General features: G+C 38.3%; 1 protein-coding gene and 1 pseudogene across 1 annotated transcript; both read right to left on the bottom strand.

The window, feature by feature from the left end:
- Positions 1–25,212: 25,212 nt before the first annotated feature.
- ELOVL4 (ELOVL fatty acid elongase 4) lies at positions 25,213–60,510 on the bottom strand. The gene is made up of 6 exons (XM_032152624.2): positions 60,129–60,510; positions 39,364–39,551; positions 38,122–38,202; positions 34,780–34,951; positions 32,639–32,766; positions 25,213–30,100 (listed from the first exon to the last, which is right to left on the bottom strand). Exons 1-6 carry the CDS (start codon positions 60,226–60,228, stop codon positions 29,825–29,827), a joined length of 945 nt encoding a protein of 314 aa, XP_032008515.1. The 5' UTR covers positions 60,229–60,510; the 3' UTR covers positions 25,213–29,824.
- A 5,403-nt stretch (positions 60,511–65,913) lies between these two features.
- LOC116468656 (glyceraldehyde-3-phosphate dehydrogenase-like) lies at positions 65,914–66,933 on the bottom strand (annotated as a pseudogene).
- Positions 66,934–72,089: the final 5,156 nt, after the last annotated feature.

Genomic DNA, 72,089 nt, shown 5'->3' with positions numbered 1-72,089 from the left:
CATTGAAATAGGCAGGGCCAGGAGTAAGGTGATGTGAGTGAGGCCTTTGCTTCAGGCACAAAATTTAAGAGGATACAAAAAAAAAGTAATGAAGATGAATATTTTAATGGAATTAAAGTACAATTTAATACAACTTATGTTAAAAGAATAAAAATTATTGCAAAAATTCCATGGTGAATAACACATTAAAATTTTAAATGAAGATGGGATCAGTAGAGAAAAAGGATAAAAATTACATACATGTAATTACATGAATATAATTCTTCAATCTGATAAAAATGACTACTATACCAAATCTGTGTCCCCTGCCTCCAGACTTCTGTTAATGTAAGGAAAAAAAAAAAGCAAAACTATTCGACTAAACTGTTATTAATTGTGCTTTCTGTTACTTGCAGCCAAACACACTGAATCAACAATTTTTAGTCTTATTGGCTGACCATACCTATTTCCTACAACTTTATCTTATACCAAGAAGGTGCGCAGTAAGTATTTATTGATCTGAAAGAAATTTTTCATTAATTGGGGATTTTTTTTTCTTTTTTTATACTCCTCCTTTTAAAAAATTTTATTATTATTATACTTTAAGTTTTAGGGTACATGTGCACAATGTGCAGGTTTGTTACATATGTATACATGTGCCATGTTTGTGTGCTGCACCCATTAACTCGTCATTTAGCATTAGGTATATCTCCTAATGCTATCCCTCCCCACTCCCCCTACCCCACAACAGTCCCCGGAGTGTGATGTTCCCCTTCCTGTGTCCATGTGTTCTCATTGTTCAATTCCCACCTATGAGTGAGAACATGCGGTGTTTGGTTTTTTGTCCTTGCAATAGTTTGCTGAGAATGATGGTTTCCAGTTTCATCCATGTCCCTACAAAGGACATGAACTCATCCTTTTTTATGGCTGCATAGTATTCCATGGTGTGTATGTGCCACATTTTCTTAATCCAGTCTATCGTTGTTGGACATTTGGGTTGGGTCCAAGTCTTTGCTATTGTGAATAGTGCCGCAATAAACATACATGTGCATGTGTCTTTATAGCAGCATGATTTATAATTCTTTGGGTATATACCCAGTAATGGGATGGCTGGGTCAAATGGTGTTTCTAGTTCTAGATCCCTGAGGAATTGCCACACTGACTTCCACAATGGTTGAACTAGTTTACAGTCCCACCAACAGTGCAAAAGTGTTCCTGTTTCTCCACATCCTCTCCAGCACCTGTTGTTTCCTGACTTTTTAGTGATTGCCATTCCAACTGGTGCGAGATGGTATCTCATCGTGGTTTTGATTTGCATTTCTCTGATGGCCAGTGATGATGAGCATTTTTTTAATTGGTGATATTTTAAAAATAAAATGCTGATAAGTTATGGGTATAATTCAAAATTGCTGGGATAGACATAGAGAGGCAGTGTTGAGAGGGCCATAGCAAGTACTCAATAGAAGTAATAATAGTAGGTAATGTTTACCAACTATTTGTTATATTTCAGAGAATGTTGATTTTATTTCTAATATCTGCAGCTTTCTCAAAATGTAGCACTTATTTATCTTTTAGTTCACGGATGCAATCCAACCTATCAATGTATTCCTGGGATGAATTATATGTCAATGAATTTAGCTACTAGCAGACTATTTAAACAGCCATTTAAAAACTTCTATATTTGTCTAACTTCAAGCCCTTAAACACCTGTTGCAAGACAAGTAAGATGTTGTCTCCGCCCTGAAAGAACTTGCCATCTGATGGGAGGTTTATAACCCAATGAGGAGTTTGTCTCCCACAGACCTGTTTCCTCCCTGCCTCCTCATCTCCTATTCTTACCTTGAGTGGTCCTGCTGCAAGATTTTAGAACTATCAGCAATGGCTTGGAGCTGAGTGGTTCCTGCTTCTATTGTGTTGGGAGTGTCAGCTATGATACTAAGTTGGTGCAAAAGTAATGGCAAAAACCACAATTACTTTTGTACCAACCTGCCCCCAAAATAGCACTTTGAGTTAGAATCCTGAAAGCCTTTCTTAGAAAAATACTATTGATTCTACTTGATGGCTAGATTAAAATACAATTTTTTTTATTTCAGGTGAACTTTAAGTTCAATAGGCCCTGTAGGTAGGCCTGAGGCTTAATATTTATGTATGACATTGTTTCAGCTGTAAGGCTAGACGAATGAATGATCAACAAATTTTTGGAACACAATTCAACAATAACTGGGAGACTACCCATATAGATACTAGGTGCATTGTGTAATATCACAATATGCCTGGGGAACATTCTCATATCAATTTAAACTAGCAGCAATGAATCCAAACTTGCTTAGCAAGGCAAAATCTGTCATCATTCTTTACGGATGTCAAACATCTATTTAGTTACTATTGCATAAACTAACACAACATGTCAGCTCAGCTGGGTCTCAACTAGTTCTTATTTTTAAGATGATTAACATTTTTCTTAATGTTCATAGGCATTTATTACATACTCTTGCATTGTGATATGTTGGGCATTTGACCATTTTACCACAACTGCGTACTAAAGGAATGAATTAAAATTTAGTGCACTCTCAAGCACCATGTCAATAATCTTAACTCTGCAACATTAACTCTAAAAACTTGTAACTAATAGTAAAAGTTCACTGTATTTTAAATCTTCTTTTAAATTGTACTGTGTTCTTATATTAAACCATAACCTCATTTCCAGTAGAGATGAAACAAGCTGACAAATTACACACTTGTTTCAACCTATTATTCTATTTCTTTGACATATACCATGTATAAAATTAGCTTCCAATTGTTAAAGAATTCAGTATAGTCTGAGTGTGATGGCTCATGCCTGTAATCCTAGCACTTTGGGAGGCCAAGGCAGGTGGATCACTTGAGATCAGGAGCTCGAGATCAGCCTGGCAGACATGGTGAAACTGTCTCTACAAAAAAAAAAAAATATATATATATATATATGTATATACAAAAATTAGGCAGGAATGGTGGTGTGTGCCTGTGGTTCCAGTTACTAGGGAGGTAGTGGTGGGAGAAGTGATTGAGCCCACAAGGTTGAGGCTGCAGTGAGCCATGGTTATGCCACTGCACTCCTGCCTGGGTGACAGAGATTCTGTCTCAAAAGAAAAAACAATAAAAACTAATTAAAAAAAAAAACCTGGATTCTAGTTCAGGCTCTGGCTGACCATAAAAACTTGGTCAAATAATTCCTAGTTTGTTTCCTGATAATATATTTTTTTTTATTTAAGAGACAAGGTCTAGCTCTGTTGCCCAGGCTGGAGTGCAGTGGCACGATCATAGCTCATTGTTGTCTTAACTCTTGGGCTCAATTTACCCTCCTGCCTCAGCCTCAATTAGCTTATAGAAAAGCCGTATGTTCTGTTAATACTATCTCAAGAGTTTTCAATAGTGTCACATCTAAGACTGCACTGGACACCAGAAATGTTAAACACAAATCTATGCATGTCTAGGCAAGAAAATATATGTATTATTACGAATATGTATTTATATATAATATACTATGAATGTGTATATATATTCATGAAAGTTGTTTGTAAATGAGAGGTAAGGTTTTATGAAGTGGGTCTAACTTTTTCTCACTTTATCTAGACCTTGACTTTAGCACCTTTTATCATGTAATTATTAGTTTCTTTGCCAATCTTCCCCACAAGTCAATGGCTTCATCAAAGTTTTGGGATGTATGTTATTATCTTCCTGAGGCTACCACAATAATTGGTACATATAAGAAATTCTTTAAATATTTGTTAAATGAATATATTCAACAGTAATCTGAGGGTATAAAGTATAATTACCACAAAAATGATAGGTAAAGCTCTTTTTATATTATCTAGGTTTTGGCTTAAGTACACTACTTCTTTACTTCTTTTTTTTTTTGAGACGGAGTCTTGCTCTGTGTCCCAGGCTGAAGTACAGCAGCCCAATCTCGGCTCCCTGCAACCTCTGCCTCCTGGGTTCAAGCAGTTCTCCCTGCCTCATCCTCCTGAGTAGTAGCTGGGATTACAGGCACCCACCACCACACCCAGCTAATTTTCGTATTTTTTAGTAGAGATGGGGTTTCACCGTGTTGGCCAGGCTGGTCTTGAACTCCTGACCTCAGGTGATCTGCCCACCTCGGCTTCCCAAAGTGCTGGGATTACAGGCATAGCACACTACTTCTTGACAAGGAAATGTCTTGTTTCCAAAATTATACCACTGTCCCCCAAATAGTTATATAAATTTCAGTTACAATTAGGAAACTTCTGACATAAAATCTGAATATGGAAGGATAAATGTTACATAAATTGTTGTAACCTTAATCACCACTGAAGTTGTTCAAAAATAAGTCTTTGAAAGACTTTCAGGTAGTGGTACAATTCCATAGCCATGTCCAGGTATCTTAAGAAGCACGTATACCATAATGATGTATATAAGAAAACATTTTGGACCAAGCTTAAAGCAATTAGTTTATATTAAATATTTAGTAGATCTATGTGAAAAACATTAAATGATATGCATGTCTGCTTTATACCACATATACCACACCCACAATAGTAAAGAGTCCCATTAGTTCAGTGTGACCAACTTTCTATAAATCCCATGAATAGGAAAATCAGAACTTTTTTCTGGTTGCATATCACATGCTCATTAATTGTCCCTAAGGCTACTGCCTAAAACAGGCTCCAGTCCAGTGGATAATGAAGGTGATCCCTTTCCTAAATTAAACAGATCATGTGGCACTGTGAATGCCAAAGCAGGTAAGCCCTGCCTCCTGTGATTATCGATAAATACAAATGAAAATGAAACAAGTTACAAGCCAAAGTCATTATTATGAAGTGTTACAATTATATAACAACAATAAGAAGTATTATTATTCTGCCAATAATATGATGGAAACCCTGTAATAATAATACTACTCACTGAATATTTAACATGTGCCAGTTCCTGGGCTAATTGCTTTTCTAGCAATGTCTCATTGAATCCTCGCCAAAAACTTGAGAACTAAAGCCCAGTTGAGTGATATTACCCTGGCTTATATAGCCCATAGGTGTCAGAGCCAGGACTTAAACCACAGCCAGCTCACCCTAGAACTCGTGCTCCTTAATCACTTAGCACAGGCAATGGGAAATGTTAATTAAATACCAGCACATGCTGTAAGGATCCTACCACCTCACTATTAATAACTCAGCAGCCAGCCTGCAAAAAACATTCAAGTGCATTCTGTTAATTGCAAACTTATGGTCCTTCCTCTATACAACTAAGGGAACACCTGACCATAGAACACAGTGCAGGGTCACTGAGTAGGTGGCACAGGGAGTATGGCACAATCCAACATGACCACTGTGGCCAGGGAATGCTCCATGTTGGACCACCATTTCTCCTTTACAGACCAAATGTCCACGCGTAGTTAGTCCTCTCACAAGTACCAGTCACAGGAGTGAGAAAATCAAAGCACAAGCCTCTCCTACACAAGAGTGAATCAAAATGCTGGGAGAGCAGGGTTCAGCTGTACAAAGGGCATACAGGGCCCACACATACAGCTATTGTACTTCTATCCATAGCATCTGAAATTAGCCTCTGATTTCTTTTTGAATACAATTTTTTAAGTTTGGATGTGATTGTATTGTACACTTTAATCACTCCAGGTGGATCTATATCTTCATGAAAGAAAGATTTCACAACCTTTGTCAAAAAAGATACTCCAGCACATAATAACTCGTGTTTTTTAATCTGATGATCTTCATCCTATAGTGCAAATTTTTGCTTAAATAATTGAGAATATCATCATCTCTATTACTCAACAAGGCCTATTTTAACACTGGTAATTGAATTTCTGCAAGTAGTTGTTTTTCAGTTTGATTTGCTGTGTGTACCCTTCTTCTTTTCTGTTATGTTCAATGTAACTTGGCTTTTTCACTTTGTATTAGTCAAGGTAAGCTAACTGTTGTAACAGTGAACCCCAAATCTCAGCAACTATCACAGCAAAAGTTTATTTTTTGCTCTAATCACAGTTCAGTTCAGAAAACAGGCAGCTTGCTTCCAAAGGATGAGCTGGGGACCCAGGCCCCACCCTTGCCAACAAGCCAACGTATTTAACCATGTGCCTCTGGAAGGGGAAAGAGAGTGGAGGTTCACGTGGAGAGGGCTTTCATGAATCAAAGGGGAACTAGTACCTGTTGCTTCTACTCACATGTACTGATCAGCCCTCAGTTACTGTGCGGGAGCTGGAAAACATGTAGCCAGAGACAGGAGGAGGAAATGAATATTGGTGAAGAGTAGCTGTCTTTGCCAAACATAAGCAGAGTAAATGAGAATTATCTTGGCCCAGGGTCTTAGTATTTTATAATTAAATAATAATTAAGGAAGATGTCAGTTAAAAATATTTTGCCATCTACAATAAACTCTTTCAGGGGATCTAGTCAAAACTACTAGGATGAATAATTGTAAAAAAATTTGCCGGGCGCGGTGGCTCACGCTTGTAATCCCAGCACTTTGGGAGGCCGAGGCGGGCGGATCACGAGGTCAGAAGATCGAGACCACGGTGAAACCCCGTCTCTACTAAAAAATACAAAAAATTAGCCGGGCGTGGTGGCGGGCGCCTGTAGTCCCAGCTACTCGGAGAGGCTGAGGCAGGAGAATGGCGTGAACCCGGGAGGCGGAGCTTGCAGTGAGCCGAGATTGCGCCACTGCACTCCAGCCTGGGTGACAGAGCGAGACTCCGTCTCAAAAAAAAAAAAAAAAAATTTAAAAAACAATAAACTTGTCCCCTGACCATGCAATTATGATAGAGAAGTAGGCAAACCAAAATGAATTTTAAATACAAAAATGAAATATGGGATGAACTAAGCTACATCAATTTTTTCATTAGAAAAAAGAATTCTAATGTGAATTAAATTATGTGAATTAAATGTGAATTAAAACACTATCACTATATATTTATTAGAATGGCCAAAATCTAGAACACTGACTACACCAAATGCTGACAAGGATGTTGAGCTACAAAACCTCTCATTCATTACTGGTGGGAATGCAATATGACATTGCCACTTTGGAGGACAGTTTGTCAGTTTCTTACAAAACTAAACAATACTCTTACCAGCAATCACACTCTTTGATATTTATCCACAGTAGTTAGGATCTCATGTCCATGTAAAAACTAGCGCACAGATGTTTACAGCAGCTTTATTCATAATTACAAATAGTTGGAAGCAACAAGATGTTCTTTAGTATGTGAATGGATAAACTGTAGTACATCTAGACAATGAAGTATTATTTAGTGATAAAGAGAAATGAGCTATCAATACATGAAACTATGTGGAGGAATCTTAAATGCCTACTACTAAGTGAAAGTAGCCCATTTGAAAAGGCTACACTATATGATTCCAACTATATGACATTCTGGAAAAGGTGTAACTATGAAGACAGCAAAAAGGTCAGTGGTTGCCAAAGGTGGGGGAGGGATGACTAGACAGAGAACAGAAGATTTTTAAGGCAGTGAAACTATTCTATATGGTACTCTAATAGTGGATACATGTCATACATTTGTCAAAACCTGTAGGATATATACAACACCAAGAGTGAACACTAATGCAAGCTATGAACTTTGGGTGATCACTGGTTCACTCTACCTACCCGAACCATTCTGGTGCAGAATGTCAACAGTGGAGTAGGCTGTGTTTATCTAGGACAGTGGGTATCTAGGACTCTCTGTATTTTGTGATTAATTTTGCTGTGAATCTAAAACCCCTCTAAAAAATGAAGTCTAATTTTAACATTAAGATTTATAATGAAATTGTAAAAAGTGACTTGAAAAATTAGCATACAGAAGCAGCATCAATAATGCAATAACTTTAATTTTGCTTAGATGATTAATAAATATTTTTCAAGCACTTGTATTTAAACTTCAGGAGCTTTGTAGATGTGTACAGGGATGGGCATGGTATTAGTAATGTTCTTTAATCCAGGGATCCATGGCAGGCCCCTCTGGATTTAAAGTCATTAATTTCTATTATTGTCTCAGTGCCTGGCCATGAGCCCTTAATCTGATTATCTCTCCTGCTATTCTAACAAGAGCTATTCCACCACTGTCTTATAACAGGTGCAAATTAATTCCCAACATAAAGCAATAAGAGCTACTATAGAAAGCTATTTAAATTTGTTTTGCTATTAAATAAACTTTAAAGTGCCTCAGTACTTGATTAAGAAATCCTGCTATTTTCTATAGTGATTTTCATTGCCTGAATTCAAATTATACTATATCAATCCACAATCCACAATATCAGGATTGAAGTGGTACAATTAATATTCCAATAACTCATTAATTTAAAGATTTCTCTCTGCAAAAGAGATTTTATTATTTGCATGTTGTTATAAATATTTTCCAAGGGGGCTCCAAATTCAGAGCATCACTGTGATTAGCTATGCTATATAAATAACAATGCATTGAATCCTTTACTAAGTGGTTAATATACACAATGTATTATGTTACATTAAAAAATGCTTAATACAATCAATTCACAAGAAAGAGAGTATAATTTTCTAAGTATAGAAAAGCCATTTTAGAAGTAAACTTCAAGCTGTGAATAGAAAGGAACAAGAAAGTCATGACGCTGACGTAAATAAGTAATGAATAGTTTCTTTCCTGGTGGAGGGGAATGTAACCCTTTTTGGAGATGAATAGAAGAACATATTGTGGATCGCTTATGACAAGAAAATAGCTTAGGGCAGTTATTTTCTTTATTTTGTATGACTGTGAAAAGAATAATAATCCTGCAAACTACCTAACCTTCCCCATTACTGCCACATAATAAATTAAGAAATGAAATTAAAACAATTTAACCAAATCTGAGGATGAATGAACTTTTAAGGGGATGCGAAGAAAAATGCAGGGAAATCACATTTATTAAGCAATTCCGTGAAGTAGACACTGTGCTACATGCTTTGTGTGCATTTTTAAATTGAATTTCCATATATTAATCAAGTTAGAGGTTACATCCCCATTTTACATTTAAAGAAAGAAACCCAGAAGGATTAAGTAACTTGTTCAAGGTTGTATCAGTGACAAAGCTCAGATTGAATCCTCATTGGTTCAAGGATGACTTCAAAAACATTTTCTTTTTTAGGAATATTGAAAAGCCTTCTGACTCAAGATGGTAGTGTAAGCTCAACTATTTATTTTCTATCCCTCTCAAGGCTCTGTTAAAAAAATAGTCAAAGATTAGCAAAAATGTCTAAACCCACAACAATGGGAAGAATATGAAGGGGCCTCAGCAGATAAAATATTTCAATAATTTTCTGCACGATGGAAAGTAGGCAGTTAAATTATAGACTCATGAAGCGAAGTAGAGGAAACTGCCACCAAGTTACATGCAGAGGCAGCTGTAGTGAAGGCAGTAACCAGGTTTTCCACCACAGCCCCCCAAAAATGCCAGACTGATGAATTGTTGTTGGAATGAGAAGTTGGGTCAATAAAAGGCAGTTTGAAAAGCCTGTATACAGAACAAACTCCCAATTCCATCATCCACAAAATTTATACCATAATAGCACTTAAGCTTTACTTCTTATATTGTCATTGAAAAAAAGAAAGTTCTGCTAAAAATTATGTTGAGAACTAGGGCATCAGCTAATAAATCAGTTAATAATAAATATCACCTGGATAACTCCATGGACTACACAATGAATTTGGTGTCTAGAGAATATTGCAAACAACTGGACACACTAGAGATTACACTACAAGCCAGAGAGTAAGCGCAGTCTTTTATTTTTTTTAAATGGGGAGAGGTTCTTGAGAGTCAGATCAGTTGTATTAAGTGTTTGGTGCTCAAAACTACATTCCCTCAGCCTGCTGCTCATTTCAGTGCTGTAATGGACAGTTCCGTGATCACTGGCAGTGAGTGTCCCATCTCAAACTCATTTTTGCTGCTTCTCTTTTTGTTTCTGTCTCAGAGTTACTTAGCCTGAAAATAGACATATCCCAGACATCAGGAGGAGGGTACAGACAATGCTCCTGAGTAACCAGCGAGAGACAGAAATCTGTGGATAGATGTCTAGCCTCTCTCATCCTCCAGATATAAGATTCTAGGTGGTCTCTTTATGGTTCCCCAGAGGGTTCCCAGCAGATGTATTTAGTGACTCACGGCAGTAACCAGCCTAGAATATACACTTTATTGGCATTCCCTCTTTCCCTGTCTTACTCCCTTTACACATTCACTCCAGATTTCTAGAAGCAACACTCAAACTATCTGTATTTAAAACCTGTCATCAGCTCTTAAGAAACCCCCAAAATAAGAGAGGAGAGGTGTAGGAATCAGGCCTATGCTAAGATCCGTGGATGCCCAAATTAGGCCAATTATTTGGCAGTCATCCAAACATTGAGAAACATTTCTTTATCATTTTTTTAAAGTTTGGACGTCAGAAAACTGCTTCTGCCATTGCTACCATCACTGATAACATCATATCTTCCCCATGCCAATGAAGCCGATGATAAATGATGAAACATGGGATCCAGCTATTATCAGAGTTAACTCTGTCTGAGCTATTTGAATTACCTTCTCTCTCCAAAAAACCCACTCACTCAAGTACATTTCATTGGTGGAATATAACCAGATCCAAGGCTGTAGCTTCAAGGAAGGTTGGAAATACAGTTTTTAGCACTCTAGCCCTTGCAATGGTGACACGTGGGAGGGTATAAGAAAGGAGTGGGAATGCGTGCCAAGTGCATTACACAACATTGAACACAGTGTGCTGTGCAGCTACTCAATATCCACAATCTTTTGCCCATATTTATCTTTCAAAGAAAAACCAGAGCAAAACCAACATGCTCCAACCTTGCATATTACAACAGGACTTTTTAGAAACAAAAATATGCTCACTTTCTCCTAAAAGAGAAGATCCAAAGTCTGTTCATTGGATCCATCTAGTGATATTATTCATTTCTCTTCTGGTTCAGTTATAATTCCAATTCCACCTTGATATCTTTTTTTTTTTTTTTTGAGACGGAGTCTCGCTCTGTCGCCAGGCTGGAGTGCAGTGGCGTGATCTCTGCTCACTGCAACCTCTGCCTCTCGGGTTCAAGCAATTCTCCTGCCTCAGCCTCCCGAGTAGCTGGGACTACAGGCGAGCGCCACCATGCCCAGCTAATTTTTGTACTTTTAGTAGAGACGGGGTTTCACCATGTTGGCCAGAATGGTCTCAATCTCTTGACCTCGTGATCTGCCCGCTTCGGCCTCCCAAAGTGCTGGGATTGCAAGCGTCAGCCACCGCACCTGGCCGATATCTTTTAAACTTAGGGATAAACTATAAATTTTACCATCAATAATATGCCTTATATTAAATAGAAGGGAATAGAGAGAGAAGAGATTTGGGGTTGATATATACAAATATAAACACCAAGCAGGGGAAAATATGCAAAACTATCTCAGATCTTGTTCTTGCAACTGGTCACAAAATCATAAGTAGTATGGTTAGCCTAATTTTCCACTGCTTATTCCAATTGTCTTTTGCCTCAGTTATTATTTAAACTGGAGAGGATTCTTCACATGGTAGAGAAACCCTAACCTTCATTGCTGAAAGATTTGAGGCCTCGGTAATCCTGTCTCTTTGGGATTACTAAAGGCATCCATGAAATTTTATCACTGCCCATGCAAATACTTGGAAGTACCAAACAGGATCTAGTTCAAGACATAGACCTCTCTTTTTTACCCCAGCAGTCACCACAGCAGATATAGTTCTCTTCTTTGTTGAATGGCAAAAGAATCCCTAAATTCTAGGTGGCCATTTTGACTTTAAGTGAAACCATTATTTTATCTCCCAGTAGAAACTTTCCTTCTCTGGGTACTGAAAATCTCTAAACCAGCATAGCAAAAAGTCACAATGATAAAAACAAAAGATTACTGCATGTGGGTATAGTATTCATAGTATAAGAATCTGCTTTCAAATCTATCCCTTGGTTCCCAAATCCAAGCATCCTGGCTTGGGGAGAGAGAGCATCATACCTTGGTGGCTGGTTTCAGAGCATATACTATACCTTGTAGAAAAGCATCATAGGCTCTCAAACTGTTGTCTGTAAGCTAGCGTCATAACATTCTTTAATAACTTACATTTTACTGACTTAAAAGCCACATGCTTCAGGGAGATAGACTATATGGTAGGTTGCAGATAATAGTTAGAGGCTCACAAACACATTTCCTATCTTCCTGGAGACAAACTTAGATTACATTTCTCAGCATGCTTTGCTCTTAAGTGGAGTAATTTGAATGAGATCCTTTCAATAGAGTATAGGTTAAATTTAATGATAATCACCTCCAAACCTGGGTCATTGACAGCCTACTGCCTCCATGAAATCCTCTGAGAAGTCCTTCGGTAGCTTCATCTCCTCAGCTGAGTGCAGAAAACCAATTGAGGGAGGGAGGCCTGGGATCTCTGAATGATTGTGGACAGAGCCTTTCACTCTGCCCACTATTACACTGTGAAAATGGAAATAGAATTTTTAAAAATTATCTATGTGTTCTGTCATATTAATTATATTAAGCCCTTTAATTTGGGGTTGTTATAGTAATTATCTTATCCAGACTAATACATGGAGCAATAACTAAATTCCATATATGTGAGACCATTGCCTTATTTATTTTATTATAAAATGACTTTTTGGGATATGAAGCAATGTTCTGTGTCATAACATGGTATTGGGTAACCCATTCAATACATTTACAAATGGATCATATTGCTGGCAAATTCATTTCAGAGTAAGTGTCATTCTAGTAAGAATGAACTGATCCCTTTCCCTAATGGGAGCGAAGTGGCTGGCTATTCCAAGTCCACATCACAAGGTCACCACTGGACTCTGCTGTGGGCAAGTGGGCACTGAGCGGCAGTGCTGGCCAGACCAACCTTGCTAGAAGTCCATACCATTTGAGCCCGTGTAAACCTCTCCCTGCTAAATAATACAAATAATACTTGTGTTATTTTCCTGTGGCTGCTATAACAAATTACTACAAAATTAGTGGCTTAAAACAATAGAAATTTATTCTCTTACCGTTCTGGAGACCAGAAGTCCAAAATGAAGGTGTTGGCTGGGCTGTGCTGCCTGTGAAGGGTCTAGAGGAGAAACCAGTCCTTGTCTGTTCCAGCTTCTGGTGGCTGCCAGCCTTCCCGACTGCATCACCCCAGTCTCTGCCCATGTCTTCACATCACCATCTCCTCTTTGCAGGTATAGCATTTCCCTCTTTTTTTTGAGATGGAGTTTCACTCATGTTGCCCAGACTGGAGTGCAATGGTGTGATCTCAGCTCACAGCAACCTCCGCCTCCCGGCTTCAAGCGATTCTCCTGCCTCAGCCGCTGGAGTAGCTGGGATTACAGGCATGTGCCATCATGCCCGGCTAATTTTGTATTTTTAGTAGAGATGGGATTTCTCCATATTGGTCAGGCTGGTCTCGAACTCCCAACCTCAGGTAATCCGCTCGCCTTGGCCTCCCAGAGTGCTGGGGCATTTCCCTCTGATAAGAACACTTGGAATGGCATTTATGGCCCACCCAGAGAACTCACAGTTATCTTCTCATCTTAAGGTCCTTAACTTAATCACATCTATAAAGACCCTGCTTTTCAAATAGGGTGACATTTATAAGTCCCAGAGCCACCATTAAGCACACTACACTGTACTTTGTCCATTTTGTTTATAAACCCAGTGAGCAAACATGGGGTGGTTAGGGAAACTAAGGAAGGAGGCTGACTAATATCCACAGAACAGATTACCCTGTCTCTCTGTTTATTAACAGCCTCTTCTGCAGTAGGTGCCTTTGGTGAGCATTTACATGGAACACACAAAAGAAGTCCCACTCAGAACTGTTTATCACCAATCCTCAATTTTATTCCTTCCAAATCCTTGAGCATCTAGCCAATTCATTATCCATTATCCAAAAAACTGATGTAAATGCACAACCCTAGGAAGTTTTTGTTCTAGGAAAAGGGAGCAATCAGATGTACTGCCCAAAGTTCTTTCATAAGGAGGATTTTCCTCTCATGCACATTTCAGGGCAACTGCTAAGTGCTGTAATGCTACCACAGTCCATTTCCAGCTGGTGTTTGCATATTATGTGGAATAATTTGTAAACCAGGCTCAATTACTTTCTTTTACAGTTTCTCAATAAGGGTCCCATCATAAATTAGACTTTGTCCCAGATGGTTTAAATACAGAGCCTTTGATGGAAGGATTGCATGTAGAGATATAGGCAGGCATAAAGAAACAAACAAGGGATGGGGAGGTGCAAGAAAACTAGCAAGAGTGTGAGCTGTTATTATTCTCTGGAGGGGCAAGGAAAGAAACAGAGCTCAGTGAGAATTAGACCTATGGAGAACGTGCTTCCCAGCAGGGGCTGTAGTTGTGGAGGAAGGTATGTAGGGTCAGAGATGCAACACTAAAGTATGAAGAGGGCATGGAAGTGTTCTTCACACTCTGGAAACTTTTGATCTCCCATTGGCACTTGCTGTTGATTGAATCCAACTGGAAGACAGCTGGCAAGGGAGCCAAGATGATGTAGTCCATATGGTTCAGCATTTCAGGGCACAAAACAGATCAAAATGGATTGGAAGTGTGCAAACACAGCCAGCTAACATTTCATAGGAACTTTCATGTGGTCAGATACGTGGGCTGAGGGAGAAATGGCAATGTAGCAAGAGCAGGTGCGATGGTCACCTGAGGCATTGCTCATGCCTCTTACCTGTGTCTTTATGACTTTCTACTTGATGAAGGAGTGCTGCTGTGCATGTCCTAGTTCATGACATAACACCCAGACCATGACGGGCAGCTGTTTACATGATCATTTTATATTCTGTGGTCAGATACACAAGTCTCTGCTGTGGCCCAAAAGCAATCCAAGATCTGTTTCTTAACATTTGTTTGGAGACTAGGTCATGGTTTCTCTCTAAAACCTGAAAGGATTGCACTTTAATTCTAAATCAAGGTTTGACAGGGGTCTCCTACAGGATTGCTTTCTGCCAAACACTCCAAGCACCATTTAATCTGTTGGATCTTAAATCTCAAATAGCAGAGTAGCATGCACAACAGTTTATAGTTACAAATCATTTTCTTGCTCTGGATCCCATTCAGAACTAGCAATCTTATGGAATAATTGATAAATAGGTCCAAGTAGCACATTTAAAGGTGTGTACGTTGTTTCAGAAGTCCAGTGAGATAACAATCATTGGGTCTTTTTAATAGTGGGCAATTTTAATAGCGATTTTCTTTCACCCACTATTAAAGAGACACAATGATTGTCACCATCTGACTGGATTTTTTTCTTTTTTCTTTCTTTCTTTTTTTTTTTTTTTTGAGACGGCGTCTCGCTCTGTCGCCCAGGCTGGAGTGCAGTGGTGCGATCTCGGCTCACTGCAGGCTCCGCCTCCAGGGCTCACACCATTCTCCTGCCTCAGCCTCCCGAGTAGCTGGGACTACAGGCGCCTGCCGGCACGCCTGGCTATTTTTTATGTATGTTTTTAGTAGAGACGGGGTTTCACTGTGTTAGCCAGGATGGTCTCGATCTCCTGATCTTGTGATCCACCCACTTTGGCCTCCCAAAATGCTGGGATTACCGGCGGGAGCCACTGCGCCCGGCCTCACTGGATTTTTGAAACAACATATATACAGTTTTGTATATGGAGGAGGAAATATCTCAACTTGCTATAAACTAACGGACTGCCATAAGCTTTATTGATGTCATGGCCTTTGAATTTACATAATTTGTTTCTTCCTCCCACCTTCTGGCACACGCGTTCCTTACCAAGGAATCTATGATGGTTGCCACTTCCTACTCACCACAGCCAATCAGCATGATGTTAACCATGTAATGGAACAAAGTGATGTCCTCTGGCATGACGAGACAGACAAGCTTCCTGTGGACTAGATTATTACAGAAAACTGGATAGCTGAGTTAGGATGGCAAAGACATACAGCTTACCCTACCAGGTGAAATGACTTCTGTCATCTCTTCGTTAGAAGGGAGAAAACCACTTTTTTTTTTTTTTTTTTAGATTTTTTTTTTTATTATACTTTAGGGTTTTAGGGTACATGTGCACAATGTGCAGGTTTGTTACATATGTATCCATGTGCCATGTTGATTTCCTGCACCCATTAACTCGTCATTTAGCATTAGGTGTATCTCCTAATGCTGTCCCTCCCCCCTCCCCCCACCCCACAACAGTCCCCAGAGTGTGATGTTCCCCTTCCTGTGTCCATGAGTTCTCATTGTTCAATTCCCACCTATGAGTGAGAACATGCGGTGTTTGGTTTTTTGTTCTTGCGATAGTTTACTGAGAATGATGTTTTCCAGTTTCATCCATGTCCCTACAAAGGACACGAACTCATCATTTTTTATGGCTGCATAGTATTCCATGGTGTATATGTGCCACATTTTCTTAATCCAGTCTATTGTTGTTGGACATTTGGGTTGGTTCCAAGTCTTTGCTATTGTGAATAGTGCCGCAATAAACATACGTGTGCATGTGTCTTTATAGCAGCATGATTTATAGTCCTTTGGGTATATACCCAGTAATGGGATGGCTGGGTCAAATGGTATTTCTAGTTCGAGATCCCTGAGGAATCGCCACACTGACTTCCACAATGGTTGAACTAGTTTACAGTCCCACCAACAGTGTAAAAGTGTTCCTATTTCTCCACATCCTCTCTAGCACCTGTTGTTTCCTGATTTTTTAATGATGGCCATTCTAACTGGTGTGAGATGGTATCTCACTGTGGTTTTGATTTGCATTTCTCTGATGGCCAGTGATGATGAGCATTTTTTCATGTGTTTTTTGGCTGCATAAATGTCTTCTTTTGAGAAGTGTCTGTTCATGTCCTCTGCCCACTTTTTGATGGGGTTGTTTGTTTTTTTCTTGTAAATTTGTTTGAGTTCATTGTAGATTCTGGATATTAGCCCTTTGTCAGATGAGTAGGTTGCAAAAATTTTCTCCCATTCTGTAGGTTGCCTGTTCACTCTGATGGTAGTTTCTTTTGCTGTGCAGAAGCTCTTTAGTTTAATTAGATCCCATTTGTCAATTTTGGCTTTTGTTGCCATTGCTTTTGGTGTTTTAGACATGAAGTCCTTGCCCACGCCTATGTCCTGAATGGTATTGCCTAGGTTTTCTTGTAGGATTTTAATGGTTTTAGGTCTAACATTTAAGTCTTTAATCCATCTTGAATTAATTTTTGTATAAGGTGTAAGGAAGGGATCCAGTTTCAGCTTTCTACATATGGCTAGCCAGTTTTCCCAGCACCATTTATTAAATAGGGAATCCTTTCCCCATTTCTTGTTTTTGTCAGGTTTGTCAAAGATCAGATAGTTGTAGATATGCGGCATCATTTCTGAGGGCTCTGTTCTGTTCCATTGATCTATGTCTCTGTTGTGGTACCAGTACCATGCTGTTTTGGTTACTGTAGCCTTGTAGTATAGTTTGAAGTCAGGTAGCGTGATGCCTCCAGCTTTGTTCTTTTGGCTTAGGATTGACTTGGCGATGCGGGCTCTTTTTTGGTTCCATATGAACTTTAAAGTAGTTTTTTCCAATTCTGTGAAGAAAGTCATTGGTAGCTTGATGGGGATGGCATTGAATCTATAAATTACCTTGGGCAGTATGGCCATTTTCACGATATTGATTCTTCCAACCCATGAGCATGGAATGTTCTTCCATTTGTTTGTATCCTCTTTTATTTCATTGAGCAGTGGTTTGTAGTTCTCCTTGAAGAGGTCCTTCACATCCCTTGTAAGTTGGATTCCTAGGTATTTTATTCTCTTTGAAGCAATTGTGAATGGGAGTTCACTCATGATTTGGCTTTCTGTTTGTCTGTAATTGGTGTACAAGAATGCTTGTGATTTTTCTACATTGATTTTGTATCCTGAGACTTTGCTGAAGTTGCTAATCAGCTTAAGGAGATTTTGGGCTGAGACAATGGGGTTTTCTAGATATACAATCATGTCATCTGCAAACAGAGACAATTTGACTTCCTCTTTTCCTAATTGAATACCCTTTATTTCCTTCTCCTGCCTGATTGCTCTGGCCAGAACTTCCAGCACTGTGTTGAATAGGAGCGGTGAGAGAGGGCATCCCTGTCTTGTGCCAGTTTTCAGAGGGAATGCTTCCAGTTTTTGCCCATTCAGTATGATATTGGCTGTGGGTTTGTCGTAGATAGCTCTTATTATTTTGAGATACGTCCCATCAATACCTAATTTATTGAGAGTTTTTAGCATGAAGGGTTGTTGAATTTTGTCAAAGGCCTTTTCTGCATCTATTGAGATAATCATGTGGTTTTTGTCTTTGGTTCTGTTTATATGCTGGATTACATTTATTGATTTGCGTATGTTGAACCAGCCTTGCATCCCAGGGATGAAGCCCACTTGATTATGGTGGATAAGCTTTTTGATGTGCTGCTGGATTCGGTTTGCCAGTATTTTATTGAGGATTTTTGCATCAATGTTCATCAAGGATATTGGTCTGAAATTCTCTTTTTTGGTTATGTCTCTGCCAGGCTTTGGTATCAGGACGATGCTGGCTTCGTAAAATGTGTTAGGGAGGATTCCCTCTTTTTCTATCGATTGGAATAGTTTCAGAAGGAATGGTACCAGTTCCTCCTTGTACCTCTGGTAGAATTCAGCTGTGAATCCATCAGGTCCTGGACTCTTTTTGGTTGGTAAGCTATTGATTATTGCCACAATTTCAGAACCTGTTATTGGTCTATTCAGAGATTCAACTTCTTCCTGGTTTAGTCTTGGGAGGGTGTATTTGCCGAGGAATTTATCCATTTCTTCTAGAATTTCTAGTTTATTTACATAGAGGTGTTTGAAGTATTCTCTGATGGTAGATTGTATTTCTGTGGGATCGGTGGTGATATCCCCTTTTTCGTTTTTTATTGCATCTATTTGATTCTTCTCTCTTTTCTTCTTCATTAGTCTTGCTAGTGGTCTATCAATTTTGTTGATCTATTCAAAAAACCAGCTCCTGGATTCATTAATTTTTTGAAGGGTTTTTTGTGTCTCTATTTCCTTCAGTTCTGCTCTGATTTTAGTTATTTCTAGCCTTCTGCTAGTGTTTGAATGTGTTTGCTCTTGCTTTTCTAGTTCTTTTAATTGTGATGTTAGGGTGTCAATTTTGGATCTTTCCTGCTTTCTCTTGTGGGCATTTAGTGCTATAAATTTCCCTCTACACACTGCTTTGAATGTGTCCCAGAGATTCTGGTATGTTGTGTCTTTGTTCTCGTTGGCTTCAAAGAACATCTTTATTTCTGCCTTCATTTCATTATGTACCCAATAGTCATTCAGGAGCAGGTTGTTCAGTTTCCATGTAGTTGAGCGGTTTTGAGTGAGTTTCTTAATCCTGAGTTCTAGTTTGATTACACTGTGGTCTGAGAGACAGTTTGTTATAATTTCTGTTGTTTTACATTTGCTGAGGAGAGCTTTACTTCCAACTATGTGGTCAATTTTGGAATAGGTGTGGTGTGGTGCTGAAAAAAATGTATATTCTGTTGACTTGGGGTGGAGAGTTCTGTAGATGTCTATTAGGTCTGCTTGGTGCAAAGCTGAGTTCAATTCCTGGGTATCCTTGTTAACTTTCTGTCTCATTGATCTGTCTAATGTTGACAGTGGGGTGTTAAAATCTCCCATTATTATTGTGTGGGAGTTTAAGTCTCTTTGTAGGTCACTGAGGACTTGCTTTATGAATCTGGGTGCTCCTGTGTTGGGTGCATATATATTTAGGATAGTTAGCTCTTCTTGTTGAATTGATCCCTTTACCATTATGTAATGGCCTTCTTTGTCTCTTTTGATCTTTGTTGGTTTAAAGTCTATTTTATCAGAGACTAGGATTGCAACCTCTGCCTTTTTTTGTTTTCCAGTTGCTTGATAGATCTTCCTCCATCCCTTTATTTTGAGTCTATGTGTGTCTCTGCATGTGAGATGGGTTTCCTGAATACAGCACACTGATGGGTCCTGACTCCTTATCCAGTTTGCCAGTCTGTGTCTTTTGATTGGAGCATTTAGCCCATTTACATTTAACGTTAATATTGTTATGTGTGAATCTGATCCTGTCATTATGATGTTAGTTGGTTATTTTGCTCGTTAGTTGCTATAGTTTCTTCCTAGCCTCGATGGTCTTTACAATTTGGCGTGTTTTTGCAGGGGCTGGTACCGGTTGTTCCTTTCCATGTTTAGTGCTTCCTTCAGGAGCTCTTTTAGGGCAGGCCTGGTGGTGACAAAATCACTCAGCGTTTGCTTGTCTGTAAAGTATTTTATTTCTCCTTCACTTATGAAGCTTAGTTTGGCGGGATAGGAAATTCTGGGTTGAAACTTCTTTTCTTTAAGAATGTTGAATATCGGCCCCCACTCTCTTCTGGCTTGTAGAGTTTCTGCCGAGAGATCAGCTGTTAGTCTGATGGGCTTCCCTTTGTGGGTAACCCGACCTTTCTCTCTGGCTGCCCTTAACATTTTTTCCTTCATTTCAATTTTGGTGAATCTGACAATTATGTGTCTTGGAGTTGCTCTTCTCGAGGAGTATCTTTGTGGCGTTCTCTGTATTTCCTGTATCTGAATGCTGGCCTGCCTTGCTAGATTGGGGAAGTTCTCCTGGATAATATCTTGCAGAGTGTTTTCCAACTTGGTTCCATTCTCCCCATCATTTTCAGGTACACCAATCAGACGTAGGTTTGGTCTTTTCACATAGTCCCAAATTTCTTGGAGGCTTTGTTCATTTCTTTTTATTCTTTTTTCTCTAAACTTCCCTTCTCTCTTCATTTCATTCATTTCATCTTCCATCTGCGATACCCTTTCTTCCAGTTGATTGCATCTGCTACTGAGGCTTCTGCAATCTTCGCGTAGTTCTCGAAACTTGGCTTTCAGCTCCATCAGCTCCTTTAAGCCCTTCTCTCCATTGGTTATTCTAGTTATCCATTCTTCTAATTTTTTTTCAAAGTTTTTAACTTCTTTGCTATTGTTTTGAATTTCCTCTCATAGCTCAGGGTAGTCTGATCGTCTGAAGCCTTCTTCTCTCAACTCATCAAAGTCATCCTCCATCCAGCTTTGATCCGTTGCTGGTGAGGAACTGCGTTCCTTTGGAGGAGGAGAAGTGCTCTGTTTTTTAGAGTTTCCAGTTTTTTTGCTCTGTTTTTTCCCCATCTTTGTGGTTTTATCTACTTTTTGTCTTTGATGATGGTGATGTACAGATGGGTTTTTGGTGTGGATGTCCTTTCTGTTTGTTAGTTTTCCTTCTACCAGACAGGACCCTCAGCTGCAGGTCTGTTGGAGTTTACTAGAGGTCCACTCCAGACCCTGTTTGGCTGGGTGTCAGCAGCGGTGGCTGCAGAACAGCGGATTTTTGTGAGACCACAAATTCAGCTGTCTGATAGTTCCTCTGAAAGTTTTGTCTCAGATGAGTACCCGGCTGAATGGGGTGTCAGTCTGTCCCTACTGGGGGGGTGCCTCCCAGTTAGGCTGCTCAGGGGTGAGGGACCCACTTTAGGAGGCAGTCCGTCCGTTCTCAGATCTCCAGCTGCGTGCTGGGAGAACCACTACTCTCTTCAAAGCTGTCAGTCAGACAGGGACATTTAAGTCTGTGGAGGTTCTTGCTGAGTTTTTGTTTGTCTGTGCCTTGCCCCCAGAGGTGGAGCCTACAGAGGCAGGCAGGCCTCCTTGAGCTGTGGTGGGCTCCACCCAGTTCGAGCTTCCTGGCTGCTTTGTTTACCTAAGCAAGCCTGGGCAATGGCGGGCGCCCCTCCCCCAGCCTCGCTGCCGCCTTGCAGTTTGATCTCAGACTGCTGTGCTAGCAATCAGCGAGACTCCGTGGGCATAGGACCCTCCGAGCCAGGTGCGGGACACAATCTCCTAGTGTGCCGTTTTCCAGGCCCGTTGGAAAAGCGCAGTATTAGGATGGGACTGACCCGATATTCCAGGTGCCGTCTGTTTCCCCTTTCTTTGACTAGTAAAGGGAACTCCCTGACCCCTTGCGCTTCCCGAGTGAGGCAATGCCTCGCCCTGCTTCGGCTCGCGCACAGTGCGCTTCACCGACTGTCCTGCACCCACTGTTAGGCACTCCCTAGTGAGATGAAACCGGTACCTCAAGCAGAAATGCAGAAATCACCCGTCTTCTGTGTCTCTGGGGCTGGGAGCTGGAGACCGGAGCTGTTCCTATTCGGCCATCTTGGCTCCACCCTCCGAAAACCACTTTTAACAGATTCATAGCAACATGTCAGCTCTCAACATTTTATTTGCTTAACTACATCTGAAACAGCCACTGAATTTGGAGTTACATGGTTAATAATAATACACTCTCTCCAAGACTCCCCAGTTTCTGCTTGGGTAGAACAGGAGTGTTAAATGGGGGTATGACAAAAAATCATCACCCCTGAATTTTTCAGATGTTGGATGATGACATGGACCTCTGACATTCACCCAGAAATGTGGCAATACTTTTGGTCCCCTATAAGAAGGGGACATTTTAGAAGCTTCAACTTGGTCCTTCATACCGTAATGGCCTTCATTCCATGAGACAGGGAGCCAACGTGCAGGAACTGGGAAGGGTATGTTTGAGGATCCACTGAATCACTGTGAGATGAACTCAGATCAAAATTATATTTATCACCTGGCCTCTATAAGCCCCCATTTTGACTGGTGAGCACAGTAGCAATTGAGGGTGCCCAACGAGCAGCACCTGCTCAGTGTCCCAGTAATCCTCCCAAAGTGTGCTTATTTTCTTTCCCTTTTGGTGAAAGCTAGAAAGAGGATTGATAGTATATCCTGTAACATCACCACAGAATATTTCAAAGGAATCCGATGTTCCCTCCATTTAAAAAACTCTGGGTCTGTGTACTGGAACAAGAATGGGAATTGGTGAGGGGCTGTGTTTCTCATTGTAGTGACTCAAGTCAGGCCAGTGTTTACCAGATTAGTCAGTTATACTAATCAAGAACGACCTTAGTCTATCTATTTCAGTCCTCAGGACATCTTAATAAATTGGCCACCACCATAGATGCCCACAGGCCAAGCTATTCTAATAATAACTCTGGCTCTTTTGCCTATGACTGTAATCATGTCTATTTTGTCTCTGGCATTTAAATACTGCCATTTGGCCTCTGCCAATCTGATACTCTAATTCCCACTGAAATTGAAATTAAGGAACTCATTTTAAGGACAGCTTCCTCCCTCCATCATGATCCCAATCTATAGAAAGTAACCACTACAGAATTTTCCAAGGATCCTGGTGGAACTTACCAATAGATACCTCAAACACAGAGAGGGGCTAGTCAAGTGGGTCACACATGGTAGATCTTCTCAAACACTCCTAACTCCATTAAGTCTCTGGAGTCTTTCCTCCACATTATTCCAAAGAATTTCTAACATATATCTGAGTTTAATATAGGCTGCCACTGAGTCCCTGTTTCAGTTGAACAACTGAAAAACCAGTAAAGCTGCTCCTCACTGTTGAGCTATGTCCTCAAAATAAGAATTTTGGGTAATAAAGAAGAACTATATCAATAATTTCAGTTCATTCTAAAGAAATGTTCTCCCTGCCTTAACACCCTGAGAACCTATTCCTACACATTCCTGCAAATGAAAATTAGCCAAATCCTATCATTCTAACTGCCTCCTCCCAGGATAGATTTTGTATTTGTTCTGCTGGGGCATGCTGCGATCTAATTCTCTTTGCAGATCTGATGGCACTGAAAGGGGAGAAGGCAGGCATAAAGGGTATCGGCATCCCCTTGGAAGGTATCTACCTTGGTTGAGGTCATTATAGAATCTCAAGCAACAAAGGACTAATGTCATCTGACAGGGAGGAGAGACTGCTTTTATGAACAGGCATATTCAAAGCAATTTAAAGATTCACGTTCTCAGGTTCATCCAAATCTATGCAAATATCCCCATTCTGTTTCTTTAGGTCCCATCCTTTCGTGATCAGTGCCACAAATTTCACATAGGAAACCACGGAGGCTGTGAACTCAAGTTGTAATTCTGCAATCCAAAGGAGCAAACTTTGAATCTTGTTTTAAGGCATTTTAAGTCTGCAGCTATGATATATAAAAGGGTCTCTTGTTGTGGGGGGGGTGGTCATAGAAGCTGTCTGCAACTTTTTCCTTGCCCTGAGCCAAGAATTTAAAATAAGAGCAAATACTCTTTCTGTAAGCTCTTCAGTGCAGTAGGAAGCAACCCTTCCACTCAAGTTTTCTCTGTTTCTCATTTGCACCACAATAGTGCAATGCAGCAGCCAGTCTGTTAAAGACTTGTCTTCAATAGCTATTCCATCCTATGTGGCCATAGGTGATCATTTAGCTATTTGCTTCATGGAAAACAGTATCCCATTTCCCAGTGGTCATGAAGTTATGACTGCCTATACACTCAACTAAGTAAGATAACCAATGTCAGATTATATATAAAAGTCAATTTCTTGATCAAATTTTGGTACTGAATACTGAGTTAGGTAAGGTTCATCACATATAATAGATACCACTCAAGGTATTCAAGCAGAAAATCTTTAATTCAAAAGAGTAGATGTTTATAAAATTATCGGTAACTTGGAGGAATAAAAGTCAGGAGGCTATCCTTAATCTTTAGCTTCAAATTCATATAACCACATCTGTCATAAGTGCCATCACCATTAGCACCATCTGTATTCATAAAATTGATGCCAAGATAGTGGAACATGTTATCCAACTGTTTTCAACACTTTTGTCTGTAGGAGCCCACTTATATAATTGTGCTACTACAGAAAGGTGACACCCACCTCCTTCAGCCTTTGTAAAATTTCAGGAGTGCCTCATATTGACAAAACCTAAATTTACGAGGGGATCACATGGGAATCTGAGAAATGTAATTTTTAGTTCCCCAAACTCTGTAATACTGAAGGAGGGGAGAATGAGAACGTATCAAAGGGAAAGTAATGGATTTGTAGTGCCCGTAAACAGCTAGTACACTAACCTAAAGATGACGCCTGATTTCTGAAGTAGTTAATATTTGGGGTAGACTTGAGGATGTAAACTCCAAATCTCAACTTTAATGATAAATTAGAAATTTGTTACCCAAATTGATCTGGCTGCTCTGTTTCCTCATGAGTTCCCATATTACTTTTATTTCTGGAGGAAAGATTAGGTACCACTTTATAAGGGCTGGCAGTAATAATTCAAGCATAACAAAAACAAATGTTGAATAAATATAGCTTTGAAAAGCAGCTTTTGTGATTATGTCTTTATTACATTTTTACTGAGATCTGAAATCACAATATATTGGAAACCTAACTGTATTACGTACAACTGATAAACCCTAACTATATAATATGCTTATAAAATTGTAAATGTATTTGATCCCCAGATTTATTAATTAGAACACAAGCCACACTCTCAGGTGAGGTGAGACTGTTGCTAACATAATGCCGTCTATCGTACAAGACTCATCATCTACCCACCCTCTCATTACCAAATAGCAAGCTCATCATCGTTCTTGCACGACTGGTTCCTAGGACAGCTTCCTCACAGGGAGGAGAAACTCAATTGAAATATAACGCATCATGAATGACAAAGAAGGGATTTCAACTGGATGCTTTCCTTTTTCTCCATGGCAAATTCAATGAAAATAAAATTTAACTGAGAAAAGGAGCAATCTGACTGGCTTCTCTAAAATTGCAGAAAAGGGATTCAGGAATACCTAAAGACTGACAGAGTACATGGAATATGTACATAGACTGATGAAATATTCTTTATAACAATCTTGTATTTAAATTGAGAAATAATAATTTCAAGATCCTATGTTTTTAGAAATAGCCATATTATTTAAACCTTTCAAGATTTTTTTATATTTAGGATGGCTTTTAATTTGGACATATTCTGTATAGACGTTCAAAAGCAATGTGACCTTCTGATAGCTGCATTATAATTAGATATTATGTGATGTGTTTCAGCATGCACTTTTTCTCTCTCAAAGGAGAGAGAAAAACACATTCCCTGGGATAACCTCATGTATGAGAATGGAAAAAAAAAACCAAAATCTAAGTTGAGTTTCTATTTAAGACCAGATGGGTCTCCAAGGAAGAAATGAAGGAAAATTTGCTCATGTGTATTGATGTGTAAACATGCTTTATGTGGTAAATTGAAAAAGACAAGGAAAAAAAGGAAAAAGAAAAACATAACACCCTAATTAAAAGAAAAAGATAGAAGAAAGTTTAATTTCTCAAAGGAAATAGCAAAAGCTACATTTCTAAGTCTGAAAGAACACCAAGGGGTGACTCACAGCATTCTCATTAATCATCTAAAGGCAGCTCTGGATCCCCTTCTGCCCGTCACAAGGCTCTTCCAGTGATACATTCTAAAATCTTACAATCTTCATGTGGCAGTGGTTCTATATATCAATTATTTTAAATTTAGTTTTTTAATCTCCTCCAGGATTCATAGCCTCCTATGAAAACAAATTCAAAAGGATCTTTGCCTTTCAATTCACAGCTGTGCCTTCCCCTCTGTAATTTATAGGAAAACTAACTTCTAACACTTATATGATTTGTAGTATTTTGAAACAAAAATATTAGGTTGGTGCAAAAATACTACTATAAAAAAAGGAATCCATTTCTACTTCTCTTCCTTTTCATAAATATTCTTGTCATTCAGAAGTTATCTGCCTAAAATACAAAAGACTAAGCATGGATTCTAAATTACACCAATAAGGACTTGCTTTCTAAGGTCGCTTGCCAAAATTACTTGCATGCTGAGTGGCAGGTGACCAGTTTCCTTCAGCAGGTTTTATGATTACTGCTTAGATGTTGTGTGCCTGTGTACACATCCTCAGTATCACAGTCTCTCACCTCTGCTGCCCTATTTACCATCCGGCAGGATGCTGAAATCTGCCACCCAAGTCCATGCTGAGCAGGCCAGCCAGCACACATCCTGGTTAGCTGTAGCTGTTTTTTTCTTAGTAAGCATGGTGTTATGAGTACAGCTGGCTGAGATTATGGCTATAACAAGGAAAGAACTGGGAGAGCGTGAACTCTTCAGTGTGGTGTCTCATTCTGAAGGTGAGAGAGATTCAAAAGTTCTGCTCCAATAGTCAATATATAGCATCTGACTTGTATTGTCAAATAGATAATACAACAAAATCACTTACACCTCTATGTTCTCTTTCTCATTTACAGGGTAGCTGAGTTGCATATATGAAACAAGCCTGTAAATTAAAATATTCCTAAGAAACTAAAAGCACTGCTAGATTCCATGTTCTAAAGTACAAACATAATAATCCATGTTAAAATATTTTTGAATACCTTGAGAGCTTGCACAACAAGAGAAAGAGAATGAATTAACAATGTTAAAACTAAAACTAGTCGTTTGTTAGTTTCCATCAGCAAAACAGTCAAGAGTAACAGACTTGGGAGGCCAAGGCAGGAGGATTGCTTAAGGCGAGGAGTTCAAGACCAGCCTGAGCAACATAGTGAAATCTCATTTCTACCAAAAAAGGAAGAAGTAACAAAGGAAAGAGCTATGGTCATCTATTATAGAGGAAAACTCACATGTCTCAGGTATTTCTAGTTATTGTAAGTATTTAACAAATTCCTTGTCTTCTATATAAGAAAATGTTACTTCAGTTAGTGACAAAGTTTTACCAAGTAGGAGACACAATCTTTATTCACCAGTTTCTGGATATAAGGCATGCAACATATCTGTGATAATAGAGAAATTATGAAAGCTACTGGAAAAGGCTGTATTTATGACATCTTATAATCATCTTCTATAAAGAAACTTATAGTAAGGACTGAATGATTTAAATGGAAGAATACAAGAACTTCCCCATTTATGTAAGAATAATTTAGAAGAAAATGGTATGTTTTATATCTGAATGAAAAGCTCTTCCAAAAGCAACTAATTTTTAAAGTAAAAATATGCTACTATAGAAAATAAGCTTTTTATCAGAAATGGTAGACACCCAAGTTCTAGTTTGATTTTTTTCTATACAAGAAATTAGCAGCAGAAAACAATTTAGAATTAACTAAATCAAATAAACATCTAGCAGACAGTTTACATTATAACAAACTGATTAACAAAAAAAATTATTTTTCCCACAGCAGAAGTGTATTTATTGTGCTGAAATCAGGTAGCAGGGAATGAATAGCTCTTGGGAACTAGTACAGAATGTTCACAAAGATTTACAAATCTCTAGTCATTACACACTGAGCAACAAAACAAAGGTGTTGAATCCTCTTAGTTCAAACTACTTTATATGTTGCAAATTTTCTGTAATTCTCATGACTGCATGCCTTTGGGGAAAAAGTATTTAATTTTAATGCACAATAAATATGTTATAGCTTACAAAATATTCTGAAATAGTTTGTACAAACAGCATACATCCTACACATGCAGCTTTGACATGTTGTTGAGATACTTAGAAATATTCATGCTTTTTTTTGGTCACATTTTGTCTTTCTCCAGTAATCCCTTTGCAACACCCCTTAAAAAATTAACCTATGTAGTAAAACATGATACAAATTCTTTCCGACTTTATTTCCAGTTGTTCACTTACATTACATGAAATACTTCATTTGTAAATAGCAAATTGAATGTTATAGTTCTGACTACTCTCACTTTTATTCATTTTGTGTTTTAACAACACCTTGTAACATCAAGCATTGAATTTAACAATCTTTAGCACCAAGGAGTCAAGAATATTGCACCAAAATGGGTTTATACTTCATACCTAGTTAATAAATAAGATCTTGCAACTTAGTCACAAGGAAAATGTTACTCCAAAATTAAACACATTGAAAGAGAAGGATAGTTTCACAGAAATGTTTGGTGTATGCTATTTGTCATAAAAGCAAAAAAATACTAGTGGATTTGAAAGTTAACATTAAAATTTACATTAGAAGACTCCTTGATTTTTTAATTAAAATTTATTTAATTTTAAATGTTCTTTCCAACAGAAGAGGTAGGTATATTTCCACATAGGAAAATCAGTAACAGCCATAAATCAAAACAAGGAAAGCCTGATAAAAATCAACATATTCTAACAGCACATAAATGTAACTATCTTATGATGTTACTAATAAAGACATGAGTTGTTTCATGTTTCAATCAGACAATAATCTTAATTTTCATAATATATTTCTGCTACTAACAGGAGTATTCAAATGCTGCCTTTTCATCACAAAAAATTGTTTCCCCACAGTGATTTGTGCCTCGAGTCATGGTGATCTCTGGGTCACCAGACAAGACTTTACTGCAATTCTTTCTTATTTTCACCAACACCATCATCATCAAGCCTCTAAGATTCTACAGAGATCAGTAGATTTTAAAAATTTAATTACAACCAAAAGTATATTCTGACTAGAGGTGGAGAGATTTGACCATTCTGGTCAGCAAATGAATTCAAATGTGCAAGTTTAAATGTATACACATTTTCAGCTTTGGACAAGAAAATGTAACACCACTGATTTCAGTCAGTAGATAAGATAATTAGTAATTTATCAAAATAATTCATAAAGACCGTTTCTGTGATCGTCTAAAATTCAGACCGAAGAACGAGTGACTATAAGATACATGAAAAATCTCATCCTTTAGATAACTGGACGTGAACAGGGGGAGAATCTCCAAAGTCACTTAATGATTGCTTTGGTCTGGAGAATATCAAGGCTAATTTTTAAAAAAATGTTTAAAATAAAAACTTCATAAATAAAACATCTGGGTATGGTATTAACACTTTACTCAGTCTAAGAGTTACTAGGACATAGAGCACATTTGTCTTTTCTCCCCACCCCCAAGCTCTCTTTTGCTTCTGTTTTCCCTGAAATTTTATATGATATGGGAGTTTTTCCTCACTGTCAACAACAGTTAAGGCCCAGTTCAATTTAATCTCCTTTTGCTTTTCCATTTTTCTGCTTTTTTCCATTTTCTATCACGAGTTGTTTTTCTGATTTGCTGACACCATTTGCTGAAATACCATTCATGGCTGTTTTTCCAGCTTTTGGTTTCTTAGGCTCTTTGTATGTCCGAACGTAGAAGTTAAGAAAGAGAAATATGAAGCTGATTGCGTAGGCAATTAGAGCCCAGTGCATCCATTTGGGGAAGGGGCAGTCAGTGTAAAGAGACAGTGCCGTGTGCCCAATGGTCACATGGAATTGAACCTGAAAAACAGAAATGACCGCACAAAACATTTAATCTGAATAGTAAACAACTTTTAACAACATCAGCATCTTCTACATAGCTATCACAGGCCCAAATTATGCCACACTGTGCAAAATGTATTGTTTTCTGGCTCCCGTGGCTAGCTCCTCATTCACAGCTCAAATGCCATCTCCTCAGTAAGGACTTTCTGACAAGACTTCAATTTCAATTGGCCCTCCCAATCCCATTAACCAAAGAGCTTTTGCATTTTCTAAGGAGAATTATAACTATTTGAAATTGTCTTCTGTATTTGTTATTTCTTTATTGCCTATCTTTCCACTAGAATATGACTCCAGAAGGCAGGGCTTTGTCTTGCCCATCGGTGATTCTTGAGTGCTCAGCACGGCGTCAGATCAATGAATATGTGTTGAATAATGTTATCTGATGAAAGGGAATCAATGGCCTAGGAGAGTAAAGTAATAGTATTGAAGGCTCTTCAATTTTGTTTTCCTCCCACATTTTAGATTGGTTTCTTTCTATCAAATTGTCAGCAAGCAGATACACATATTTAAAATGAGCTTATCAAAATGGCTCATTTATTTCTTACAGATAGTAGGCAGGTAAATTTTTATTTGAATGAACACTATCCTTTAAAAACTAACATTTTGATGGCCAGGTGCGATGGCTCATGCCTGCAATCCCAGCACTTTGGGAGGCCGAGGCGGGTGGATCAACTGAGGTCAGGAGTTCAAGACCAGTCTGGCCAAGATAGTGAAACCCCGTTTCCACTAAAAATACAAAAAATCAGCCAGGCATGGTGGTCCATGCCTGTAATCCCAGCTACTTGGGAGGCTGAAGCAGGAGAATCGCTTGAACCCAGGAGGCGGAAGTTACAGTGAGCCCAGACTGCACCACTGCACTCCAGCTTGGGCAACAAGAGCAAAACTCCGTCCCAAAAAAAGAAAAAACTAGTATTTGGATAAAAATTTAGTAGATATTTCAGAATAAATACAAGAAGAACCACTTTCAACTTTAAGAATTTTTAAAAGGAAAAAAGCCCAAAGTGAGATGATTAAAATGAAATAGACTCTGATGTATCAATAAAAGAATGGGTCAAGACATAATGTTAACAAGGGTTAACTTTTTATACAATTAACTTATATGACTAACTGTTGTGGGAACTTCTGGCTTGGAAATACAAACTCAGCATCCTGTTTGAAATGGACAACTGTGGTTTCTCTTTTAAGGATAGCATTCTTCTTAAAATATTAATTATTGATTAAAATAATCAGTATTACTTATTTTAAATATTAAAATAATGTATGCCACGTAAGCTAAAAATTTATACTATATTAAACAACTTTTATAATTTTCCTTGGCAAATATTTAAATTTGAAGAACTTGTGGTTTCACAATGGTTTTCAGAAGCTGCATCACCGAAAAGGGTGTGTATAAGGGTGTGATTGGGTATGGCATCACTCAAGGAGAGCCAGGTGTAGGCTCCAACAAAACAGACAGGACTAATTCACATGATTTTGATCACCTCTTCATTTTCTTAGGTCTGTTTACTACTTACTGAGAGAAATGAATTACACAAACTGTGTTAACAGCTTTTACACAAAAACTGGAGGAAGCTTCCTATACCACTTTGGTTACAAATGAATCCTTCGCACCCAGCATTTCCCAAAAGTTGTACTTCCTGTTTGGTTAGCCAGCTGTTTAGCAACTTAAAGCAAAGATGAATAATATTTCCAACTGTGATTCCACTGATAAAATTGTGCACATGCTATGATTAAACCAAATTATAATAAATTCTAAAGCTTGAAAAATAGTTACCAGGTTGGCTTTGAATTTCCAGTTTGATTACAGGCTAGTGCCTAGCATCTGAAAGATACACTAATGCACACACTCAGATTGCCACAAGCAGTCTTACTAGGGGGATGTGCTGAAAACTGTCTGGACTAAAGACCACCATTTGAAAATATGTGTCTCTGCTCTCTTAAGGACAGTGTTTTAGAGAATTACAAGGAGTTCTCTTGTCCTTATTCCCTTCCTTTGCCCCACCTCTTCCTTGGCTATGTGCTTTCTTTTCAGCTGTATTTTCTAAATACATGAGATATGTTAAAGACTGAAAAATGAAATTAAAAAATTTTTAAGCAAGGACAAGATGAAGAGAGGTAATAAAATTCTAAGTTAAGAAAATCACCTGAAGGGAAAAAATACATATTATTTTTCTATTCATACATAAATCTACGTACTTTGTAGCGTGCTTAGATCTTTAATCTCCTTTCCACAAATATGTTTAGAGGACGTTTTCCTTAGAGGAGGAAGTGCTATGTCTAGTCTTTTAAGGATATTATAAAAACAAAGACTTGCTGGGACCCATAAGTCTATGAATAGGTCGGCTGGAGTCAAGTGGGCATAACTGCAGTGTAGCTAGAGGATAAAGTTAATTTCATAATAGAGCATTGTCTAAAATGACTTTGCACTTTAAAATTAATCAAATTTAAACAATTTCAGTATTTTACCAGAAGAAACTTTGGAAGCATTTAACTCACCAGTTGCAACATAGTCAGGTATCGTTTCCACCAAAGATATTTCTGAATCCATGGGCCAAATGCAGTTAACCCATAGTATGAGTACATAATCACATGGATAAAGGAATTCATCTGGGCTCCAAAAAATGCTTTAGAAAAACAACAGGTAATTACAAGATACAGAAATTTTATTAGGCAGTAAGCCACTGAGATATACAATAAATGAATACACATTTTTTAATATTTAATCTTGAGTACAGATTAGAATCAAAAATATAAAGTAGTACTAATGAAAAAGTTTTCCCTTCAGATTAAGCTAGATATTTTTAAAGTTTAGATTTGAGGTTTTACCATATAAATAAAAATGTATGTTCAAATGCAAAGGACTTTCAAAGTGGTAGGTTTTCAAATGGAGTACTCCAGTGAGCTCAAATAGGCCCAAATGTAGAACTGTTGCCTATGTTACTTTTAATTCTACTATTCTTGTCTTTAGATGTGCCAATATACATATCTACAACAACACAGTACTTATTTCTTAGGTTTCTAAATAGTTTAAAATATGACAGCACTACACACATTGAATAATTCATTTAATATAGATAAATCTACGGAGATATTCCGGTCAGTCAAACTCAATGATATTCTTTCTTTTCAGAATATTAATTAAATCAAGGTATAGATGTAATAATAATTAATTTTGTCATAAAGTGATCTAAGTGTTCAGTTCAGATTTATTAATTTTCTTTTAAAATTACAGAGGTTGCCTTTAACTGTATTGTTTTAAACTGGGCCCCCAATAATATATGTATGAATTCCTAAGCTGCCAATTATCATCATATGACAATGGAAGGCAGCAAGGTGAACTATACTATAATGACTTGTACCCTGGATCCTCCTCAGAGGAATCATCTGCATCAAGCTCAACAATGTGAATCATCCTTAATCTACAGGCATCTGGAAAGACAGGAGGCAGATCTTGGCCAAACTATGCATTTAGATCCTCTTTAACATTAACAAGGCTGTATAAAATTTCCTTTGAATAAGAACCAACAAGACCTATACAGGCTGAGTATTCCTTATCCAAAATGCTCAGGACCAGATGTGTTTCTGATTTCAGATTTTTTTAAACTTTGGAATATTTGCATAGACATAATGATGTGTCTTGGGGATAGGACTCAGGTCTAAATCCAAAACTTCATATACATGTATCCGTTAAACAAAGTTTGTGTACTCTGAACATCAGAAAGCAAAGATGTCACCCATGTGGACATTATCTGTGGTTGTTTGGCATCAACATTATGCTGTACACGGAAAAGGGCTAAGAGGGTCTTTTTTCCCTTAGGTATACTGAATAAAGTGTGTTGCACACTTGCATTTTGACTGTGACCCATCACATGAGGTCAGGTGTGTAATTTTCCACCTGTGGTGTCATGCTGGTGCTCAAAAAGTTTTGAATTTTGGAGCATTTGGATTTCAGATGTTTAGATTAGGGATGTTCAATCTGTATTAGAGCGGGAGTGAGCTATGGGCTAAGATGGAAATCTTCAGATTTGAGGGGCTGTGTCTTGGTTTTCTTTGGATCAGAACTACTAGACCCGTTCCCCATCAAAACATTGTTTTCTACCTTTAGTCTTGGTTTATGCTCATCTCTGGGGCAAATCTTTAGGTATTAAAGTAGTCACAGACAAAAAGCAAAAGTCACACTTGCCTCAAATTTTTTTAAAAATGAAATGATGGCTGGGTGTGGTAGCTCATGCCTGTAATCCCAACACTTTGGAAGGCCGAGGCAGGTGGATCACAAGGTCATGAGATTGAGACCATCCTGGCCAACATGGTGAAACCCTGTCTCTACTAAAAATACAAAAAATTAGCTAGGCGTGGTGGTGTGTGCCTCTAGTCCCAGCTACTCAGGAGGCTGAGGCAGGAGAATCGCCGGAACCCAGAAGGTGGAGGTTGCAGTGAGCCAAGATCGCGCCACTGCACTCCAGCCTGGCAACAGAGCGAGACTCCATCTCAAAAAAAAAAAAAGAAATGAACATGGAAATGATTAACCATGAAGCAAATTAAATGGTAGATCAAGTCAAAGTCCTAGGTTCTCATTGCTTTCCACTGAACACATATATGCAATTAAACGCAAGCAGTATATTCCTGAAAATGCTCACCTTGTCCTCCTGCAACCCACTTAATTCCAATCCACCACAAGGTAAACATCGTACAGTGATGATACACGTGAAGGAAAGAAACTTGGTTGTTTTTCTTTCTCAGAATAAAAAACACTGTATCCAAATACTCAACTCCTTTAGATACAAAGTACCACCACAGAGCAGCAGCTATCTGTAAAAAGGGAAAGTGTGTTATAAACACCAAAATGACACTATTGTATGGGTTTATACTCACTGTAAGTAAGTCCAAAATAAACATTTGTATATTGCACAAAATGTACAAGGCATGGAATCATTAATGGCTAAGTAGGTTTGAAAAACCTAAGCATCTCTCCATGGGGAAAAATAGAAAAGAAAGAGTCCAAAGCTCTATGTATACAGTGCCAATACGTTAGAGAACATCTTCTGTCTATTCCATAGGTAGATGTCACATAGGGTCAAACTGCTGAATACAGAGCTGGAAGCACGTTCAGACTGCTGTGCTTTTCAACTTGGTAGAGGAACTAAGATGTTTACTTTGTAAAATGATTTTAGTTGTTCATGCTTAGCCTACATTATACCTCAGAAAAACTTGCAAGTAAGTTCATGTAGCAATTGGTCTCTACAAGTGTCTGCCTGTCTGCCCACCCTCTCCCCTCACCTCCCCCTCCCCCCACCTCTCCCCACTCACCGCCACCGACTGCACCAACATGTGCAACAACATAAATATCCAATCACAGCAGTTTGTATTAGGTATTAAAATCTTTAAAATAATAAATTGGAATGAACAAATATTTCCCAGGTCATAAATATAATCCTGCTTACATGAATAAGTCTTTTCTTTTCCTGGGCTCTAATTAAGGCACCAGATGGTACAGAAAGATTACATTACATGCTGAGATTAAGGATCCAGTGAGAGGTGACCTCTGTATGTTTTAAAATGTTTTACAAGAATCCTACTGTAACAGTAAACAAAACTTAATTTTTTATGTCAAGTATTTTCTATGATAAGCACCCTATGTGCAAATAACAATTAAGGCAGTACATAACTAAAATCTATTTATAAGCTTTCATGTGTTAGGCCCCTGTCAGATTCATTCACAGACAGGCTTAGGTGTTTTAGAGTTGAAGGATCCCTTTGCATTTTATACATGCACCCAGTGTATGTCATGAGATTTTTGTTTATTTTAGCTTTTGCATTTGAAAAGCAAAATTATAATTTTAAAGTATGGGGAAAGAAGAAACAGAAAGCATATAAGAAACAAAGTATTTACAAACTGAGAATTATTTACTGAATTTACTTGAAAATATCACTAAAAATGATACGAATTGGCGGAAAATAAGCTTGAAATAGTTAACTACTCCCAGCAACACTATAGTTAATATTCACTATTATATTAGTTCTTTAAAATAAAGTAACTGTCACCATTTTGGCCTCGTAAGCTTTAACTAGAAGGAAAGATATAATATCTTATTTTTCCTCTATCTGGACCTCTACATTTGCCACAATTCATATAAAATAATAACAAATAAGTCTGCTTAGTTTGCAAACTGCACTAGATATCTTTAAATAAACTACACCAAAAAGTGATACTTCTTGGCTACATAACAATGAATACAAAAATGAGTCTCTGCATAAAATATTCACTCTATTGCATCCCATATTAGAGAGGAGACGAGAGCGCGAGGAAAATTTCAAATGAAATCTGTTGCAAATCTCAGGTTCTTTATCCTCCTAGATTACAGTTCTCAGAATAGCTCATTTTTTAAAGACTTGAAAATTTACATCTGTAAGTGAGAGTGGTATTTTTAAACCTTTATCCTAAAAATAGTAATATGTTGCCTCATCCAACGGTTTTTCTATGCATACTCCCAGAAGTCAGTCAGTCAAACACTTATCCCTGTTCCCTTCCCTACAGCAAGCCAGAAGTCAGCTCTCCAACTGAAGAGATTCTTTGGCAATAGTTATCAGAAGAAAATTTTTCATAGCCAATACATCTAAAGAGTAGTCTCTCTCATTTTCTCTCAGTCACATCCCAGGTTTTATTTCCTCCTTAGTCATTTGTTTACATGGCTGCTGTCTACCTTCTCACCCTCACTAAAATGCCAGCCCCACAAAGGCAGGGCTTTTCACCCCTATCCCCAGTACTAACATATAGTAGATGCTCAATACATATTTAATGAATAAATAAAACCAACATGACAACCAAACAGGTGATTTTTCATCAGTCCATAAGTCTTCTAATAGGGAAATGAAGCTACGTACATAAAATGGTTAAGTACATTAAAGCAATTTGGTCTCCAGTATTGATGAATACTGATATTTATATATTGTCCACTCCCCATGCCAGGAAACTATTTTTCTCAAGGGAAGCCACTAGATATTATTACTACATATACTATAGGTAACATAAAACATGCTATGTTTTATATGTAATTTCTGGTATGAACCACAGTATATAAGAAGAGTTCAATAAATACTTAATAGAATAAGGTAATCTGTTGTTTCTTTTGCTTAAATTAATGTTAATTTTACTCATGTAAGTGAATGGAAAATAAAATATAATATCTTGTTACTAGTGGTTTTTCTGCAAATATAATTAAAAAACTGAGTTTATGCCAATACAAATTGTTCTATGCCTAATTTCCTAAACATTTCACACTTCACAAAACATTTACTTTTCCTCACTTTCTTAACACATAACTTGGACTCTAAGAGTTTCTATTCTTGACCAAAAACAAACAAACAAAACTCTAAAATAGCATCTTTAAAAGAAACATCACACTTCTTTGCTTTAACAAGTACTGCAGTCTAGTAATTCAATGCATATTCACTCACGCTGCAAAATAAAAAACATTTTTGACATACAAAAACAAATTTTAAATTAAGTACTTTTAAAAAAAACATCGTTTTACTGACTCATAACAATCTAGTATAATTTCACTATCATATTAAAGTACATTTTGCCAGGTGTGGTGGCTCACACCTGTAATCTCAGCACTTTGGGAGGCTGAGGCAAGAGGATCCGTTGCGGCTTGGAGTTCAAGGCCAGCCTGGGCAACATAGCAAGACCCTGTCTCTACAAAAAGTAAAAAAATAGCTAGGCATGGTGGGGCACACCCGTAGTCCCAGCTACTTGGGAGGCTGAGGCAGAAGGATCAATTGAGCCCAGGAGTTTGAGGCTGCAGTGAGCTATGATCATACCACTGCACTTCAGTCTGGGGGACAGAGCAAGAACCTGTCTCTAAATGAATGTTAAAGAACGTGTCTCTTCAAAGAAAGTACATTCTACATTTTCACAGACTGGGGCCTATAAAAATCAAACCACTTTTACTGATTAAGAGTATTTTTAATGTACTTACCCTGACTTCATTAACATTATTAGAATAATCCACACTCTGGCAAATATAGCTATATCCTGCGTTATATGATCCCATGAATAACTGGAAAAAGAGTAATAATATTTGTAGTAAAGTTTTAGTAAATACAGCATTAAAAACACAATTATATACAAAATGTAGCCTTTCAAATTATTTTAAAAGCAATATTTTCTTTAAAAATTTCAAATGCATTAAAAATTTCATGCATTCCAATTGCTAGAGGTTACTGTGCATTAATTTGTTCTATAATTAAAATCTAAATTAAAAACCACATGTAACTTTTATACTGAATATTGACTCTATCTATTAAATACTTCACAGCATTAAGAGAAATTTTTATTGCTAGGACTCAGATTTCAAAGTTGTCCTACCTTAACTGGTTTCTATGTTTGATCCAGAGAGGTTTACATCTAACAAATTAGGTACAGGTGTCCAAATAAATTAAAGTGTTTATGAAGCTGAGACTCGAGGCTAAGTTTTCAATTAAAGAAATATTTCTTTTTCTAAGAAGAGTTATTGTTTATTTTCCTAGCATTACTAGTCAGTTCTCTGGGATCATACAGAATTTTAATGAGTCTCTTAGGAAACAAATTCTTTATACTTATGCAATTTAAAAAATGGCTGTGTCAATCTAGCCTTTAGGATTTCCTTTGAAAATGTCGTGGAGAATTTGCTAGTGCCCAGAAAAGTATATAATGATTAGTAACAACAGCTATATGGTAGTTAATTCATTTTAATTCCAGCCCAAAATACAACATTACATAATAGGATTTACTTGAAATTGGCACATTTTGATCAGTTACCAAACCAGAAACTACTGAATAAGAATTATAAATAAATAGCTGCTACTGTTTACCGAGTGCTTAATACGTGCCAAACACTATGCAAAAATTATCTTACTTAACTCCGATAATAACCCGAGATGGTAGGTATTTAAGTGGGGAAAACAAGGCTAAGAAAAGTTAAATAACTTTCAATGCCAGAACAGCTAATAAGGGTTATTTTAGAATCCAGTTGGTCTTATTCAAAATTCCATTTTAAACAACTGTCCTATACCTCATGTTTAATATTTTTGTTATTCAAAAGTGAAAAATGTCAAAAATGTACTTTTAGAGTAGCTAACAGTAATGTCTGGGTAAAATATTACAATGATGGTTTCACACATTCTCATTTTTAAATTTCCAATAACCTTGGAAAATTATTAAAGTGATCTTAAAAACATACCTCTCTGAAGATAAAAAGGTTAAGCAAAACCATCCCAAAATTATAGATAATGAGCACTAGACGCATCTGAAAAGGTTCTCGGTCCTTCATCCATTTTGGACCCAGCCACACAAACAGGAGATAAAGAGTGCTTATACTTAGTGTAGGCCAAGGAGACTGCATCAGAGGCCAGTTTTCCACACGCTTATCTATAGAGAGAACAAAATACCATAAAATTCATTAATCAATAAATGTTTTATAAAATGCACTTTTTAGGAATCAAGATGTTTCAACTTAATTTCCTAATTTGACCAAATATGGATCACTATCCTTTGAGTCCCAACAAAAAATACATGGTATAAAAACCAAAGAAACAATACTGACTCCTGCAAGTGGCTTTTGAAAATTATGCTTCATTACTTATGTCACACATTATGTTTTACAGAGACCCTAGAGAACAAAAACAAGAAATAAAGCTCACTAAAAACAGAGGTGGTTATTTTGGGATGAAAAGTTAATGAAAAACTTCATACACAGAAAATAAATATGTTAAGGAAACATTTGTCTTCCATATTATACATGTGAAATTTATCAGGGCAGCTTGGAGGCTGCTCTGTGTGTCCACTCCTAAAGAAGGCAAGAATGTAACTGGAGAGGTACAGGGCGATGGTAGCCATTTGCTGAAATATCTCGAGACACTGAAGACAAGAGTACAGGAGCACTGAGAGATTAAGTTAGGGTTCATTACAATTCTATAATGTATTTAAACAGTCACCATATTCAAGACATTTTTCTAATTTTTTCATTGACAGTATGCACCTATTTTATTCCCATGAATAACTAACTTGAATGTTTTTCTCTAGAGCTGTAAATCACATAACTTACATATGCGTAACTATATATATGCAACACATTATTTTACTTAAAATGAATTGGTTGTCCAGCATATTCAAATACGCAACCATAAATCAATTTTATAATGGAATGCTGCCACAAGTAAAACATTTCTTAAACAAGCATGATAATGAAATATGGATGGGATTAACAAAAATTCATCTTTTAACACATTGTAAAAATATATTAATATTAATTTTTATATTTCTAAAAGCTAAACAACAGTTGAAGGTTGCAAATCTAATTTCTAGTTTATTCTTGGCAATGCAAAACATTTTATGTCGTATTTTGAAGAAATAATGTATTTTTAAAGTAGTAAAAGAAAATTCAACTTCTTAGAACCAACCTAAATGAATTTAACTTAATTGTTGATTATAATAACCCCCTATTTAAACTGTCATTTTTACTAAAGGCTGTATATGCAAAATGCTTCTGGATTAGTGAACTAGGTATTAAAATATCTTACTTAAAAAATTAGTCTGTGTCTATATACTGTCAATAGACAATAAGATACAAGATATAAAACACAATATTTAATCAAACAATTTGCAAAGTCAGAAAATGACACAACAACTATGCTTTTAATGAAATCAGAGTTGTTAAGAAGGTGAGCTATTCCTTGATGACTCGTGATATGGGAAAAAAAGGTGATAATGACTTGAAAGAAAAACACATATGGGAACCAGGAAAACAGAAAAATTGATTTTATTTCATAGTTTTAAAAGGAGGTCTACTATTCATAGAGATTATGGCTGTATCACTCAAATCAAACACATTTCAGAGTTAAAAATAAACCAATATATTTGAACCATAGGAGAGATGGTAAACCTCTCACAAGGAGGAAATGACTTAAAAGATGGCGCGGCTGACTTTTGTTAAAAAGGCATTGTGCCACTAAGGTCTTATCAGTGACTGGTCACTTTTCTTAATGGCATTTTATCATTTTATGTTCATTATCATTCTATGACCATATCTTTCTATGCTAAAGGCCCCCTATAAAACATGAGGTGTGCATCTACTTAGGTATTTCTTTTTCTATATTATAGAAAAAAAAAGATTTAGACAAACCCCCTATATTATAGAAGAAACATTTAGACAAACTCTCTGTTCTAGGTCACAGAGAAGGAGTTGCTGTGGTATCCTGTTCTTTTCCACAAACTTTAAGGCAGGTGCTGTTTTTCCCATGAGACTTATACAAAGAGCAAAAGTACTCTGATTAATGCCATACTCCATGTAACAAAGAAACGAAGATAAATGTAGCTGTGAGGAGATTTTAATTTCTAATATCATAGATTATCTCTCACCCTTACCACATAGAGAATTCCTACTGATTTCAAAGAAAGTTCTAAGTAGCGGGTAGAAAAAAAAAACTTAAAGAAATAGGTCGAAACCTCTGCCAGAAATTAAGAGTAAATAAAAGTGCTCAGGAAGTAACAGAGGCATCAGAGAAAGTACACAAGACCCTACCAGTAAGTAGACTGGTGACTGGGGTTTTTTCTTTTTTTTTAAGAGATGAGGAGTCTCATTCTATTGTCCAGACTAGAGGGCAGTGGTGCACACATGGCTCACTGCAGCCTCCACCTCCAGGGCTCAAGTGATCCACCTGCCTCAGCCTCCTGAGTTGCTGATGTCACAAATTATGAGTAAATAAAAATGCTCATTCTTTTTTATATATAGTGTGGTGCACTGTATTGTTCTCTCATTCAACAGAGAATTTCCAAAAGAGAGAAGGAAAGAGGCACTAGGAAGAAGCCACCATGACCAGCTGACTGGCTGAGTTCTAACACTGACTCTGCTACTGTGCATAGGACCTTAGGAGCACAATCTATCTTCATTCCCTCCATCTATAAAACTGGATGGCAAGTAGGTGAACTAGATTAGTGCTTCTCCAGTTTCAATGAGAAAACGAATCACCAGGTTGGGGAGGGGGGTGGCTGAGCATGGTAAAAATGCAGATTTTGAGACAGTGGGTCTGATATACAGCCCATTTCTTTTCTTTTCTTTTTTCTTTTTTGAGACAGAATCTCGTTCTGTCACCTAGGCTGGAGTAAAGTAGCATGATCTCCATCCACTGCAGGCTCGGCCTCCTAAGCTCAAGCCATACTCCCACCTCAGACTCCCAAGTAGCTGGTCCTACAGGCACACGCCAACACACCCTACTAATTTTCGTATTTTTTGTAGAGACAGGATTTTGTCATGCTGCCTAGGCTGGTCTCAAACTCCTAAACTCAAGCAATCCATCCACCTTGGCCTCCCAAAGTGTTAGGATTACAGGTGTGAGCCACCATGCCCAGCCCATGCAGCCCATTTCTAAGAAGACTACATTTTCCAGGAAGCTCTAACTGATACTATGCCATTATTCCATGGACCATCCCCTTTTGAGCAATAACAAACTAGATGATCATTTAGGTTTATTTTAACTTCTGAAAATTGTTACTTTTAAAAATAATTATTAGGAAGAAGAATAGACTAACGGTGAGAAAAACTGGATCAAGAAAATTTTAACTGGTCAGGGGACGCATTTTGCATGACCAGGGCACCTGCACATGTTACTATTCCGTTACAGCACTCATTACACTGTCCAGTGACCTTCTTTTAAACTGTTTTCTCCCTGAAAAGAGGGGCTGAGTGTTTCATTCTTGTATTGCAAGGCCTATCAAAGTACCTAAAAATATATTTGATGAATAAATAAAGAGTAGATAATTTTTTCACATTATTCCTCTATTCTCTATCCTTTCTGCCAAATCCAAAAGTACATTTGTTGATATTCAAGGTTTCCTCAGTGTCCAAGAACCCTTCCTACAGCTTTTCCCAGATCCTCCTCTGTGTTGGCATAATAACTTTATCCTCAAGTCAACAACTCATCAACCCAGTATTTAGTGAATATGTGTGCTCTATAAAGCTCAATGACTTTTACTTCATTCCTTACTCCAGGGGAAAAAAGCAATGCCCTCACTTCTTTGCCCAACAATGCAAGGCATGCATTCATTCAACAACCACTTAACAAATCCCTGTTTTCAGCCTATAAAAGGCCACATTTTACACCATACCCTTCTCAAATTAGCCCTTCTAGTTCAGAAGGGTCAGAGAGCTTTAAAAAACTCAGCCTCCCAGTATTATCATGGAAGCTATAGTAACTGTCAACCCCTAATCCACAGCATAACAATTCCCAACCTTTTAATAATATTTGGATGAAATTCCTCCATGTCTTTACATGTTATAATACTATACAAGTTATGTTTGTCTTTCTGCATGTATTTGCATTAATATTTCCTTTAGTGCTTCTGATGAGATGCAAATATTCTATATTTCTTTCATATGTTTCCTTTTCCACTAAAAAAGGCTGCGTCACAATAGTGCCATACAATGATATGAAAATTCACCATTACTAACAGTTCCACCTAAGTTTTGAACCAAAAAAACGTTGGGGGACTAAAACAGTAAAGGAAAATCATGAATACTAATGCTTCATGTATTTTATGTAAACTTTAAATACATTAAATTATCCGTATTTTCATTAACTCAAATGTTTAAAAATATATATTAATATTTTACAGCTAAATTAAATCCTCTAATTCATTTGGGCTATGTATTGAATCCAAATGTAGATTATACATATTAGTGTGACAGGAGATACATTTCTATTATGTTGTCAACATCCTAATCCTACACAGTTATCAGTGGGATTCCATGTCATGAATTCACTAAGAAAAAAGACTGAAAACTTCGACTAAAATCCTACCTCTCCTACCCCCAGTGAAGTCCAACCCTGTCACCAAATAGTACAAAGATCCAAATACATTTTATGTAGCATTCTTGGGAATTTCTCTTTAGAAAGTTTTGGTGGGGTGGAGGGGGAATCAAAAATGACACAAATATAAATGGACTCTTGTCAAATTTATCAAATTATCCAATCTGTTTATCAAATTATTTTTATATTTTATACTATTAATATGCTTATTAACATGTTTGTACCTTCATGTGTTAATAAATTTGCTCTTATTTTGAGCCTATTAACAATTTTAAGCCTTTCATGTTGTCATGTAAACCTTTATCTAAAGTAGAATCATAAAATTTTAGATTTAGAAATGATCCCTTTATCTTAAAAATGCGATTCAGAGAGGTCAAGAGACTTGCCACTGCAGGTAAAGCAAGAGCCTCGTGTAACCTAGCAGCTGTTGGAGGCACTACTCAATCACCATGTACTTTAATCTTAAGGGAGAAAATTTCCCATCGTTTTTTTCTGAATTATAGGTACAAATGCTATATTTTAAGACTGTTCTTTCAAGGGAAAGAAAATAAGACAGACTTTTAAAAGTTCCCTCAATAGAAAGAATGACAAGAGTTACTCAAAGGAGCCAAGTCTTACACTTCATTAGGTGCAGCATCTGGCAGACCTGGACCAGGATCATGAATGCTTCAGAGCCATGACACAGAATAAGGGAAAAAGACTAAAGACTAAAGCCTAGAAAAGAGAAAGAGGCCTCGGCAAATACAAAGAGAACTTATGAGAAATCAGATTTAATCTCCATTTTCAGAGAGCGGAATTAGAACCAACATAAGTTATAGGAAAGTAAATTTCACCTGAATTCAGGAAATTTCTAACCAGTGGGTCTTTCCCTTTTGTACATAGCAGGAGCTGTCTCCTTTGGTAATGGGTTCCCATCATAGTTTGGAACGAAATTTAAGCAAACCTAAAGCCAAATATTACAGCAAATTGAGCTCAGGAGCAAAAGCCTTTATTTTAATTATGAGAATTACTAAGGCACATTACACCTTAACCCTTGTGGACCTTTAAAGAGTTAATAAATAGCTTGTAATGAAAATAATTTGAGACTGATTTATAAAGCTTATCCCAAGTGGGACTGATTTAATGTGGTCAGCAATCACACAATTTTATCTTTATTAAAAGGCTACATAATAATTATATAACTATGTGTTTGTCAAAATTCAAAAACTGTTCACTAAAAAGAGTCAATTTTACTATTTGCATATTATTCCTTTATAAAAAATGAGGGGGCCGGGTGCAGTGGCTCACGCCTGTAATCCCAACACTTTGGGAGGCCGAGGCAGGCAAATCACTTGAGGTCAGGAGTTCAAGACTAGCCTGGCCAACATGGTGAAACCCTGTCTCTACTAAAAATACAAAAGAAAAATTAGCCGGGCATGGTGGCGTGCGCCTGTAATCCCAGCTACTCAGGAGGCTGAGGCAGGAGAATTGCTTGAACCCGGGAGGTGGAGGTTGGAGTGAACTGGGATCACGCCACTGCACTCCAGCCTGGGTGACAGAGAGAGAAAGAGAGACTCCTTCTCAAAAAATAAAAATAAAAAAAAAAAAGAGTGGTCCACTTGAAATGGGGTTTCCCTTGAATACCTTCCACCAATAAGTTTTTACTCTTAATCTGATTTTTATCTTAAGATCCCATAGCATGGTGGAATAGATGGAACAGACTCCAAAGTCATATACTCCTTTGCAGCAAAGTGATTTTGGCCAGATCACTTGGTCCCTGACCTCTCAATGCTCAACTAGAAGAGGAAGAGACAGACGTGAGAATTCAACTGCTATGCAGTGTGATGAGTGTAATGTCAGAGGAGTGTCTTATGTACAGTGGTAGGACAGAAAAGGGGAGAAGGCAGGGTTTAAACAAAGACATTTGAACTTCTTTTCAAAGAAGAGGAATTTGACAAGCAGACAGGGAGAAAAGTCTTTTTTCAGGGGGCAGAATTAGAAAGACCTACAAAGGTTCCCTTAGTACAATGACAAGAGATATGCAAATGAGAATATCTGAATACCCTGAGAGAACTGAATGTATAAACAGCCCAGAAGTAGAAATAAAACAATCTGGAAATTAAGCAGACGTGATGGAGCGGATATATACAAAGGAAGAGGGCAGGAAATGACTGTGATGATCCCCTAGGAGGTCTTACAAACTACACTGAGGATGCTGGAATTTATCATGCAGATAATGAAGAGATATTTGATTGTTTTTGTTTGTTTGTTTGTTTTGAGACTGGGTCTGGCTCTGTTGCCCAGATTAGAATGCAGTGGCATGATCTCAGATGACTGCAGCCTCCACCTCCAGGGCTTAAGCGATTTTCGTGCCTCAGCCACCCAAGTAGCTGGGACTACAGGTGCATGCCACAACACCCAGCTAATTTTTGTGTTTTTTGTAGAGATGAGGTTTCACCATGTTGCCCAGGCTGGCCCTGAACCCCTGAGCTCAAGCAACCCACCTACCTCAGCCTCCCAAAGTGCTGGGATTACAGTCATGAGGCACCACGCCCAGCCAGTTTTGGCTTTTAAAAGATCATGGTAGAGGCAGTGGGGTGTGGACTGAGGGGAAGGGGATATGTCAAGAGGCAGGAAAACCAGCCGCATCAGTGGTTCTCAACTCTTGTCTACTACTAGACTACCCACGTAAGAATCATGTGCTTGTTAAAATTACAGATGCCCAGGTCCTACCCCAGACCTACTGAATCGAAGTCTCTGTGGGTGGGACTGGACACTATGATCTGAGCTCCCCTGGGTGATTCTGACAGGCAGGCAGACTTGGAGACCACCAGAATGTAAGAGATGATGGAAACCTGGGTCAGGGAGCTGCGCCGGCAATGAACAGGATAGGTAGATACGAAGGTTTCATGGGTAAAATCTACAGACTCCACGACTGTTGTGGATGTGAGAAAGAGAGGCAAAGAAAAGTTCAGGATTACTCCCAGATTTCTGGTCTAGATGGCAACACAGACAGTGAAGTCATGATCCAGAACAGAGTAAAGGAAGAGGAGCAGATCTGGGAGAAACTGATCAGGTGAATGTTAAACATCTCGCATCTGAGCTACTTTTGGGACAGCTAGGTGGAGGCGTCCAGTAGCCTCTGGAGCTGCAGAGGAACTGCCAGGGCTGTGGACACACAGAGGGGTCACTGACAATCACACCAGAGTTTGAGGTCACAAGGGAAGGAGCCGGTACAGTGAGAGAATAACATGAAAAAGGAATGACTCTGAGGACAGTTGAAGATGAGTGGGTGAAATGGCAGCAAATAAGCCAGAGAGGCAGGAAAAGAGAAAACCATGTCACAAAGACCGAGAAATTTCCAAAAGGAAAGGGTGCAGAACAGAATCTATAGCTGGAGAACCAACTGTTGTTCCCTTTTCTTTTTTTAATGAGGAAATACTTACTTCATAGGGTTAAGATGTGATAACTAAATGAACCAAAGTATGTGAAGGTTCCCAGCACACATGGACACCACGACGTCATGCATTCCCTTCTGCTGCAGCCTATTCTCTCCCAAATTTACATCTTCACAAGTATGTCTCATGTCAGAGATAATCTGAGCCCCTCCCCTTAAAAGTCAAGCCCCTCAATGTCTTCCAGGATTTTTCTTCTCAACCTAGAGAGTTCTATATTCTGAATATGGACTCTGAAATCAGACTTACCAGCATTAGACTGCTCACTTACCAGCTGAATAAACCCAAGAAGTTACTTAGTGCCCCTGGCCTTATAGATGATAGCAGGGCTGTTGTGAGGAATAAAACAATATGTATACAGCATCTGACACAGTGTCAGAGCTCAATAATTTTTGGCATTTCATTATTATTGACACTGATCAACCACTAAATCCTCCTCTATCTTCAAAGAGAAGAGTTAAACCAAATTAAATAAAGATTACCATGAATAATTAAACTTAGAAGAGTTTACACTGAGAAGAAAAAAACATTTTATGACATAGACTGAGAAGACATTTTATAATTCTGTATTTATTTATTTAAGAGATAAAATATATAAAAATTCTCACTCTGATTTTTAAAATTATTTAGAGAGGCTATTTTTAAAAACTCCTTTTCATGACAATATAAACCAGATTTTAATAAATAATAAAATGCCTGTAATCTAATAGTTTTCAACTAACCCAGGTAACTTCTACTTAATATACAAACAACTATAACTAATACTTACAACAAATTATCAGTATGTTTATTAAAGCAACTTCCTTAAAAACCTCTAATAGACCTATTTTTTTTTCTGATTTCTTTTAAAGCTTTTTGCAACTCAGGATCTCCACCAGTCAGAACGAACTATCTTCCCCAAGTAAGCTAAGCTAGTAAAGTTTTACTATAATCTCCCAAAAGAAAAAACAGTAATTAAAAAAATTTTAGAACATCCAAACCCCTAGAAGAACTAAACAAAAGGTATACAAGAATACAGTAGGAAATCATCTTAGATGATAGCAAGGGGAGTCACATGGAGCAGAGGCAGCTTGATACAGGGAGAGGGACAAGACTTGAATTAAAAACCTAAATTCTAGCTCTGTCGTTTATTTTCTAGCCCCATGATTATGAACCTGAAACTCAGAGCCACTATTTTTGCATGTGTAAAGTGAAGGCGATAATAAGATTAACCAAATCATTGGTGCTTTTGATTCAGGTAAAATGAGCAACAGTTACTGATCAATATAATATGGTTCTAGAAGACATACAAAATTCCTGTTAGGATAAAAAATAATTAAATCTAAATACATCTATCATTTGATTTTTACATTAATAACTTAAGCACGTTTAAAAATTCTTCTTTTTCCATAACAGTACACAGCAGTAGATTGCAAAACAAATTAGGAATACTCCATTCCCTTGTTATTCAAAGTAGAGTCCATGCACCAGCAGAAAAGCATCACCTGGAACCTTACAAGAAATGCAGAATCTCAGGCCTCACCCCAGAACTACTAAATCAGAATCTGCATTTTAATAAGATTCCACAGTGACTTAACACATTAAAGTCTAAGGAGCACTGCTCTGGTCTACTCAGAAATGTGAGCCTACTTTCACATGTAATTAAGTCACAAAATAAAGTTGGCTTGATTTCTTCCTAGATTCTATCTGAATAAATCAGCCACTTCCTCATCTTCTAAAACCATCTATATTTGTTTAATCTACCATAAACAAAAGAAGAACACGAGTCTAACAATCGCTAAATATTGAGCAGCCTCAGGAGTATATTCAAGACACCAAGAAGTCTGTACTATATTATTCCCTAAAACTATCCATCCTTTAATTTGTTAAAACCAACAGTTGCAAATTAATTCCTTTTTTTTTAAACATCTGGCTACTGATCACCACTAATATACTAAGTGATATTGAAAATCCATTTGCCTTTACTGATTACACAAAAAGGTTACCTATTAGTATGTCACACTGTACAGTGCAAGTACCCCAAAGGGTAACTGTAGTCTTTTTCTTAAGGAAACAGTCAATGTCTTCCTCCATTTCTTGTAAATGTCATGAGGGCCAATGTTACAGCCCTTGTTCCTTGCTGTATCTTTGTAACAATGCTAGGTATGTATGAGTCTTCAAAACATTTGTTAAAAGAAATTTTCAATGAAAACTGTAGACAACGGTTGTCAAAAAGAGTCTGGGAAAGAGCTTATTTCTAACAAATGGAGTAAACTGTATACACCTTAAAGGCCTCTCCTAGGTTCAAATCTAAAATGTGATGCTTAAGATATTCCTCAAGCCATGTCTATCAGTGAGGTGAAAAAGGCAGAACTACAAGAGAAGGGCCCTTCAAATACAACTGGACAAATGAGGCAGGTAATGAACAATCTGAGATACACTCTAGAAATAAATAGATTCTGAAGGTGGTGGGTGAAGAACAGTATGATCAGTTTCCTGTATAGTCAGCATAATTGTCAGGGAAAATTTCTGTTCTAACCCCTATGTACTCAAAAAAGAGGATGGAAGGTTTGAGTTTGGAAGAGCACCTGGATGAATGGGAGGAAAGGGTAGCTTTTGCAGAATGCAGGGGTAGACAAGGCAGAAGCTGGGCTAAAAAATGGCAAAGAAGTCAGAATGTGATGGGCAGACAGGAGGGAACAGAGACCTTCACCACTGAAAGAGGGGAAAGCTGCAATGTCACCAGGTATGAGGGAGCAGGTGCCCTGAGAGTCATTCAGCACAGGGTTAAAACAAGATGTTTCGTCTAACTCAGTTCTATAACAGTTACCCAAGAGCCTGAAAGAATGGAGGACAGAGTTAAAAAGCAGAGGGAAAAAGAATTTTTGTTGCAAGTTTGCCTGAATAGAGATCATAATAATGGCGGAAAGTGAGAGAAATTATAAAATTTCCTAGAGCAAGCAAAAAATAAGAACAGATTCAGAAGCTGTAAAGGAGAAAAGACAGTTAACACAGATGAGAGAATCAATGTGTGATTCAAGCTGAAGCCTGGTTACCCTGGGATTTAATTTGACAGGGTTAGTATTAGATGAATCAGGTTCAGGGAAAGTCAGTTTACTCACCTGGAAAATGGGGATAATAACAGTACCTAGCCCAATGGAACATGAGGACTAAATGTGATAATACATATAAAGCACTGGACACAGTGCCTGATACTTAGTAAGCATCCAATCAATGTTCACTATTATTACTGGGCAATAAAATGGTATTTATTGAATAAATAAGTAGGCTATGTTGCATTATAAAAAGGTGACTGTTGGGAAGGAGAAAGAGCTTGATCCTATTCTAGCTCTGTTACTTTCTAGCTATGTAGCTTTGAGTCTATTTCTTCATCCATAGATGGTTAAATAATATCTAACTTATAGAGATGATCTGAAAATTAAATATAAGGTGTATAAAATACAGTACTACAGCATCTTAAAATGGTCCTATACTAAATGCTCAATAAATGGTAGTGAGTTTCATCACGTGCAGATGATATCTGGTTTCAAACTCCTGACCTCAATGATCCACCCGCCTCGGCCTCCCGAAGTGCTGGGATTACAGGCGTTAGCCACTGCACCCAAGTGCAGGTGATGTCTAAATGCATAACTTCAGAAAATGGCCTATTCACAAAAGCCAGTTCATAGCGGAAAAGGAGACAATTTCAAGGGAGAAAATATATCTCGAGAGAGAGCTGAAGAATGTCGCCTCGTTTCCTGGAAGCCAAGATCAGAATACAAGTAGTTTCCTTCTCTCCCTGTTTCCAAATTTTGCTGGGCTTCTCAGAAAAAGTAGCCATAAAACTTAATCTGGGAGTTCCAAGTTCAACCATCCACCTGCTGCTGCCAATGAACTCAAAGCTTTAAGAAAATTGAAACAGTGTTTCCCTTGAGCAAAAAAGATGGAAGATACCATTAGAGTGTGTGAGTGTGTGAGTTAATGGGAACTTTAGCCAAAATCTTCCCTTGACTCTAACAGTGCTATAAGTTGAATAGACACTGGGTAAAATACTGTTAGTCCTGAATGAATTTCATTATCCTTTCACTAACAAGTTTCTAGCTCTTGTATTATGCAATTTGGCAAATACTTTCATAATTCACTTTGAATACCCTTTTTTTAAACAATCCTACACCATCATATGGAAGTTAACCATCTTCTCAGGCTAAATATCACATTTTGTATTCTACATATATTCACATATTTGTGTATGTATATAGTATATGAATAAATATCACTTTGTAGTTTAATCTCATATACCAGCCTTTATAGTACCTTTGAATATTTAGATGTCTTTCTTTAGATGATCTCTGGTAATATTATCACTTTGTTCAGATTTAATATTCTAAATAGTGATACTTTGTAGATAACAGTAAAAGAAAAGGTAAAATAAAAGAGAAACATAGATTACAGGCCTGATTATTTCTTTCTTGCTTGGCTAGTGTGACGGGAAGACAAGAGCACTGGGCTAGGGACAAAACAACCGTGCAACTCATTTGCACTATAGTGACCACCTACAAAAGTTACTTCTGTAAATCTCAAGGACTTCTAAATACATGGAAAAAATGCCTTCAAGGCCTATCTCCCAGAGTTATTGTGAAGTTCTTGGTAAAACTATAAAGCAGAATACAAAGCTGAAGTTTTCTTTCTTGTTATTTGCTACTTTCTAGCCACTTGGATTTTTTTTAAGCCAACAGCTATATAGTCTCTTTACAAAGTCATTTTACTTTAAATTGAAAAAATAAAGAAGAATTGACTGTTTTACCATTGAGCACTGAAGAGATCATTTCTACAGGTGCTAATGTATTAATTTTATAATATATGAAATTCTTGCATTGTGGTAAAAAGAAAAGCAATAACATAAAATATACCATCTTAATCATTTTTAAGTGTACAGTCCAGTATCATTAAGCATATCCATATTGTTGTGAATCTCTGGAACTCTTCTATCTTGAAAAACTGAAACTCTATACCTATTAAACAAGTCTTCAGTTCTCCTTCTCCCCAGGCCCTAGCAAACATCTTTCTACTTTGTTTCTATTAATTTGACTACTTTATTTATTTATTTATTTATTTATTTATTTATTTATGGGGCCACGATCTTACTCTGTCACCCAGGCTGGAGTGCAGTGGCACAATTATGATTCACTGAAGCCTTCACCTCCCACGTTCAAGTGATCCTCCTCCCTCAGCCTTCTCAATAGCTGAGACTAGAGGCATATGGCACCATGCCTGGCTAATTTTTAATATTTTTTTGTTGCCCATGTTGGTCTTGAACTCCTGGGCTCAAGTGATCCTTGAGCCTCCACCTCCCAAAGTGCTAGGATTATAGGCATGAGCCACTGGGCCCAGCCTGAATTTGACTACAGTAGAGGGTCCATATAAGTGGAACCATAATGCCAAATACATAATTATCTTTTTGTGACTAGACTATTTCACTTAGTATACAAGGTTCATCTATGTTGTAGCACATGTCAGAATTTCTTTCCTTTTTAAGGCTGAATAATATTCCATTGTATGTACATACCACATTGCGTTTATCCATTTATCCATCAATGGACATCTGGGTCGTTTCCACCTCTTAACTACTGTAAATAATGCTGCTACGTACATGTGTGAAAAAATATATAAAATTAGTTAAAAACACACATCTGTGCTCAAGTTTTTGTTTGATAAGTGAATAAAAATGAAAACAGAAAAGCTTGCTCCTTGGAATTCCGCAGTTCAAAATCACAAATGCTTTTATGTGATTACACCTGCCAGTGAGTAACTGATTCCCTCAATGGACTAATGCATTTGTCTTTCCAATTCCAAAAATGTTACTCTAATACAATATAATCAGAAATAAAACATTACACTAAGGGATTTGTTTACAAATGGTAATATTTCATGAAGAAAAATATGTGGCAGAAGATTTTAAAAATTTGTATTTTGATTAGTTAAGGAACATACTTATACCAAAACCATTTAGTTTCTTTTGTTTTCTCTTCTGTAACACCTACATATTTTTATCAATTTTATAAAAATCTTAAGCCATACTTCTAAACTTAAGTAAAAAATGCTCATGTATAAAGTGTTTATAATAGAAAATCATTTGTAATGATATATGTTAAAATTTCACATTTTCTATTGGAAAAATATGAAGACTGAGTTTAGACTGATATCTAGGCTGCTGTTTTAGGAGATGTTATAAGGATTCAATAAACTAAGCCTTAAAGGTTATGTAGTTCAACCCTCTCACAGCACAGGTAGAAATAAGAGACCCAAAGAGTCACGAATAACTTGCCTAAAACGACATAATATGCCATCCTCAAAAGCTGAGTATTACAAAATAAATGTAATATATAATTGAGATAATTTTATTCTTTAATATTATTGCTACTGTTTCGATAAAATAGTTGGCTCTTGGTTATTCAAGGAATCCAGATAATTAAATAGGTACAGTGTTACAGCAACAAAAGCAATGTTATTTCAAAACAGATGCTTAAGTATCTGTATACTTTTGTTTCGCTATTCATCTACCTATTTCTTATAAAGCAAATTTTAAAAAGTAAAAAGGACTAAATAAGAATCTGTTATTTGTACTATTTAGGCAGTGTTGATAACAGTTTTGCTGGAAAAAAATTGTATTTACTACAAAGAATGAGGTTTCTGAATCCCTGATAAATGTATGTTTATTTGAAATTGCTTTACCTATTCCAAGAATAAAGAAAGTGACATCTATATCTAGACTTTTAGAGTCAGGTAGGACCTTACAGATTACCTAATTTAACCCTCTTAATTTACAGAAGAACAATGCTGAGAATTGGGAAGGCAAAGGAACTCGTCCAAACTCTCACAGCAAATCAGCAGCAGACCAGGACTAAAACCTAGGTCATCTAAATCCCAGTCCAGAATTCTTCCCACTCACTATACCACACTGCCTTCCTCACTTCCACACAAGGCAATGCTTCTGCATAGACAATGAAGAGAACAATCATATCTGATTTTGTATGTCTTGGAATCTTCAGTTTTTATCTGTTTTGTGCTTCTAAATGACTTAATGGCCTGGTTTACTCATTAAATTTAGTGAACAGCAACTGAATTAATGACCAACTGATAAAAAAATATCACTCTTTTAAAAAACTCTCTGGCCAGGCACAGTGGATCGTGCCTGTAATCCCAGCACTTTGTGGGGCTGAGGTGAGCAGATCACATGACACCAGGAGTTTAAGAGCAGCCAGGGCAACATGGTGAACTCCCCTCTCTATGAAAAACAAAAACAAAAACCTTCTGTAATTTAGTGTGGTCTAAAGCCTTATTCATGTTTAGCAACCACAATATATCATGATTCAAAATCATGCTAGATTAAGAGGGTCATCTCCTGATACATATTATATCAACAAATACATGTGATAATCTCTGATGTTGGAAAGATACAAAGGAGTGAAGTGGTAAATAATAATGAAAGTTTAAACAGTTTGAGACTAGGGTCGTAGAAGGAATGGCACAGGAAATACATGAGTAATTACTAAAGACAATGAGCTCCTATGAGACAACAACTTGCTCCAGGGTACCATGAACAAGAAAGGCTTTGCAAAGGAGGACTATTGTACTGGGTTCTGGTAAAAGGTATCTGGAGAGGTAAACAGTGAAAAGGTGGGTAAAGGCAAGGTGAATGGTGGGATGAGAAACATAAAGGTGGACATGTATACATTTTACTCTGTTACCCCAGTTGGCTAGAGCTGCAGGTCTTTGGGCAGGGGAATACTGAAGGATCAAGCTAGGAAGTTAATGTGGACCTTGGCTTTTTAAAAGGCCATGTGTTTCCTTCCATCTCCTTTCTGAAACCCAAACCCACATGATTTTAAAATATATATTCTAATGGAAAATAAAACAATAGCACCTTCATTTGTTAATAGGCAAAATGTCCTGATAATGAAGAGGAAAAAAAGCCATCTAAAGTGAAAAAAGATAGACTGTTACACTACTCATTTCGGTGTGCTAATATATGCCTAATTCAGAATAATAAGTGGCTCAATAAATGAAAAATACTTATGTTAATAATGTTAAATCATTTACAGGTGACATTATCCACAGGACTTGAGGAAAAAAATAAGAAAACAAATTGAATTTTTAAAGGATGACCAAGTGCTCTGTGGCTCTTAAGTTTACAAAAGTGCCATCTGATATAATTATCTGCATAATTCTTAAAACTTTGTCTTCCTAAGCCAAAGAATCTAAGTTAAAATAGTTAAAACTGTGTCCTGACACCAGTTTTAGAATCTGCATTGTTTACCCTCCTGGAATTCCATCTGCAATAGGATGTTTTACTTTATGCTATCATTGGGTAATGGACAAGAGTATTAACTATTAAAGTCTAGCAGTCTGCCACCAAAAATCAGACTGTGGTGAAGGAAAAGACAATAAAAACCAAACCAAAAACAAAAAACCATAAAATGGTATGGACATCCCAGAGGCTTCAGGGAGCTTATGAGTAAAGGATAATTAGGACCTCACTGAAAACAGTGACCAAGGGAGATCCTGTGTTAGGAGCTGGTGATGTTCCTTTCTTTCTTTTTTTTTTTTTTTTTTTAATTAGCTGCCTACAACATGGAATCAGAATGTCTTTTCTCAAAGAAACATTCAAAGAAAACCGCGTTACCAGGCTAAGCCAAACAAATAAACCTATTTTAGATAATAACATAGATGAAAAACTAAACATTAACTGTGACAAATAATAAAATTAATGTAAGCATACTGTGCAATATTTAAAATACATGCTCCTCAGGGGCCTAGCAATCCCTAAGACAAACCTGCTTTTACTTCAGCTTATTCGAGCTGAGTTAAACATCCCCTCCCACTAGCCCCCAGCTTCATCAAACCTGGATGACTCACTGGCCTGACCCTTAAGCACCTTCCCAGTTTCCATGGTTTTCAGTCAGGCTGTTCCCCTTGCCTTTGACACCTTTTGCCCTGGTATGCCTCTCCAAATACTCTGACAGTACTCACATCAACTCCTGTGGTGAAACAGCTAAAATATTCTAAAAACAACCTGTATATTCCTTTCAGTTAGGAGAAGAAGAGATGAGAAGAGCAGGGAAGGACTTTTCTGATCTTCCCTAGGCCCCAGCTAGGCCTGAGTCTGACAGATCACACTGCCTCCAGACCATGATATCATGGAAAGGTTGAATGACAGTGACCCCCTAGACTTTGCAAGCTGCATGAGAGCAGTGACCAAGTGTCCTCCTTTCCTCCCTAGAGCCTAGAACTGTGCCTGTACATGGCAAGTAAATACGGAAAGAAATGGTATCATAAGCCTGGCTTCCACATTTCGTCATCCTACAGCTCTCCTCCCTCTTCCTGTACCACTCATCCCTTCTCCTTTCTGACCCCTCCAAAGTGAATTCAAGGACCCAGCAAGTTATGTTCTAACTGCGACTACCAAGTAGACAATTTTTTTCACCAAAATGTGGGGTACTGTATCTGTGAAAAGAGGGCCAATGCCAATCATTACCACCCCTAACCAACAGACAGCACCCATACCCTGTGAACAACAGCTATTTAGAAACAAATAGTCAAAAGATATATGGCCTCACAGGAGACACCTGGCTTTACTGTAAGCATCCTACTAACTCTCTAGGGTGTTTATATGCCAAATGTCAGGTATGCAAAAAAGCTATTAAACGTTTATTAAAAGCATGAATAAATGAATAATGTAGATAAGTTGGGTATTCATAGATTGGGGAATATTTAGATTCATCGGTTTAAAAAATGTATATACAACTTTTATTAGATATATACTTTGAGCCTAGGACTCCAATCCTAATAATTTAAATGTACTCATGAAGTGAAAGAATAGAAGAAAAAAACTAACATGATGACATGGAATACCTACTGTAATACTAACAACTAGTATAAAGTCCTACACCAGCCTATACTTTAATATAAACCTATGCCAATTTCCTGGTTCAAAATGTCTACAAATATAGAGAAATAAAAATTATTTTTGTTGTTTTTCTAAAAGTACAGCTCTTTCAAAGTTTCAATTCCAATGTACAAAGTGTTAATACTATAGTAAAAGTAACATTCTTGTTAACATATTATGGATCATATTTTGTATTTGCTACATATGTGCCTCTAAAAAGCCCAGTTTTCAGACATTGCTTTGGATATGTTTGGATATTTAAAGCACCATTTGATATAATAGCACAAAATGGCATTTAATGAATTAATGAAAGAAGCATGTAACTACAGCACTAGGAATGACAGCAGCCAAGGACAAGGAGCCTACCTCACTTCTTGCTCTCCCTCAATAATTTGCATCCTTTCACCACACTCATTACTATTTCTCAAGACCATCTTTCTATCCCGCCCATTTTTGTTTCCCCTTCTTTCCAAACATCTGACTCACCAACTTTTGTTTAACCTCATCTAATAAGCTACTTTTCTACTTTGATATCCCCCACCCAGATTTTCATCAAATTATGCTGAGAGGTGGAATCAGAGCAGAGTGAATGAGTCCAAAAAAAAAAAAAAAAAAGGAACACCAGGAGCACAGAATGAAAGACAGTAAACGTAAATGGGACACCACAGACTTCAGGTCTATTCGGCCTGGACCTGAAAAATACTCCTCCTCACACAGCAGTACAGCAGAACAGACTATATCCACTAAGCCTCTCTGTTGGTTAAGAAATACCATCTGCCTACATAAGGTAGCTCATTACAGAAAGCAAGGAAGCAGTCTCAGGTTTCGTAAGTGGATAGTCAAAGCATAGGCAAATACCTTCCTTGGGCCTGCTAGTGAGAGCTCACTCGTGTTCTAGGGCTACTCTCACTTCTCAGGCTTGGCCCACAATATTATATTATTTTATATACCCTTCAAAGCCTAGTAGCAAGCTTTCACATGCGGCAACTGCACAAAATTTCCTGTTTCATTCGTGTGTTTTTTGTTTTTTTTTACGCAAACATCATCAGGAAGGAATTCACCATCACAGAAAGGTGCATTCTACCTTTGCCCTCAATTTTTCCTTCTGAGACTCAAGAGATGGGAAAGCTCCGGGATAGGATAGGAATGACAGGACTGAGAACTCCTGGGTGTGGCTCTGGCTATATGGAGACTGGAGGATCTCAACAGTGTCTAACTCCTAGGTGTTGGAAGTGCAATTACCTGCTAAAGAACTTGCCTGATGTTCAGCTCTATACAATTGTGTAATGGGAAGCCCTGATGCAACGTTTAAAGAACTGAAATCACAGACATGAAGGGAAGGGCACATCTTTCCCAGTTTTTGCAGGAACCGTCTAACATCAGTGTAACCACACATAGGAAAAAAAAAAACTTGAAGAAACACTGCATTGAAAACTGCCTTTTAACCATTTTCAGCTGTAATGGCTTATTAAATAGCTTATTTCCCAGTATCAAAGTTGAGATCTTCTGAAAAAGAAGATACTTTTCTAAAGAAGTGAATGCAGTATTAATGTCAAATAATCACTGTCTCTCACAAAAATAATTCCAGCAAACGTTTTTCCCACAACATAAGCCTTATGTATCGGACCACATTCATGCTGTAACCACTGTCTAATCTGTCTAATTTACTCTAACAACAATAAACACAAAAACTACAGGAGTACATTTTCACTTCGAAGTAGGGAAGGCAGAGTCATAAGATGGAACGTTAATATCCTTCACTGATAGGATGCAGTGTGATACTGCAAAAGGACCAGAAAAATTCACATCGTAAAATCATTTCTGAAATCCTTTAAGCCTTATTTTAGATTTCAAAGACTTTTAAATGCTTTAAAATCAAAAGCAGCGAAGCAAATGAAGAAATAAACAGTAAAATGTAAAAATATAATATCACAATTGGACGCTAGGAACGCTGCATAAATCAAACAATTGACAGCCCTGCCAAATTAACTGCAACAGCTGAAGTTTGCTGATTTAAGAACTGTATATATGTAGGCATCTGGGACAACCTCTAGGTGTTGCTGTAGAGACCCCCTTCCTAAAGACTGATTTCTTCCATGGTGTTTTGGCCTCCCCCTCCCCCTGACTGCACTGCAGTGCGCAAAGCCATTACAATCACTTCAAACATATTTGCTGTTGAAAATGCCTCGGAAACTAACATTCTTCAAGGTTCAAGGAGCCAAACAATGTTATTTTACTTTTCAGTCCAAATTATACTATAGATGAAGGAGCTAGATAGAAGAAAAGATTAGCAGGGTTGTGTCAAGGCAACCAGGAGGCTGAAGAAACCTCCTGTATCTTCAGCTGCCCCTGAAGCCCTCCTTCCTCCCCAGCCCGCTCTCCATACAAAATAGGACTAAATGTTAAAAGGAATCCTGTGCACGGGGAAGAACTGCGAGGCGAGCTCGGGAGATGTGGGAGCACAGGGTGGGGCGGCTCCCGCGAGGAGCTCCTGGCTGCACAGGCTCCATCTGATATGTCAGCTCCCGCATCCGAGAGCTGATGAGAGATGGAGGGAGCTCAGAGGAAAACCCTGCGAGTGTCGGGGGAGGGGAGGCCTTCACATTCGGATCAGATTAACCAGTGCTCAACCGCAGTGCCCGCGCCGGCCCCTCCGCTGATCCTCGGCATCCGAAAGCCGCAGGGCGCGGGGGCCTGTGGGGCCGGGCCCGGGCGCTACGAGACCAGGGGCCGGTGACCCCCGTGGGGGACCGAGCGAGGATGGGGAAGTCAGCAGCTTTACCTGCGATGGACCAGGTCCAGCGGTAGAACTCTACTGTGTCGTTGAGTGCCGTGGACACTACGTTTAGGACACTACCCGGCTCCGAGTCCAGGAGCCCCATCGCGGCGATGAGCGGGCGCCGGCGGCAGGAGAAAGCGGAGACCCCGAGAGAGGGCGGACCCTGGAGGCGGTGGCGGCCGACGGGGCGAGCGGCGGCCGGGTACTCCTTTAACGGCGGCGGCCCGGCTGCGTCTTCTCCTCCTCCTCGAGGCGCCGCGGCGGCGGGGATGCGGCAGAAGGCAGGGCCAAGCGGAAGGCGTCGTCAAGGTTCCCGGGAGAAAGACGAGGAGGTGGAGGAGGCCCAGCCGCCAGCACACTGCGCTGCCCCAGTCTGCCGCCTCGCGCCGCCGCCCCTCCAGTCTCCTCAGCCGGCGTCACGTGGCCGCGCGCGGGGGCGGGAGGCCGGCCGCCCCTCCTCCCTCGCTCCCTAGTATTGGGACTCGCGGGCGTAGGGATGCTGCGCTCAAGGGTGCGACGCGAACCGGGCTCGCGCAGGCGCGCGACACCTGGGCCCCTCGTTGGCCCCTCCCCGCACAAGTCGCCTCATTAGCCTTCCCCGCCCCTGTCCCGGGCATCGGCCCCTGCGGGGGAGTTCACCGCCTCCCCACGGGTGACTTCTTATCCGCCCCGGATACGTCCTGGGAAACAGGACACGGGAAGAATGGGTGTTCTGTGGGCAAAGATGAGGTAGGCGTGGTGCTTTGGTCCTTACCTGACACTCACCTCGATTTCACTTGTGTTCCTGTTTCTTTGACCTCCACCAGCACATGCCTGTCACCATGACATGAGAAGTGCATGTGTTACGCCTCTGAAGAAGTGAAGGGTATTTGTCTTCCATGCTTCAGCGGTGGAGAATAGACTCTGGGGTCGACCCATGAACAAATCAACATATAATTGAATGAATGCTTGCATGTGTTTTGTAGACTCTTTTACTATACATGGAATGAACAAAGCAATATAATTGTGCTAAATTAGGCCATTAGTAGTTCAGAGAAGAGGGAGAACCGAGAGGGGCTTACAGGTGAAGTCCGCTTGAACCTAAAGAAGTTGAGGTGAATCTGAAAAAGATAATCCCTCAAGAGGCAAAGGGCAATTTAGTGTAGAGAGGAAAACAAAGTAATTGTGGCTATTTTGAAAAATTGTTTAGGTAAGGTATAGGAGAGCCTACCCTTGAAAAGTAAAAAGAATACACTACTTGCAATTCATAATTTGATGGTTTCTCACATAAAACAAGATTTTTGAGAATAGTCCAATAACCTTTTCATCTACTTGTTTTTTAAATGTGTCACCTACTTGTTTAACCTTTTCTCCACTTGCTCATTTTGGATGCTACATTTTAAAGACCGCTGAGTCAAGTGTCTTATTGTTCCTGCCCTTTCATACTGTTAATGTGAATACTATCTTTTATCATACTGAAATGATCTATTTCCCAATTGACCTGGTTATATATTGTCTATATTTTACATTGGAAGCATCCTAGATGGTAAGAATTATGTTTGGTTGCTTGATGAGTACCTAACCCCGTGCTATAAACAGTAATTAATAAATATTTATGATGACAAAAATATAACATGTCTTTCAGAGAATAATAAGGATTATTGTGAGTGGCAGGAACTTTACTGCCGAACTAAAGCAAACACAGACTTCTTTAAATGCCCTATTCTTGAAATTAACCAAATAAAATGTAATTTATTAATTTGTAAATATATTTGCAAAACTAAAGTTTTCTGGATTGGAATGACAATTTCTCAAATCTCAATCCTAAATTATGTGTAACAGATTCTAGTAGCTATATATAAAAAAAAAAGAAGTCCAGTCAAGTCTCTTCATTTAGGGAGTGGATAAATACCCATTCATTTACGGTGATGATCTAGCAAAGTTCGGATTAGTTCGAGCTTCACCTAAAAGTTTGATTACTATTTCTATATTGTGGAATCCTGGATTTTTTAGGGAGAACAGATCTCTACCCATACTTCCATTCACACACGCAAAACTGTAGCATAATATTTAATACAAGGAGACATTGTTAAAACAGCTTCAGGTATTTCCCTGATATTTCTTCTACAGTGGAGATCAACTTAAGTCCCTATTCTCTAGGGGGCGCCAGTCACGTATAAGAAAATCATAGATGCGATAACCTTCAGCTGGGAATGGCGGTCACACAGGTATCACCGTGTCCACACTCCACCTGTAAGAGTAGAATGTTTATTTACATTTATAAGCTGTCTAAACATATACCAAGAACCAGAACATAAAACTTACCCAATCTGGAACCCTATTACCTGGCATGAATAAGTGGTTTGTAAATACCAGTGACTGCCCGGAACCAAAGCTTACCTTGTTTAGTTGTACAAAGGGAGGGAAACCCGCATGTCTGCCACCTAGAATAACAGCCATCTAACCAAAATCTTGGTAGCATCAGAACAGAGTAAAAGCAAAGACAAGCAACAACAGCATCTGCAAATTTTGAGAACAGAGTTCTTTCATGTGGATCAAATACAATTAGGATACAGTTACCTACAAAACCTAAAGGAGAGGACATTTTATCATAAATTTTTTTGTGTAAAATAGCAATATTTTTTTCTTTTTAGAAACAGGGTCTCACTCTATCAGCTAGGCTGGATTGCAGTGGTGCAATCATAGGTTAGTGCAACATCGAATACCTGGGCTCGAGCTATCCTCCTGCCTCAGCCTCCTAAATAGGTGATAGAGAAGGAGGACTGGCTGTGTGGCCCAGGCTGGTCTCAAATCCCTGCCTGCAAGCAATCCTCCTGCCTTGGCCTCCAAAACCACTGGGATTACAGGCATGAGCCACCACGCCCAGTACAAAATATTTTTAAATGTCCTACAGTCCATACAAAGTTAGCAACATAAATCAAGCTATCCACCTTTTTTTCCTAGCCCACCTTTCCATGTTGGTAATATTGTCAGCAACCTCTGCTTTCAAAGAAAAGTGAATCTGAAAGCCTGTTGAGTCAGGAGTAAAAAGAAATAACCTAATTAAAGAGTTGTAGAGAAAGACTTTAAATCTTCTAGAAGTAAATTTTGCTACATGGATGCTACTTAGAGAAAATGGAGAAAATTGTTGATAACGCTAACTACTGTCTATTAGTTCCAGTCTTTTGTTTTATTCTGCTCACTACTCCTCCCCCATGTTATAGCCATCATATAACACAGGTGCTTGACTAACTTGGAATTGCAATGTTTTCCATGAGATATGTTTCATTCAAACTTTTAAAGATGTTTACCTTTTTGTTAGCTTGTATGAATTATTTTTATTTTATTTAAATGGTCATAGATTATCCTGATAATACATTAGCACAGATAAAATAACAAAAAAAGAAACAAAAGGAAAATCCCCCCACAATTTCATCTCCCATTCTAAATAAATTTTACATGCCTATATAAGCCTTTTTTTCTTAACACAGATGGTTTTTTTAAATAATGCTACTCTATAATCTGCTTTTTTAAAAACTTAATACATCAGGAATACTTTTCAACATAATACCAAGTACTTAATATTCCATTATATGGATATACCCTCATTTATGTAGCCATTTACCCTGTAGATTAGCATTTAGATTGTTTCAAATTTGAACTACTGTATCAATTGGGCTATTAGTATCCACAATATGCAATTTTGTGCACTTGTTTAATAACTCTTAGCATAAATATTTACAAGGGAAATTTCTGGGTCAAAGGTTTGGGACTTTTTTTGGGAATGGGGAGGTGGTTGTTTTGAGATGGCATCCCACTTTCTCGCCTAGGATGGAGTGCAGTGGCCCAGTCTCGGCTCACTGCGACCTCTGCCTCCCGGGTTCAAGGGATTCTCATGCCCCAGCCTCCCAAGTAGGTGGGATTACAGGCATGTGCCATCACACCCAGCTAAATTTTGTATTTTTATTAGAGACAGTGTTTCACCGTGTTAGCTAGGCTAGTCTCAAACTCCTGGTGTCATGTGATCTGCCCACCTCGGCCTCCCAAAGTGCTGGGAGTACAGGTGTGAGCCACTGTACCCGGCCAAAGGGTTTTAAGTTTACAAATTTTGACACATCATGCCCACCTAACCTCCAGAAATGTACCAATTCACAATTCCACCAAAATTTATGAAAAGGTGCTCATTTCCCCACCCCATTCTCTTTACTGAATTTATGCTTTGTAATCATTACCAGTCTGAGAGGTAAATATTGATATTTCATTGTTGCTTGACAGATTATCATGTTTGTTGCAATTTTAGCCTTCTTTCAAGAATTGCCTGTTTGAATTCCTTAGACATTTTCCATTAGTTGTGTCTACTTTTTCTTATTGATTTATAAGACATCTTCATATAATAAAGTTATTAACAGTTTGTCTGCATATGTTGCAAATATATTTTCCCAGTTTGCTATTTGTCTCTTACTAAATTTATTATAATGGTTTTCAACTAGGCATATTGGATGCTGGGAATAAGTTAGGTTCACCCACCACCACCTCCACCAGAATCATATATCAGAATGCCTTCTCAGCTTTGCAACCGCTGATGCATATTTCTAAGGTACATATGCTACTCCCTTCCTAAGAATGACAACTACAAATTACTTACATTGGATATTCATTGTTTTGGTGTCACCCAATATGTACACCCAATCTGTATTCTTTACCGGTCAAAGCCATTAGCCCAGTCTCTCTTCACATAGCCATGTTTCAAGGCCATATCCCACACTTTTAGTCAAACATTCAAGCATATAGTGATAAGAGGGCCAAACCATGGTGGTTCTGCCCATTTTTCCTGGCTTGGTTATACCAAGAAAAGTTTTGTCACTCTTAATTGAGTATTGTCTGAGTTGTGATTTCCTTCGCTTGCTACTCTAACATCTCCGTCTTCATGGATATCAACAAACTTTGGTCCAAGAAACCTGGTAATAAATTCCAAGTGTTAATGGGGAATGCCTTTTCACCCTACTCTCATATTCCTATTACTGGAGAGCAATCTGGTTTCAGGGTAGGAGAAGATAAAAAGAGCCCCTGAGAGGAAATAAACTCACCATGATAGAGGAAAGAAACTGGCTGTATTTCAAGGACTTACTTTTAAAAACCCAAGACATCAGAAAAATACTTGGTTCTAGGCAAGCGTTTAGTTGATTCCAGAAGCTATCTCCTACCAGCCGTGCTGATGATCCAGGAATGCCTCTTAAGGAAAATGGTTATATGTGAATAAATGCTTAAAAAATTTCCAGTAAATGAACTGTAATTTTATGGACTCAGCAACTTTGCAGTAGGACTCACCTGCCTGTGAACCACACAAAGATGAGTGACCTCCCACTGATCTTGGAGAAACTGTCTTGAACCTGAAGCATCCATACACACTATACACAAAAGCAAATGTGAGTAACAGCTGAGGAGAAACATGCGCTTCTGTGACATCACTGATATATCTGTTCCCTCCTTCTCATCCTTGTCAGTTTCTCCTCTTCTTTGTGGCCTGTGAATGTTAAAATTCAATTATTTCTGGCTGCTTTACAAGTTTTTTTTTTTACTTATGTTATCCTTTCTGCCTAAACTATTATGATTGTTGTTATTTTTGGCTGAGCACAGGGGACTTTATTGATGGTACAGGACAACATGGGGCTCCCTAGGCCCTGCCCTCTTCAAGGGTCTGCATGGAAACTGTGAGGAGGGAAGATTCAGTGTGGTGGGGAATGAGTGTGCCAGGGACTCCCCAACAGTGAGGGCCTCTTTCTTCCTCTTGTGCTCTTGCTGGGGCTGGTGGTCCAGGGCTCTTACTCCTTGGAGGCCATGTAGGCCATGAGGTCCACCACCCTGTTGTTGTAGCCAAATTCATTGTCATACCAGGAAATGAGCTTGACAAAGTGGTCGTTGAGGGCAGTGCCAGCCCCAGCATTGAAGATGGAAGAGTGGGTGTCACTGTTGAAGTCGGAGGAGACCACCTGGTGCTCAGTGTAGCCCAGGATGCCTTTGAGGGGGCCCTCTGACGCCTGCTTCACCACCTTCTTGATGTCATCATATTTGGCAGGTTTTTCCAGATGGTAGGTCAGGTCCATCACTGACACGTTGGCAGTGGGGACACGGAAGGCCATGCCAGTAAGCTTCCAATTCAGCTCAGGGATGACCTTCCTCACAGCCTTGGCAGCCCAGTAGAGGCAGGGATGATGTTCTGGAGAGCCCCGTGGCTGTCACGCCACAGTTTCCTGGAGGGGCTATTCACAGTCTTCTGGGTGGCAGTGATGGCGTGGACTGTGGTCATGAGTCCTTCCACAATACCAAAGTTGTCATGGATGACTTTGGCCAGGGGCGCTAGGCAGTTGGTGGTTCAGGAGGCATTGCTGATGATCTTGAGGCTGGTGTCATACTTCTCATGGTTCACACCCATCATGAACATGGGGGGGTCAGCAGAGGGGGCAGAGATGATGACCCTTTTGGCTCCCCACTGCAAGTGAGCCCCAGCATTCTCCATGGTGGTGAAGACACCAGTGGACTCCATGACATACTCAGCGCCAGCATCACCCCACTTAATTTTGGAGGGATCTGGCTCCTGGAAGATAGTGATGGGATTTCCATTGATGACAAGCTTCCCGTTCTCAGCCTTGACGGTGCCATGGAATTTGCCATGGGTTGGATCATACTGGAACATGTAGACCATGTAGTTGAGGTCAATGAATGGGTCATTGATGGTGACAGTATCTACTTTACCAGAATTATAAGCAGCCCTGATGAGCAGGCGCCCAATACAACCAAATCAGTTGACTCCAACCTTCACTTTCCCCATGGTGTCTCAGGGATGTGGCTGGCAATGCAAGAGAAGATGCAGCTGTCTGTCAAACAGGAGGAGCAGAGACCCCTGCCTAAATTATTTCATGCACTCTCATAGCGTTGGTTGCCATCTGCATTCATAACTCTCAGATATATATGTTCAACCTAGATCTTCTTTCCAGCTCATATATCTCATAGCTTGTGTGGTACTTTCTCTTTAATGTAACTCAGGCATCTTGAAAATCAACATGTTAAAAACCTATCTTCCCCTCCCCACAATCTGTTCTTTCATATTTCCCTATTTCCACACATGCCAAAAGTGATCAATGACATTTTATAATATTCTCCCTTCCAACACCCATCCAATTCATGACCACCTCCTATTAATTCTGCTTGCAAAATATATCTTGATTTTTTCCACTTCCCTCAGCTCTACTGCATATAGTTAAACCGAAAGTTCCATCATTTCTCTCCCACCTTAAGCACTTCAAACTTCAATCACCTCTTTTTTTTTTTTTTTTTTTTTTTTTGAGACAGTCTTGCTCTGTCACCCAGAGTGGAGTGCAGTGGCATGATCTTGGCTCACTGCAACCTCCACCTCCCAGGTTCAAGTGATTCTCCTGCCTCAGCCTCCTGAGTAGCTGGGATTACAGGCACTCACCACCATGCCCGGCTAATTTTTGTATTTTTAGTAGAGATGGGGTTTCACCATGTTGGTCAGGCAGGTCTCGAACTCTTGACTTCGTAATTCGCCTGCCTTGGCCTCCCAAAGTGCTGGGATTATAGGCGTGAGTAACCGTGCCTGGCCTCAATCACCTCTTAACTGATCTCTCTGCATCCATTTATTTCCTCCTACAATTTATTCTCACACAGCACTTTGAGTATCTTTTAAAATTGCATGTCAGATCATGGCATTTCTCGTCTTAAAATCTCTTAATATTTCTAGTACTCTCAGGAGGCTCCAAAGCCTCCACATCTAGAAGCTTAGAACATTGTAAATCTTTCTTCTTGCCTAATGAAAATGTGATCTAGAATGCCTATCATTCCTTTACCACTTCTGCTTTTAGTATACAGGGAAGCTAATCAGGACCTCTTTCTGTTTCTCCAAAGAGCCAAGCTTCCCCTGACTCAGGACTTTTGCACATAACTTTCTCCCTCTTGGAATACTCTTTCACAACCTCTGACTAGAGCTAATACCCTCTTTACCTTAAATGTATGACTTAGGAAAACTCTTGACTCCCACAACAAGGTTAGATCCCCATTGCACACACGTCCACGGTGCCTTGTATTTTTTTGTCATAGTATTTGTATCATTTAGCATTAGATCTGATTACATATTACAGAAAAACCCAAAAGAAAAGTGCCTAAAACAAAATAGAAGCTTTTTATTTTTCACTTCCTTAAAGGATGTCAGGATGTGAACAGACCAAAGTTAGTAGAGATAAAAGAGCCAGTAAAACGTAAGCACATAATAACAGACCTTTGAGATACACAAAGAAATATTTGACAGACTAAGAAAAAAATTAGACAAATTCAAGATTATTGTTAGGGAATTTAATACTCCTATTATATAATTAACATAATAAATAGGCAAAGATAAATTATAATATAGAAGAGATGTATTACACTGTAAATCATTTGACCTGGTGGAGGCCAAATTAATGGGCATGAAACGATCACAAAGATCTATAATTTTATGGGCTATTAAATAACTCTTAATAAATTTCAAATATGAAATAATATAGAACTTGACCACAAGGGGATTAAATGGGAAATCAATAACAATGAAATAGCCATAAAAATTTTTAAGGCCAAGCGCAGTTGCTCACACCTGTAATCCCAACGTTTTGGCAGGAGGATCAATTGAGGCCGGAAGTTTGAGATCAGCCTGGGCACATAGTGAGGCCCTGTCTCAACAACAGCAACAGAAAGTATCCAAACTAATTTATTGAGAGATTTTAGCATGAAGGGCTGCTGAATTTTATCAAAGGCCTTTCCTGCATCTATTGAGATAATCATGTGGTTTTTGTCTTTGGTTCTGTTTATATGCTGGATTACGTTTATTGACATGTGTATGTTGAACCAGCTTTGCATCCCAGGGATGAAGCCCACTTGATCATGGTGGATAAGCTTTTTGATGTGCTGCTGGATTCGGTTTGCCAATATTTTATTGAGGATTTTTGCATCAATGTTCATCAGGGATATTGGTCTAAAATTCTCTTTTTTTGTTGTGTCTCTGCCAGGCTTTGGATCAGGATGATGCTGGCCTCATAAAATGTGTTAGGGAGGATTCCCTCTTTTTCTATTGATTGGAATAGTTTCAGAAAGAATGGTACCAGCTCCTCCTTGTACCTCTGGTAGAATTCGGCTGTGAATCCATCTGATCCTGGACTTTTTTTGGTTGGTAAGCTATAAATTATTGCCTCAATTTCAGAACCTGTTATTGGTCTATTCAGAGATTCAACTTCCTCCTGGTTTAGCCTTGGGAGGGTGTATGTGTCGAGGAATTTATCCATTTCTTCTAGATTTTCTAGTTTATTTGCGTAGAGGTGTTTATAGTATTCTCTGATGGTAGTTTGTATTTCTGTGGGATCGGTGGTGCTATCCCGTTTATCATTTTTTATTGCATCTATTTGATTCTTCTCTCGTTTCTTCTTTATTAGTCTTGCTAGCAGTCTATCAATTTTGTTGATCTTTTCAAAAAACCAGCTCCTGGATTCATTGATTTTTTTGAAGAGTTTTTGTGTCTCTATCTCCTTCAGTTCTGCTCTGATCTTAGTTATTTCTTGCCTTTTGCTAGCTTTTGAAAGTGTTTGCTCTTGCTTCTCTAGTTCTTTTAATTGTCATGTTAGCGTGTTAATTTTAGATCTTTCCTGCTGTCTCTTGTGGGCATTTAGTGCTATAAATTTCCCTCTACACACTGCTTTAAATGTGTCCCAGAGATTCTGGTATGTTGTGTCTTTGTTCTCATTAGTTTCAAAGAACATCTTTATTTCTGCCTTCATTTCGTTATGTGCCCAGTAGTCATTCAGGAACAGGTTGTTCAGTTTCTATGTAGTTGAGTGGTTTTGAGTGAGTTTCTTAATCCTGAGTTCTAGTTTGATTGCACTGTGGCCTGAGAGACAGTTTGTTATAATTTCTGTTCTTTTACATTTGCTGAGGAGTGCTTTACTTCCAAGTATGTGGTCAATTTTGGAATAAGTGCGATGTGGTGCTAAGAAGAATCTATATTCTGTTGATACCAGGTGGAGAGTTCCATAGATGTCTATTAGGTCCACTTGGTGCAGAGCTGAGTTCAGGTCCTGGATATCTTTTTTAACTTTCTGTCTCATGGATCTGTCTAATGTTGACAGTGGGGTGTTAAAGTCTCCCATTATTATTGTGTGGGAGTCTAAGTCTCTTTCTAGGTCTCTAAGGACTTGTTTTATGAATCTGGGTGCTCCTGTATTGGGTACATATATATTTAGGATAGTTAGCTCTTCTTGTTGAATTGATCCCTTTACCATTATGTAATGGCCTTCTTTGTCTCTTTTGATCTTTGTTGGTTTAATGTCTGTTTTATCAGAGACTAGGATTGCAACCCCTGCCTTTTTTTGTTTTCCATTTGCTTGGTAGATCCTCCTCCATCCTTTTATTTTGAGCCTATGTGTGTCTCTGCACGTGAGATGGGTTTCCTGAATACAGCACACTGATGGGTCTTGACTCTTTATCCAATTTGCCAGTCTGTGTCTTTTAATTGGAGCATTTAGCCCATTTACATTTAAGGTTAATATTATGTGTGAATTTGATCCTGTCATTATGATGTTAGCTGGTTATTTTGCTCGTTAGTTGATGCAGTTTCTTCCTAGCATCGATGGTCTTTTCAATTTGGCATGTTTTTGCAGTGGCTAGTACTGGTTGTTCCTTTCCATGTTTAGTGTTTCCTTCTGGAGCTCTTGTAGGGCAGGCCTGGTGGTGAAAAAAATCTCTCAGCATTTGTTTGACTGTAAAGGATTTTATTTCTCCTTCACTTATGAAGCTTAGTTTGGCTGGATATGAAATTCTGGGTTGAAATTATTTTCTTTAAAAATGTTAATTGGATGTATCTCAAAATTATAAGAGCTATTTATGACAAACTCACAGCCAATATCATACTGAATGGGCAAAACCTGGAAGCATTCTCTTTGAAAACTGGCACAAGACAGGGATGTCCTCTCTCACCACTCCTATTCAACACAGTGTTGGAAGTTCTGGCCAGGGCAATCAGGCAGGAGAAAGAAATAAAGGGTATTCAATTAGGAAAAGAGGAAGTCAAAGTGTACCTGTTTGCAGATGACATGATTGTATATCTAGAAAACCCCATTGTCTCAGCCCAAAATCTCCTTAAGCTGATAAGCAACTTCAGCAAAGTCTCAGGATACAAAATCAGTGTGCAAAAATCACAAGCATTCTTATACACCAATAACAGACAAACAGAGAGCTAAATCATGAGTGAACTCCCATTCACAATTGCTTCAAAGAGAATAAAATACCTAGGAATCCAATTTACAAGGGATGTGAAGGACCTCTTCAAGGAGAACTACAAACCACTGCTCAATGAAATAAAAGAGTACACAAACAAATGGAAGAACATTCCATGCTCATGGATAGGAAGAATCAATATCGTGAAAATGGCCATACTGCCCAAGGTAATTTATAGATTCAATGCCATCCCCATCAAGCTACAAATGACTTTCTTCACAGAATTGGAATAAACTACTTTAAAGTTCACATGGAACCAAAAAAGAGCCCGCATTGCCAAGTCAATCCTAAGCCAAAAGAAATCATGCTACCTGACTTCAAACTATACTACAAGTCTACAGTAACCAAAACAGCACGCTACTGATACCAAAACAGAGATATAGACCAATGGAACAGAACAGAGCCCTCAGAAATAACACCACACATCTACAACCATCTGATCTTTGACAAACCTGACAAAAACAAGAAATGGGGAAAGGATTCCCTATTTAATAAATGGTGCTGGGAAAACTGGCTAGCCATGTGTAGAAAGCTGAAACTGGATCCCTTCCTTACACCTTATACAAAAATTAATTCAAGATGGATTAAAGACTTACATGTTAGACCTAAAACCAAAAAATCCTAGAAGAAACCTAGGCGATACCATTCAGGACACAGGCATGGGCAAGGACT

The sequence above is a fragment of the Hylobates moloch genome, unplaced genomic scaffold (assembly GCF_009828535.3).
Source record: "Hylobates moloch isolate HMO894 unplaced genomic scaffold, HMol_V3 SCAFFOLD_2, whole genome shotgun sequence".
NCBI lineage: Eukaryota > Metazoa > Chordata > Mammalia > Primates > Hylobatidae > Hylobates > Hylobates moloch.
Note: the sequence above shows the minus strand (reverse complement) of the source record. Positions and strands in the feature narration are given on the sequence as shown.

What these genes read in the sequence shown, in the direction of transcription:
- ELOVL4 (XM_032152624.2), bottom strand. Translation starts at nt 60,228, where the DNA reads ATGGGGCTCCTGGACTCGGAGCCGGGTAGTGTCCTAAACGTAGTGTCC. An exon ending in ATAATGTTAATGAAGTCAGG is followed by an intron (nt 34,952 to 38,121) that starts GTAAGTACATTA and finishes CCCTTTTTACAG; the next exon opens with ATAGCTGCTGCTCTGTGGTG. An exon ending in ACCTGACTATGTTGCAACTG is followed by an intron (nt 30,101 to 32,638) that starts GTGAGTTAAATG and finishes TCTGTTTTTCAG; the next exon opens with GTTCAATTCCATGTGACCAT.